Source organism: Nicotiana tabacum, chromosome 11, assembly GCF_000715075.1.
Source record: "Nicotiana tabacum cultivar K326 chromosome 11, ASM71507v2, whole genome shotgun sequence".
NCBI lineage: Eukaryota > Viridiplantae > Streptophyta > Magnoliopsida > Solanales > Solanaceae > Nicotiana > Nicotiana tabacum.
In genome coordinates, this window is record NC_134090.1 from 132,350,380 (window position 1) to 132,422,468 (window position 72,089).

Genomic DNA, 72,089 nt, shown 5'->3' on the forward strand with positions numbered 1-72,089 from the left:
TTGCAAAAAGAAATCAGGGGTTAGTCTTAGGAACCCAAACTAGTTTGGGTCCCTTTCTATGGGCAAAGGGATAAATCAGATTCCTTCTAGCCCACCCAGGCAGCCTATTTTTTTCTTGAACAAAAGTTTTGTTCTTTTGACTGGCCTTTTCTTTTACATTACATTCATTTTTGTAATGACCAGTCTTGCCGCAATGTGTGTAAATTTTGTTTTCAGGAAGAGTGAGGTACTTGCTTTTAGGATCCCACTTAGGTGCTTGAGTTCCATAACCAAGTCCTCTTTTGTTTCCACGGTGATGTTCGTGTATCCAGGAGAGTGCATCAGAAGCCTTGTTCCATTTGCAAGTTCCGTCTAGTTCATGTTTTACCTTCCCTAGATCTTCTTTTAGTACTATTATCTGCTCATCTTTCTTATATAGTTCATCCTTCATTTTTCATAGGTTTTCTTCTAGGGTGAGATGAGTGTGATCAGCTTTCTTCTTTCCTGTTCCTAGTTTCAGTTTTACATTCTCAGACCTAAGTTCTTGGATACTAGTGTCAAGTTCAAGAACCTGGTTCTTCAACTCAGTATTTTCACTTTCACTCTCATTAGCCCTAGACTCTAGATTTTTGCACTTGGCTTTTAGGATCATACATTCCCTAGACAGCTCTTCCTTTTCATTGTTAATTATCTCAAACTCATCAATGAAATCCTGCAATAGCTCAGACAATTTTTCTTTAGACAGGAATTTAATCTTGTCTTTGAGGTGAAGAATACTTACCTCTTGTTCATCATTTGATTCTCCTATGACCATAAGAGCTTGTTCATCTCCAGCTTCATCTTCTGATTCCTCATATGATGTTTCTCCCCAGGCAACAACCATAGCCTTTGTTGATCCGTTGTTCCTTTTGGTTGAACCTGTTCCTTCTTCTTGCTCCTTCATTCATCCCTTTCCTTCTTCCACTCAATTTCCCATTAAGGGTAGTTCTTGATCATGTGATCAGTCTTACCACACTTGTAGCAGCCCTCATTGGTCTGTTTCTCATGAGCCCTTGGTTTGTTGAAGGTTGTACCTCTTGAAGAACCCTTTCCTCTCATCAAATAATTTTTGAAATTTCTAGTGATCATAGCCATTTCATCATCCTCCAGATCTGAACCTTCAGTAATTTTAAGAGCCAGACTTCTTTCCTTCTTGGGTGCATCCATTTTCATGGTCTGCCTTCTCAGTTCATAGGCAGTAAGGTTTCCTATTAGTTCATCCAGCTTGAGGGTAGCAATGTTCTTTGATTCCTGAATAGCAGTGATTTTGCTTTCCCAAGATACTAGCAGAACCCTGGTCAAAATCTTCTCAACTTTGTCTTCTTCGACAATAATCCTTCCAAGAGATTTAAGTTCATTTGTCAGTGTGGTGAACCTTGTATACATCTCTTAGATGGTTTCTTCTTCCTTCATGGTGAAGTTCTCATATTAGGAGTACATCAGTGTTCCTCTAGACCTCTTCACTTGAGGTGTTCCTTCATGAGCCACTTGCAGAGTGTCCCAGATTTCCTTAGCAGTAGTACAACTTTGAATTCTACTGTACTCATCTGGACCTAGTCCACACACAAGCCATTTCTTGGCCTTGGCATTTTTCTCCCACTTCTTCAGGTCTTTAGCAGTGCAGTCAGCCCTCGTCTTAGGCACATCCACTCCTTCAGCATTCTTCTTTATAGTTGCTAGAGGACCATCAGTGACTATGTCCTAGAGCTCATAGTCTTCTCATATATGTGATCCCTCATCCTGTTCTTCCACCAAGAATAATAGTGACCATTGAAAAGTGGAGGCCTAGCAGTGGATTTCCCTTCCCAATTCCCAGGTGGTGCACTCATGTTGATCTTTTCCTAAGGTGTTAGCCTCTTCAAGGATAACCTGCTCTAATACCAATTGATGTTTTAAGCGTCAATACCACACAAGAAAGGGACAACCTACTACTCAGTAGGATTTTCCCCAACACTTCACTAAATCACTAAGCCAAAACAGCATTTACAAAACTCTTTGTAAACCTAAGGATTACCTCAAATCCCATTGTAGCAACCAGCCTCTAACTGTTGCGATAACTTCAAGTTAGCCTATAACTTGAACTCTCAAAGTACCTAATACAATTGCTTCTATGAAAGCTAAAAAGGTACAACTTTGAACCACTTACTACAATTGAACTAGAATAAGAAAAAAATACAATGGAACTGGTTCTTCTATCTCATTCAAGTAGCTTCAGGAGTGCACACTCAAATCTCACATAAATTGCTTGCAAAATCGCCTTGCTCTTTTTCTTTCAATTTAGTTTAACTTCTGTGTTTGTGCAATGCCTGTAAAAGAGAACAATTACTATTATTTAATGAGTTAGTAATTAGAGTTTGATTGAGACTCAATTGTTGATCTTCCATCGAAGTTGAGTCCTTGAACAACACAAACTCCAACACTATCATTTATCCGGATTGTGTTCTCTTCACATAAGGAGACTTTCTCCCCTTATCCAATATGCAACCTTTTTGATCAGATCAGAAGATATTGTTGCTTGATCAGTGAGACTTATCTCCTTCACGTGCATCTCACATGTATAGGTTGATCATGACTGTGCTTCACATGATGGACCTGGTCCATGACTGAGTTCATTTGTCATTCTTCAAAATTTCACCTGTTCTTGGGCCAACAAAAGACTAGGCATAAAATGGATAAACCAAAAATAAAAGCACGCTTAATTTCTATACCTAAGTCATATAAATTCTTTGTCAATTCTTTGAGAATGAAAGAGTAAATAATTTAATACAGATGATATCATTCATGTCAAATAGATTTTGATAGATCCTTTTGATGGCAGGATAGATGATGATAATTAGTGTGTTGATATTATAAATCTCCTCTCATCATATTTGAATGTTTTACATATATTTACTAAAGCAATTTAAAATATATTTTACAGCTTTTTGAGCTCTTAAATTTTGATGAATCTGCATTTATCTTTACAAATATTTGTATATACCGAATTATCTTAATTAGTGAGCTATGATTTTTGGGTCTTTAGCTTGAGTGTATGTGTTCCTAGATCATTACAGGTCTCCTTGGTATAATTTGATAGAAATAATAGATCGGAAAAGACCTTCATGTTTTTGTGAGTTTTTGCGAGTGAAGATATATTATTAGCTAATTATTCATAAATTAAAACTCCTTATGAGTTGTGAAAAGATTATCTCCTTAATATAAAATTTTAAAAATGTGGGGGCCTAGGTGGCCAGAGTTATATATCATGATCCTTAGAAGAAAAAAGGTAGGAAAATTATTTATCAAAATTGCAATGAAGCTTTTGAGATTTTTGTGGCAAAATTTTTTATTGGAAGATTATTATTTTTTTAAATTACTTCTGGCTATGGAAAATTATCTTTCTTATTTATGGCTCGTTTCATACTAATTTGAGATAGTTCTATAGAAGTTATAGTTGCTTCTATGTTTAGAAAATTTTATTTTGGTATTTGGATATGGAAGATACCAAAAGAAAAGAAAATTTTAATATGTGTTGAAAGATATTTCTAAAGAAAATTGTATGGAAGTCAAATTTTATTTCATTTGAGATGATTTTATGACTTACTTGAGACGTACTATGAGTTAGTATTATATATGTGAAGTTTTCACTATATTAGGAGGATACAATGCTGATATTGAATCTTTAATTCAGATGAGGAAAAAAAACTACTTTGTGATTGTGTCATTACCTTTTTGATGGGGTGTTATGGTATTGGAATTGCCTAGCAATGAGGCTGTTAAGCAATCTCTCGGTGAATATTTAACTAGAAATTAAGCTGACAACATTTGTCGATGAATTGTGATTGACAAGGCGCAATAGCTATTTTAAAATGAATCTTTCAATGAAAAGAGTAGACACATTCTCTAGACACATAAGCAATTGCTTGGGGTTAGAGAATTTTTTATACATATTATGTATAGTCACAAGAGGATTTGGTCGATCCTTTGACTTCTAAGTGAAACATCGAGGGGTTGAGACTTTTGCCAATTTGAGATATATTAACAATTATGGTAACCCTACCTATGTGATTAAAGATCACATGAAGTAGGTTCATATAGATAATAACTAGTCATTAGTTGATCAAATATGCACTATCAAATTATGTCTCTTTCTATGGGGTGTGTGTGTGTGTGTATAGTGCAAGACTGCAAGGAATGTGAGGCTAAGTTATTAAACTCTTAATCCAATAATCCATAGCCTTTTATAGGTGGTGTATTGCATTGTAAAATACACTTGATGGATGAATCTGTATGAGTGTGGAGTGTGGCGGTTTCTATGAAATTTGTGGTAAAATTTCTAGAGCATTAATGAAAACCATGCGCGCGCATGGCCTCTTGGCGCAAAACCGCAATGAAAGCGGAAATTGTGGGGGTATAATATGATGAATAGGATCTCTAGCTTACAACAAAATTTTTTGGTTCATATAAGTTATCGGCTGCACCAAATATTCTGTAAGTTAAATTTTATTTTATCTATATTTGGTTCATAGTCCATAAGACACCAGAAGGATTTTATTATACCCGAAACCCAGCAAAATATTTCTCTTTATTTATTATTATTATAATATTTATTGTTATATCCCTTTTGAGATATGTGGGGGATTATTGAAAAAATTAGTGGTATCTAAAAGGTATTGTCTATCTTGGTTTGGAATATCTTTTCTCTTTGAAATATTATTTATATCTACTTATTATTTAGTAAGTTATTTTTTATTCAATGGAGTCAAACTAGGTGTTATCTAGCCGGTGGAGCAACACCTATATAAACATGGTCGTTGAGAGCTAAAGACACTTTTTGACATAAATTTCTTAGTCATCTTCTTCCTCTTATATGCTGGATTTCTTTCTTGAATTTTCTGCTATTTCTGTTCCCAGTTTAATAACTGGATGAGCTTGTTCATTCCCGGGGATATGCCTATTTTTATTCATTATGGTGTTGGCAAAATATCCTTAAGGACAATGTCTTGATACTCCTCAAACTAACTCCTATTCTCCGTAACCAAATTTTACAATAAAGGGAAGATTAATTTTATAAAAAATAAGGATGCCAACAACATCGTAGAGAAAGTTTTGACCGTTGAAGTGAGGTTGGGAATATGTTTTATTGATTCTCACTGTAATTTTTTTGTCACTAATTTATTTATGGGGAGGAAGAAGGAAGAAAGAGAGTACAGATAGACTCTAACCACTCTCTACATTAACCACTAACCAACCAAATCCCTATAGCTATGGTAACATCACCACTCCCAACTAAGGATCCAACTCACTCCCTCAATACTAGCGGAACTATCAGATTCATTTTCCTTAAACCCAAAAATAGAATGGATGAAGATCTCTCACTCAAAAACTGTTTCAAAGAGATACGGATAGAAAAGAACATATGCTCTATCAATTCATATGAACTGGAATACATTTTGATCTCTCAACCACAATTTGAGTTGAATGCAGGGAAAATACCAATCCACTCTCCAATGAAGATAAAATAAGGCTATATCATCCATGGAGATTCTCACTGATCATAAAATTATTTGGGAAAGAAAATACCCCCATCAACTTCTCAGAGCAAAGCTTACAGAACTATGAAAACCAACTGAGCCCCTTATACTCATCGATCCTGGTTGGGATTTTTTTCATTACAAAATTCAGCCTGGAGGAAAGTATGAATAAGATCCTACATGAAGGGCCATCGTTTATATCCGGGCACAACCTATCTGTTAGATAATAAGAAGCAAATTTTAGCGCCGCTGAATTTAAGGTGTTAATCAAAGTGGTATGGATCGGACTGCCCAGCTACCAACAAAATTTTATGATAAAGCCATCTTGGAACAAGTGGGAGGAAGAGTAGAAAAACTACTAACAATTGACACGTGCACTTCATCAACATTGCGGAATTGTTATGTCCTAATCTGTATTCAACTACCACTACAAATACCAGTGAGCATATATATCATCATACCCACACACACCCAACCCATTATCTACGAATTATGAGGAAGAATTGGTCATACCATGAGGAATTATGAATACCTAGTTAAACACCCCCCTCTGAGGAACATGTCCAGCACACTACATCTCCAGAGGAAGATTCAGAATGACGCACAGTCTCATTACCAAGAAGCAGGCGAAACCAGCATAAATGTGGTCGCAATCGAGAAAATTCTCCGGCTAAAATGGTAGACGACAATATTGTGCAAGTAAAAATGTACGATGACTCTACAAGTAAGTTTCTTAATACCCAAAATTTTAAATACAAGGGAAAATCCCACAATTCCCAGAATAGGCTTGAATGAAGGGGTTAATTGGGCTCCCGGAAAAGACTATATGAAATTTGGAACGCAGTGGACCCCCAAATGGGCTAATCTTCTATAGGTCCAATTACTTATGCGGACACTCTCCCACCATGATTGGAACTACGCGCTTCAAATCCAAAGGCCAAAAGGCATCTTCAAACAGATCCCCCCACTAAAGATGATGAATTGGCTAATTCACATTATTATTAAAGCCCACAAAAAGATCCCACTTTTAGAAAAAGAGAGAAGGGGTCTTTACCAAAAATTACTCCGCTCCTCCCCTAGTATCTTCCTACAAAATGAAGGTCTCCTAATTTTAGAGAAAGGGACTCTGACAGTTTAAGTTCAATCACAAGTGGACAATTCTCTCATAAGGAACACCAATACAGATACACCCCACCTTCCAACCCCCTATCCTGTGGTGATTTCTCTGATGACAAGACCCATATCAGAGGTAATCAAGTAGTTGTATCAAATTTTTTCCCTCACACAACAATGAAGTGATACTGCTTTTCAATCCTCTAAGATCGAGCTTTAGAACCAAAGGATTATAACTCTAGAAGAGAGGGTCTTTTGCCAAAACCAACCATAATAGGAGATGGAGTTTTAGATAACTCTCCAAATTATAGATCAAAACCCAAACAACCAACAACACAACATACTCTTTCTGTCGATAATCTCAATGCTACTTACACCGAAGCATGTTTTGGTATCATGGCTGGAAATGACACTACAAGGCCACTCTCAAACCATTTAACTCATGTTAGGGACAATCCCAGTCTCCATCTAAGTGCAAAATCTCCTCTACCTGGCCTAGCTAGCAACTCAGCTATTGAACCAAAAATTGACCAATCTCAAACACTAACTATGGGTATCAACTCTGCTACGTGCCCAATACTTTGGCACTTAACAACTTCTCTCAATAGAGGAGATAAACAAGCTCATGGGGCAATTGTGCCTGATCATGCCGTTCTTTCCCATGATGAACCTAGAGTCAGTCAACCCATCCCTTTCATTCACCCTGTGGCCACCAGTAGAGCAGAAACAAGTCTCACCATCAATTCCAATTCTAAGCTTAATTTCAATCCCCTGCCCAAGATCAGTCTGGTGGTATCATTGTCATGTGGAATGATGATCTAGTGAAGCCAGAGAAGGTTTCTACCATACCTAAGGGTATGCATGTCATAGTTGAAGTAACCCCATTCCCCTCCAAATGGCTTTTTCTGCTATTTATGCTAGTAACAACTATGAAGATATGATTAAACCGTGAGATTACTTAGTTAATATTGCTTCTATTTTCAAGAGTAGTTGGCTGATAGGTGGTGATTTCAATGAGGTTCTAAAAGCTAGAGATAATTCGGGGGTGACAGAATTAATTGTAATAGGAGTAACAATTTTTGGAATTGCCTTAATCATTATAAGCTTGTAGAGTTAGGATTCAAAGGCTCCAAATATACTTGGACCAATAAGACGTACTCTAGAAGGCAAGATTTGATTCTAGAAAGGCTAGACAGATGTTTTGCTACTGATAATTGGAGTGAGTTGTTCCCTGAGACATTTTTCAGTCATCTCCCACGCACTCACTTTGATCACTGCCCCCTCTTTGTTAATATAGTGAGGCACCACCACACTAATCCTAATAAACTCTTTAGATTTGAATCTATGTGGTGTAATCTTCCGGAGTTTACTACCATAGTCCAAAATTATTTTCCCCCACCTAATGATCTTATGAGAGCCACTAATACATTTAAGGATAAAGCCTTAGTGTGGAATAAGAATATTTTTAGGAACATTTCCACTGGAAAAGCACATCCTTGCTAGACTCACAGACATTTAGAAGTTTCTCAGTTACCCCTTTAGTAGGTTCCTCCAAGGCCTAGAAGTTACTCTACAGGGAGATTTATCTTCCATCCTCAAGAGTGAGGAGGATTTCTGAAAATTAAAATCTAGGATCAATTGGCTATGTGAGGGGATGCCAATACTAAATTTTTTCACACATCTACCTTAAATAGAAGAAGGAGGAATAGAACCCTAAGCCTGAAAGATAAGGTAAAAAATCTGATCCAAGAACCACTGGATATCAAGAACACTCTCTAAATATTTTAGTAACATCTTCACCACAGATCAAAAGTCCTCCCCACTCCATATCACTCATCCTGATAATAGGGATCATGTCCTATCACACAGTGACCAAGCCACCATTGATTGCCCCTTAAGGACTACTGAGATCCTTTGTGCTTTTAAATCTTTCAAACCTCTAAAAGCTCCAGAGCCTAATGGGCTTCATCCCTATTGTTTTTTATATTATAAGTACTGGTATTTGGTGTCTAGGTAGGTTAATGATTTCTGTCAAATGGTCTTCTCCTCAAGGAGAATTCCCCCTAAAATGAACTCACCAACCGTTGCTTGATTACTATAAGTGCTAACGCTAATATGCTCAAGAATTATAGACACATTGGCATGTACAACACTATGTATAAGCTGATAACTAAGACCATTGTTAATAGGATTAAGTTGTTCCTTAGTGTTATTATTGGTTCCATACATACTAGTTTTCTAGCCAATAGAATGGCTACTAATAATGCTACAGTTGTTTAGGAATATATAACTCATTTTCATAAGATGAGAGGAAAAAATGCTAACATGATCCCTAAAATAGACCTAAAGAACGATTTTGACATAATAGAATGGTCCTTCATAAGAGACTCTCTCCTATTTTACAACTTCCCTAGCAGGATTATTGATCTGATTCTCTCTTGCATATCCTCTAGCTCCATATTTGTCCTTGTCAATGGGGTCAGACCACTGCCTTCAAACCATCTAGAGGTATTAGGTAGGAAGACTCTTTGTCCCCCTACCTGTTCATTTTATGTATGAAAAGACTCTCCAGATAGATTAATAGAGTTGTCAAACCAATAAGTGGTTTCCTATTAGCATCAGCAGGAATAGGGCTAGGACTTCTCATCTATTTTTTGCTGAGACCTTACTTTGTTTGCTAGGGCTAACAAGAATGAGACCATTATGAGAACCCTAAATGCTTTTAATTCAGAGTCTGGTTAAAAATTCAATTTCCAAACATCCAAGGTCATAATTTTTGTCAATTGCAACACTGACTGGGCCAACTCATGCTTTGCATCCTTGGGTAGTAAAGCTAGTCTCTCTCTTGGTAAGTACTTGGAATTCTTTATTTTCCACAAAAGGACTACCAATAGCGATTTTTTAGTTTATTATTGATAACATGAACACCAAATTAGCAGGATGGAATACCAAGCTCTTAAACATGACTGGTCGTACAACTCTGGCAAATCAAGCTTGGGAAGCATCCCCAATCATGTTATGCAATACATCAAGTTCCTTACCCATACAAATAATAAGATAGATAGAATCCAAATTTTTTTTGTATTGGGTACTACTATAGAGAAAAGGAAACTACACCTTCTTAAGTAGGACACGGCCACAAAGCCAAAATTTAAGGGGGGCCTAGGTCTACAAAAAGCTGAAATGAAGAACAAGGCTAGCCACACAGCTTAGCTTGGAGATTGTTCCATCAGACTAACTCTTTTTGGGCTAGGGTTTTTATAGGAAAATATTGCACTGGCCATAACGCTAGGGGAAGACCTGAGACTAGAACTTGGCAGTGTATTATTGATGGCTGGTAAACTTTCACCAAAGCTTCTAGGTGGGTGGTATAGAAGGGTAATATGGTCAACTTCCTTTGTGATACCTCGACTCCTAACATACAATCTCTCAATTCCATTCTCCAAGGACCTTGGCAAGAGTCTGAGGAATCCCTCAAAATCAACATTATGTTCAACAATTGAGTCTAGGATTTCAGTGGTATCTCTTACCCCCTTCTTGAGTCCATAATTAAAGTCACTGAAAACACATTCATCCCTCTTCACACTTCTACCGAAGAAAAACTCATTTAGAACCTCACCAGTAATGACCTCTTCACTGCAAAATCAGCCGACACCTTCATGGACTCCAATTAGGAGCCAACTAGGATAGAGGAGGAACATTTTGGTTTGGTATGGAAGCTCAAAATTCTCAACTAAATTAAATTGTTTACATGGCTCCTCCACCACAATAGGCTTCCTACTAGTCAGTACCTCTATCACATTAGTCTGAATATTAATCCTAATTGCTCCTTCTATGAAGTGGCTGAAGAGGATATTCCACACATTTTTTTGAATGCCCTAGTGCTAAACTTTTCTGGCAGAATCTGTTAAATGCTTGTACTAACCAAGTATGCATCCTTTTCTTTCTCCTTCTCTCAGTCCTCATGGCACTAAACTTGGAATAAGTTAAAGAACATAGAGTTTAATAACAACGCTCATGGAAGAATCTCCTCCCCTTCTAATTTTAGAATATTTGGCTAACTAGAAATAATAATTTGTTTGATAAGAAAAAAAATCCAATTTCTGTTAACCACGCCATAAACAAAGCTGTTCAATACTACCATGTGGCAGGGAACTAAGAGATAAGTACTGAATCAACCATCATTCATCTGAAGTGGGAACCACCTGTCATAGAGGTATTTAAACTCAACACAGATGGTGTTTCAACAACAAATCTAGGAATTATGAGGGCTACATGGAGTGTTTAGAAATCATAGAGGGGACAGGGCAGTGAATTACATGAAAGGCATCCTCTACACTACCAATACAGTGACAGAACTTCTTGCACTAATACACGGCCTGAGAATTGCCCTTCAACAAAAAATGCTTCCTTTAGAAATTACTACTGACTCTATAGAAGTAATAAGGATGATCACAGAGGGCCACCTTCTTTATAACTCTATTGTTTGTGAATGCAAGTCACTGATGGAGCAATCGAGGAACCTGAATAAATCATCGTTATAGGAAGCAGAATCAAGTAGTGGACCTCCTCGCCAAGGAAGGAGCTAAAAATAACTTTTTGACAGGCTTGAAAATTTGGTAGTTCCCTGGTATTTGCAAATGATGTACTTTGGGCAGACACATAGGAACTGTATTTACTAGGAAAACCAAAGCCTGTAATAGTAAGTCTTTTGAACAATGACCCCATGTTAATATAGAGTGCAATCTCTCATGCGACATTGTAATTATAAACTGCCGTTATATTGTTTTTATATATAATTATCCAATTTGAAAGAAAAAAGGATGGAAGAGAGTGAGCAACCCAACAGAGCAATGTTTATTTTGACTAATACATATTATGTTATTCTAGGGCTAAGCGGCTGATAAAAGTTTGGTCCGAGCTACCAACTTTTTATAAATCTCAAACTTTTTTGGTTTGTTGATTATCTCTTTTATAATATGTTTAATTATCAAAATTAAAAAAATTATTATAATGATTATATCAAACAAATCAAATAAAAAAAGAGTTACTTTTTTTGTTTTTTATTTTTGTTTTTGTTTTTATATGTTTGTAATGTCTCAATTTGGATGACACATGCCACACAAATTGATGCAATCAGTTAAACAGACCAACTTGGGTGTTATTTATTTTTTTAAAGATTAAGACGTCGGAATCTGAACGCATATCTGGATTTTAAAATATGTATAAAGTTAAAAATATTTGAATGCACATCTGAATATCAATATATGCATTAAGATCTGAATACTAAATGATTGAGACGGGTTTTTTCAATATCTGAATGTATAAAATTTATCCTTACTTATAAGTTCATAAATATAAAATTCAAATAAAAATAAAATACGCATTAATCTAATGTTTTATCAATAAATGTTTTAAAAAAATATAGTTGGTGGCAGTTATCCCTATAGAGCGAAAGAGCTACCAGGGGCTAACAATGGCGTTTGTGGATGCCGATTGGAGGCAGTGATTAGTCATTGTTTTGTGGTGGTTCTAAATAGTGGCTAGTGGTGATTGGTAGTGTCACGACCCAAAATTCATTAAAGGTCGTGATGGCGCCAGACACTACTGTCAGGCTAGCCAACACTAAATAGTTAATTAAATTCTCTTTTTATATTTTTAAAATGATAAAGTTTTCTTTAATTCCACTAGCAATAGATGAACTTTATAAAATAAATAATAATATTTTTTTAATTCAGCACTGGATATCCCATAATCACCCTAGAATCTAGTGTCACAAGTGCATGAGGAATCACTAGGAAATAAAATGTAGTACAATAATTGTCTGGAATACAAATTTGTATAGAAAAGAAAATACAATACTCTGAAGGAGACTCTGTTGGCTGCGGGTCGTCTCGAGAATTGCAGCTCAGTTAAGTCTCCGTATTAACCATGCCGATGCGCCCACTAGGCCATTTGACATACATGTGCCTGTGCAACAAAAATGCACAGCAAATGTAGTATGAGTACGAAAATAACGCGTACCTAGTAAGTATCCGGTCTAACCTCGAAGAAGTAGTGACGAGAGGTTGATTCCGACACTTACTAATGGTCCAACAATATGATAATATGAAATTCTAATTAAGTACGATTTATTGAGATAACAATCAAGCTCAAAACAAGAAATATCTGCACAATTTTTTCATCATATTTAAGAACCCCAAACACTTCCTTCTTTTATAGCATTTAATCTTTCAAACAACGAATTTATACAATTTATAAAATGGGTTTCCAAAGCTATTATCACATAGGAATTCCACCGAGGACGTTCGGCCCGATACAACATAAATATAAATTGTAAATTCCATCGAGGATGTTCGGTCCGATCCAACATAAATGTAAATTGTTCACTACCGAGGGTCGAACGGCACGAACCATAAATGCATTTATTACTCAGCTCGCGAATCATACATGCGGCGCAGTCAAATGTGAATTTAAGAAATTACTCGCGAATTATACCTGCGACGCGGTCAAATATAAATTTAACATTTAAATCATATCTCTTTGTTGATTCTTTTCAAAATAAGGGAAATTCATCTTGAAGCTTTTTAAGAAATTACCCCGCTCGCGGAACATACATGTGACGTGGTTACACATAAATTTCTTAAACTATTAATAATATTCCTCAATTCTTTTCGAAATTTCAAAGTTCAAATGAAACCTTTTAAATCTTAAATTCTTTCAAGACAATTATTGCTCAACCTAAATCTTGCTTCTTCTCAAGGCAAACAATAAACATAAATCGACGATAGTATCAATAAGACATGATGTAAACCTAGACTACCCGGGCATAGGTGTAGTTAGTAGCTACGTACGAACCCTCATCACCTCATGCCTATGTATCCCCCATAATTAAAAGCACATATTAATTTATTTTACCTATGGGGTTAATTCCCTTTTACAAGGTTAGAAAGGAGACTTACCTCGCTCCGAAGTTTTATAACCAGCTCCAACACCACTCTAACACTTCAAACCGATGCCCAACACTCTAAAACTAACCAAACAATGTGCAAACCAATGAGAATATACTCTAATACTCATAACAATTTAATTCACAATAAATTTCCAACTCCGTTCGGAAAGTCGATAAAGTCACCCTCGGGCCCACGTGACCGGATTCCAAAATTTTAAGAAGATAAAAATTATCCATAACCTTACGAACTCAAATATATAATTTATTCTCAATTCAATATCCAATTTTGGGGTCAAAATCTAAGAATACCAATTTCTAGGTTTTTCTTCAAAACCCCAAATTTTCACTAATTTTCATGTTAAAATCTATACATAATCAATGTATTTAACTCATAATAGGTGGAGATAGCTTACCTTGCCATTGATGATGAAAATCCCGTTTTGAAACCCTCCAAGAATTGCCCAAACCAAGAGAAAATAAAAAGAAAATGGGCCAAATTTTGTCTTTTAAATAAACATACTGCCCAGCGATTCCTCGCACTGCGGTCACTTGACCGCTTCTGCGGTTCCATAGGTGCGGACCAAATACCATTTTTGTGTTCCTCCATCAGACCTCTTGATTGCGCATCTGCAATCGCCATCCGTTTCTGCGCCTTCGCTTTTGCGGCTCCCCGCGTATAGGTGCGGTCCCGCTTCTGCGCAACTCGGCCGCATCTGCGGCCCCAGTCTTCTCCAGCCTAAGCCGCTTCTGTGGCCCTCATGACCTCTTCTGCGACCCTCATGACCGCTTCTGTGGCTCTGCACTTGCGGCCCTATCCTCGCAGGTGCGGTTACATGAGAAGACAGCAGCCTCAACACCTCCACAAGGCCAAACTCAATCTATTGACCATCCCAAATCCACCCGAGGCCCCCCGGGACCCGTGGAATCATACCAACCAGTTCCAAAATATAATGCGAACCTGCTCGAGGCCTCAAATCATATCAAACAACACAAAAATCATGAATTGCACTCCAATTCAAGCTTAATGAACTTTAGAACTTCAAAGAAACCTATCAAATCACGTTCGATCGACCTCAAATTTTGCACACAAGTCACATTCAACATTACGGACCTACTCGAACTTTCGAAAACAAAATCCGATCCCGATATCAAAAAGTCCACTTCCGGTCAAATTTCTTAAAAACCTTCAAATTTCTAACTTTCGCCAAACGATTCCAAAATGACCTACAGATCTTCAAATCCACTTTTGGATGCGCTCCCAATACCAGAATGACCGTACAGAGCTATTCCCGGATTTAGAATCCGAAATGGACATCGATAACATTGAAATACACCTCAACCCAAATATATGAAATTCTTCCAAAATGCCAACTTCCACAATAGGTGCTGAAACGCTCCCGGGTCATCCAAAACCTGATCCGTACATACGCCAAAATCCAAAATCATCATAAGAACCTGTTGGAACCTTCAAATCCCGAATTTGATCGTTTACTCAAAGTCCAACCTTAGTCAGAATCTTCCAACTTAAAGCTTCCGAAATAAGAATTCTCTTTCCCAATAAACTCCGAACTTCCGAAATTTTAATTTCGACCACGCGTGCAAGTCATAATACCTGAAGTGAAGCTACTCATGGTCTCAAACTGCCAAATGATGCAGTAGAGCTCGAAACGACTGGTCGGGTCGTTACAGGTAGCGGTGGCTATTTATGATTGAGGATAGTGGATAGTAAGCGGTGATAATGGTGGAGTGATGGTGATGGTTGTGATTGAGAAATTTGGTAGTGGATGGTGATAGTTTATAATGGCGGATAATGGGCTATGATTGATGATCGAGGTGGTGGTGGTTGATGGTGGTAATTGAGGTATATTGGCGGGTGTTGAGGATGATAGTAGTGGAGTTGTTGGTAGTTCATAATGGTGGGGGTGGTTGGTGGTGGTAGTCGATAATGGTGGGGATGGTGGTAGTTAATAATAGTGGTTGGTGGCGGCAATGGTTGCAGATGGTGCGGTGGGTAGTGGTGTTTATGGTTAAATATGATGGTGGCGAGTGGTGCATGGTGGTAATTGATAATAGTGGACGGTGGCGGCAGTGACATATTCAGACCCATTAAGTGGTAAAATAAAAAAATAAAATACACTTAATGATTAAGATTCAGACTTAAAAATAAATGGACTTAATGTCTGAGATCTGAATAATTAAGATTCCGATCTCCATTAAATGCAAACAAATGAGGCTTTAATCTATGCCAAATTGATCTGCCAAATGAATATATATACTTATAGCTTGTTTCGTCAAACTCTTAAAATCTATTTATTTTAAAAAGTATTTTTTAAATAAGAGTGCTATCCAAAAGAGTTCCTTTGAATACTAATAAATTTGTGTTTGGCTAATTTGAAAAGTACTTTTGTCAATATCAGAGCAACAATTTGTGTTTTGCTAAGGTTCTAAAAATATTTTGAGAAAAACTATTTTTTTAGCGTCTAAAAGAGAGCTTTAGTTACTACTCAAAATCACTTATTTTTTCCAAAAATTTGGCCGAACTCTCTATAATAAGCATTTTTAAAATCTAAAATAAACACTTTTAACTTTCGAGAAACTTGGGCAAACAAACTACTCTACCCCATCTAAATCTGAACAAGTTATGTGTTCGTGGGTTAAACTTGATAGCCAAGTTACATACATTTTCCTTCTGCACTTCTCTTCTAGTTATTTTTTCCTTTTCTAGGCCACCTAAAGAAGGGAAAAAGAACAAGTGTAATAAAATTAATCATCTTTGCTTGTCTCCTCGGTTTCAGGACGGATTCAAAGATAATGCAACTTTTCCATTTTAAAACGTCAAATACTCTGAATCTAAACTATATATAATATTATGTTTATGTTTGTTTCTTTTTCATTTTATTTTTTGGGCTGGAAGTATTCTATGAATAGTGGTGGAGAAAGAGGAAATAGAATAAGGATAGACCTCTGGTAAGATTGAATTAATTAACTCAATGTAATATAGGATAGGTTGAAAAAAGATGCAACTTCTTCTAACGAGAGACGTCTATCTATATCTTTTCCATGTCCAAATCATGAGATAAGAGGATAAAATATAAATTATTATTGGAGAAGATGCTTAATTTTTTAAAGCATAATAGAAAGATGAAAATGATTTTCACTTCTATTTTTTCTCATCTGACATGTTCAATATGTTATTTATTGTAAAGATATCCTATAATTAAATGACAACGAAATGAGTATTCTTTTGCACTAGAATGACTAACAGCATGAATTTTTGAATCCACAATTAAATTATTGAAGATCTTCTTCCTCGAAGCAAAGAATTCTAGCCAGCTTTTATTTTAATTTTTAACCAAACTTCATATATGGTCAAGCTACAAATTGAGACCATTTATTGCTTTGTCAATAACAATATATTAATAAATGCGTAATTATCTACATATGCATGTATATCCGTAGAAAAGTAGAAACTAAGCAGTATACTTTAGCAACTCAATAAACGAAATAGAAAAATTAACCCAAATAAACGTTTACCTAATTTTTTAAATAATAAACTGTCGGGATATATATAATATATGTAAAATTTATGCATAATATGTATATAACTATGTATAATTATTGTATAATTTATATATACCGTCTAGCAAAAGGTAAACATTGAATCTGGATGGCTATTTGTATAACAAGGAAATACTGTATGTCTTTAACTATGTAATAGGCCCCTCTCTAAATTGTAATAATTAATTAACATATATACTAACTTGTTTGACTTGGTCACTTGATCATAGTAAAATAATATAGTTTAATATAAATATCGGGTGCTCATAAAGAGCTCGTTTGGATGAGCTTATTGTAAGTGACTTTTAAGCCCAAAGATATAAGTTAGGAATTCTACCTTTTGGTTTTTGACTTATTTTTGTCATTTTAGCTTAAAAACAAGTGTTTAAAAGTATTTTTTTACTTTGACTTGTTTTGACTTAAAAGCACTTAAAATAAGCAAATTCAAACAGGCTCAAGTTTGTTACCCTCTAGCCACACCATCGTTGGAATCATGAGCGAAGCCCCACTTTGCTTAGGGCATGGTCAATTGACCATCCTTTATCGGAAAAATTATATTGCGTATATCGATAAAATTTTAGATTTTATAGGTATATAATATATATTGAACACCTTTTGCCGGAATATTTTTTAATGTATTTCAAATTTGAACATCCTTGAGAAATTCCAAATTTCGCTACTAGTTGGAATCACATTGTATTTTCCTAAAATACAAAACCTAGGGCGTCATGCTACACGCTATCAACATCTTCTTGCTAGCTGTATTAGCTATTTTGTCAACGTCGTTTATTTAAAGAGAAAATTCCTTGTTCTGAACAATAGTTAATATCTATTTCATCGTGCCGACTTCTAGGCCATTCTCAAATAAAACATTGTATACAAACCATCTCCTGAAAACCTTCCCTCTTTGTGAAAAAAGCCATGGAAGAGAAATTAGAACAAGTCTCTCTAAGTTCATTATTCCAAGAGTTTCATATATCGGAGAACGACGAAACTGCCCATCTCCTTCAGTCATGGGAGAGATATGTGGAAGAAGTAGAAGAGATCATAGGATACAAATTCAAGAATCCTAATTTGCTATATCAAGCTTTTACTCATTCTTCTATCCAAGAAAACTGCTGTGAGTCATACGAAAGGCTTGAATACGTGGGTGACTCTGTGCTAAATTTGCTAATAGCAAAAGAGCATTACTTTCTTCACCCTGATTTGCCTCCGGGAAAGTTGACGCGGCTGCGAGCCGCCAACGTAGATACAGAAAAACTCGCAAGGGTAGCCGTCAAATACGACTTTCATAAGTATTTACGCCACAAGAAACCTCTACTTAAGGGACAAGTAAGTGCTGTTTTTTATTATTACTAGTTTCTGAACAGGAATCCCATATTAATTCCTAAAAAAAAAATCTAAAAAGAACTACATGTTTAAAAACGTGTTTCAAGTTATAAAATAAAGCATTAAAAGAAAATAATTAATAATTTAAATCATAATCTGAATAAATTTTAAGATTGCTATGAAAGGTAGCAAAAACAGTGAATACAAAAACAAATCTCAATTAAATGGTCTAAAATGTCAATCATATGTTAACTTAATTTTCACTATAATATAGTCATAATTTTTCCTCTTATTTTATGTTTAAAATAATCTCAAATCATGAAAAGATAATAAAGACCAATCATTCATTAATCTAGTACGTGAAAGTAAATAAAATCAAGTAATTAGTGTTTCCTAACATGAATGACGATCAAAAAGTATATTACTCTCTCCATATGAAAGTGCTCTAAAGAAAAGAAAAAACGCAAAGAAATTGAAGTTACTCTGATAGAATTAAGTCAAGCTTTTAAAATTATAAAAGTGACATATATGTAATAAGTTAATGCTTGGGCGTTCTCCAAAAAAGATAAAAAAATAAAACTTGTGAGTCTTATATTTGTTATGTCACTTTCGGTGACTGAATGCATCTCCACAAGTCCCGCATGGAAGTCTCATTCTTATTCAAAATATTCAAGACCTAAAAAACAAAGAAGATAAAAAGTTCGGAGAAGAGAATACTATTGATGAGAATAATATTATTCTATAAATAAGCACATATAAAATAAATTTTGTTGACATTAATTAGGAGACGGGAAAAAATTAGTATTCGTGATTATTATTTATTAGTATATGATATTTTTTTATTTTGTACATGGATAGTAAAAATATTTTGAATTATGATTGCATTTATAAGTGAAGGATTGCATTTATAAGAAAATAATTGTATTAATAAATCATAAAAAATCTAAAATTCAAGCTAAGAGAAATAGAAAGAGAAGATAAATTATCATATGTAAATGCTAACTTTAAAAAATTATTATACATGCATGAGACATTTAACAAATTAAATTTATTAGTAATATTTATTACCGTGGCTGCTAATTTCGTAACATTCACTATATTGTTTTTTTTGTTTATCTAATATAGTATTTATTATAATGAGTTTTTATTTTTTCTGTCCAAAAATATTGTACCAGAAAGTCTTTTTACCAACAGCTTTGATTTTAAATACAAAGTTGGGGGGGGGGGGGGGGACTAATTTTTATCGTACTCACAAATCTAACTACGTTCTACAACTATTAATATTTTTATTTGTAAATTTTCTCAAAAGAATCTCTCAAAGTTTCTGATTGCATGGTTAGAATAAATTAGAAGTAAGAACTATTAAGTCCTTGAAAATATTGGGCTGACCGTATTGAAAAAGAAAATTCAATGTAATTGGCTATTTTAAATAGCCAATGAAGGAGGAAAGTTTATCTACCTATATTTTATTTTTGGAGTAGGACAAAAATTTGACCGTACTAAAATAGTACACATATATCATATGCAATTCTAAAGGTTACAAAGATCATATTAATTTTGATGTGTTAATTAAAATATTTCTTTTCTTTGTATAATATAAGTACATAATTTGCATAGCCTATCATGGTCATGAATATCACCAAATGAATGATTGCTAAATTAGCAACAACACGGCAGTCAATGAAATGAGTTTCCAACTCACTGGAAAGAAATAATAAATTAAGTGTAAGTTAAACAAAATTGCAGCTATTTTGATGTAATAAGCAAAAAAAAAATAAAAAAAATTCAAGAAATTGTTAGAATCCCAAGTAACAAATTAAAATTAACTGCATAAACCAATTAACAAAATACTCAATTTATATTAACCATGACAACCTCCCATTCGTAAAATTCTATTATTACCAACCACAAAAGACCCACTAGGAATTCACACACACATATAAAGAGCTAGAGAGGAAGGGCAAAGAGCACCTAAAGCATGCTGAATAAACAAAAGGAAAACATCATCGGACCACAAAATAGGGAAAGCTCAAATTAGTGGAATATGATATATAATATTCTGAAGAATTTGAACCGTTGTTTGTAATAAGTATTGGAAGATGAAAGCAACAGATATTGAATATACTGCATTAAGTTCTTGGGTAATACACGAAACTCCACGCCAAGTCTCTTCCCATTCACCTGATTTATTGTAGTACAACCTTATTATTTATTGAAAAGTAATTTTACTTTTTGGTACAAATTATATATTATAGATGTGGTGTTTAAAGGACAAAATGGTCATCTAGCTATTATTAGGCATTTTGGTAATCTAACCTTAATCTTTGGGCTTCATACTTATAATATAGTATATGACAATGTTTTATCTCTGTGTGAGTCCATGCTTTATTCTTCTTCTTTTTTTGTTGTTGTTTCAAAATTTTGAAAAATAAGAAGAAAAAAGTATTCCCTCTGTCCTAATTTAGTGATACATTTCGTTTTTCGAATTGTATTTAAATATTCAAAATTTAAGTTTTTAGAAATAAAACTTATATATTTAAAAATTACATAAAAAATACTATAAATCACAATATTCAAAATATTTTAAAGGTATATAAATAAATTACGGTCAATGAACAACTTATTTGATTCTCTAAATCCTAACACCTCCAGATAATTAAATTGGGACATGGAAATAACATTTTCTATTCATCACACCCCATCCCATCAAGGATCATAGAGTTTTCACTTACTCTTCGGTGTGACTTGGAGTCTCAATTTATTACTTAGTGATGAAAATATTTGATCTGCTTTGTTTTTTTTTTTATTTGTTGTTTCAAAATTTTGAAATAAAAAAGAGAGAGATATTGAAAACTAAGGTTGTGTATGTGAGTAGTAAACATATTACTTAGTGATAAATCTTTAAGAAATTGCCTCTCCAATATTTGTTATTTAAAAAAAAATGTTTTGAATTGCATTTATTATTTGTGACTGATCAAAAGGTAACTCTTTTTCATGGTGGAGAGAAGAGAAGATTGGGTAAGGAAGTAAAGTATAGCTGCACATTGTTCAGTAGTATCATTTTTAACGTGTTACCTATTCAACGTGATATTTGGTGTTAATCTTATAAATTGATTTTAGGTTGTGAATAAACTTTGCTATAGACGTTTCGATTCCAAGGGTTTCTTTTTGGTATTAGTTTCCATAAAGTCTTTAATACTAAATGCCATAAGTAACAAAAAAACTTGGTTTATTTGGTCCATAGGCCGAAAATGGTGGAAATCTTTTATATTCTAATTCTTGATGCGGTCTAAACTTTAATGACCTTCTAGAGAAACCGGACAAAAGTCCATGAGGAAAATATGTATTATCTCAAAGTCTCAAGAATCATAAAGACAAAGTATTTGTCAGATCTAATAGAAAAAACTAGGTAGCTACGAATGAATCCATTGTTTCACTTTCAGCAGTAGTGGTGTACAAATGAAACCGACAAACCACACCAACCCAATAATTCGAGTTAAACCGAGAAAAAAATTCGATTATGGGTTGGTTTGATTTGGTTTGGTGTTGAAAAAAAAAACTGACCATTATTGGTTTGGTTTGGTTTTAACTAAAGAAAGTCAAACCGAAACCAAACCAACCCGACATTACATATATAGAAATTTTAGGTATATTTAATATATAATTATACTTATTGTGATGTAATTCATAAATTTTTTTAAAAGATCTCATAATTTTGTTTTTTTGAGGTATTATTTCAATGTTGGACTTAGAACTTTTGAATGTTCCAATAAATTTTATAGCCATTAACATTAGTAAATTAAATAGTGCTAACAAAAGCCCAAACCAAAATCAAATCAATACTAATGTTAACAAAAGACATTTAATTCAATACTACGAACCGGAATGTATTGAATATCTATTTTTTGTTTTGCAATAATTTAGATAAAATGCATAACCTATTTTTCTTTTTTCTTTTGCGTGTAGTCATGTATTTAATACTCCCTTATTAGTCTACTTATTTAGCATGTCTTAGTACTCTTAGATTATGTTTATTTTTATTATGACTTTTTAATTAGCAATATTTATATTACATAATTTTATTGTTGAATATTTAGGATAATGCCATGACATATCTCATATTTTGTATTATTTTCTTGGAAAATACTTTATATAGTTGTATCTTACTAGGACTAAAGAAATATTTAGAGCATAATTGATATGTTTTGTTTTACGAAGATTTTACCGGAAAAAAATTCGAAAAAAATCCGAATAACCCGAAAACCCGAGAAAAACTGAGAGTGAAAAACCCGAGTTTTATTGGTTTGGTTTGGTCTTTAAATTTAATAATCCGACACAATTGGTTTGGTTTCATAATTATAAAATCCGAACCAACCTAACATATGTAAACCCCTATTCAGAAGCTGGTTGGATTAAATTTTAATGACCTCAAGCGTGTTTAATTCCAATGGCGCATGCATTTTCCCCATCCATTTTTAGTAAACTAAGTACGTGCTTTTAATCTTGAACTGCTATAGAGCGAAAAACTTTCTGGATGACTTTATGACTGGTGAGAAACATAATAATACTTCTGCCATCTGTAGTAATGTCTTGATGACTGAAATACTTGCTCTGTCTCTATCATTTGTACCATTACACTACCTACTGTTTTACGCTTTTTCTCTCTCTCTATATAGCTGAAAAAGTAGTAAACATATTGCTGCTGAACCCGTACATCCACCACTGGTTGATATAAGTTTGCTTACAAGTTTACTATTTCCATAGGTGGAAGAATTCAGAGATGCAACTTTAGAGTATCCTTTGCATTCAACAGGCCTTATTGATCCCCCAAAGGTGCTGGCTGATATAGTTGAATCCCTCATTGGTGCCATTTATATTGATTGCAATTTCTCCATGGATACAACTTGGCAGGTGCTTTGTTGCTTCACTTTGAATGTTTACATTTATTTGTGGATTAACAGTATAGCTAGGGTGGTGTAGTATTACGAAAGCGGATGTACATGTCAATAAAACATACAACTTTATACTACTTGCATACATACATACATACTGTTATGTGCGCCTTTCTGAAATGTCTCGGAAGGGTAACATAAGGCAAAGCAACCTACTTCTGTGTCATTACTTTGCGCCAACCGAAGGCCCCCTTTATGCGCTAGACTAGATTGTCAGTGCGGTGCGAAAAAGCCAATGTCAAGATCATAATTTGTAACGAGAGAATTGAATGAAAGCTTGCTTGTATTTATAGAGAACAATGATTACAAGAAAGCCAATGTGGTGCAGGGAGGAGGAAACATCAGTAAAGAGACTTGATTTCTTGTAAACGACTATACCTCCCTTATATATGTCTTAAAAATAAAAACCTAATTTACGGGAGTAGACATAAAAAAGCTAGAAAATTAAAATAAAAACACAAGTAAAACTAGTCTATATTTACATGAAAAGGAACCTAACCTTATACAAAGGGAAAACTGGTCCAATATGCGACACTTGTAGGGGTGGTGGCCTTGTGTGTTGCGCGAGGGGCATGGGCGTATGGGCATTGGTAGCGGGGCATATACTTGTAGGCGCTAGCTGCGGGCAGACATTGAGGGTGTTCTCTACTCACAGGCACTTGTGGGCATTGCATGCCGCTGGGCACGTGCGCGGGGGCGGGCACGGGCGCGAGCGCGGGCTACATGTGGGCAACATAGGCACAAACATACTTCTGATTTGCCGCAGCCAAGACCATGGGGTCGTCCATGACACTCGATGCTAGGAGGTTTACCAGAGCCAAGGGGTCATGGGGCAAGGATGGAAAGCAGCCTATGACATTCTCCCCCATCTTATTTAGCGACATCCTCGACGCCTTCCTCGCAAGATAGTCATCGATAAAGTCCTTGAAGTCTTTGAGGTTTTTCAACCTCTCGCATGTGTTCTCCTTGGCATCACATCCTCTCCATTCACGAGGAACTCCTGATGATTTTTCCGTGAGGCATGAATCATCTGGTCATCAAGTATAGCTTCGACAATTTCTTCTCAGTTGATTTGTTTTCTCGGATACCAGGTATAGTGAGCTGGTTTCTTGAGAGAGCATCCTTGTCTTCCTGATAAGGTTTTAGCAAACTAACATGGAAAACATGATGGATCTTCCACCAAGTTGGGATATCAATATGGTATTCCACCTTCTCATTGCGCTTCACAATGAAGAGATGTCCAATGGATTTTTGCAATAGGCGAGATCCCCACAAATAGGTATCGCTTTGGCATTTTCACTATTACTTTGTCCCAACTTGATATTCCACGAAGCGGCAGTTCTGATTAACATGCTTTTTTATCCGCTTCTGGGCCTTCTCAAGATAGCTCCACTCTATCTCTAGGTTCTACTTCCAATCCTTCTAGAACCTGACAGCTCTAGGAGATTTTGACATATTTGGGGCATCTGCTACGGGAGGAGTGGTTGTTGACTGGTAACAATTTCAAATGCTCTCTTGTTGTTACTCAAGCTCTTTTGGTAATTGAAACACAATTGAGAAACATCCAACAGGTTCACCCAATTCTTCTGCGAGCTAGTAACAAAGTGTCGATGGTACTCCTCCAGCATGCCATTGAACCGTTCTGTCTGGCCATCAAATTGGGGATGAAAACTCAAATTGTGGCTCAACTTGGACCCGAGACAGTTGAAGAGCTTGGTCCAAAAGTTGCTACTAAAGCGAGAATCGTGATCACTAACAATATCTCTAGGCAGCCGCTAATATTTGACAATATGAGTAAAGAAGAGTCGAGATGTCTCTTCAGAAGATACATACTTTGGGGCCACAATAAAAGTAGCATATTTAGAAAATCGATTGACCATGACAAGAATAGTGGTGAAATCTCTGACCTTGGGCAAGTCGGTATTGAAATCTTACGAGACACTCTTCCTAAGGCCTCTTCGGGATAGGCAAGGGCTCCAGAAGCTCGCTTTGGTCAGGCGGTCAATCTTGTCTTAATGACACACCAAGCAAGTCCTCACATATTGAGCAACATCATTTTCCATATGGGGCCAATAATAAGCACGACACAGCAGCGCCATGGTCCATTCTTCTCTAAGATCCCCCCTCCCCAAAAGAGTATCGTGACACTCTTTCAGGAGGGTTTTCCGCAGATCACCTCCCTTAGGAACATATAGGCGGTTCCCTTTTGCTCTAAGAAACCCATCCTCCATGTAGAACTATCGAGTCTTGCCATGATTCGCAAAGCTGATCAAATACTAGGTAGTAAGGTCTTTGCTAAGCAGTTCACGTATCTGATCCTTTATAATGGTAGACAGTTCGCTTCCTTGAGAATGGCGAGTAGGCACACCGATGCTAAGTTTGCTCTCCAACTTAGTGCATCAGCAACTTGGTTGGTCTTCCCACTTTGTACTCCAAATTAAAGTTAAACTCGATGAGAAGTTCCTGCCATCTAGTATGTCGTTGTTCAGCTTTGGCTAGGTCCTAAACTAACTGATAGCCATGTTGTCCATCTTCACAATGAACAAGGTCCCCAACAAGTATTGCCTCTAAAGGCAGAGATAATCGATGGCAACCATTAACTCTTTCTCGTGTGCGTTATAGCATCGCTCAACATCCTTCAGATTTCAACTTTCGTAAGCAACGAGATAGCCATTGTGCAGCAGAACTCCGCCTAGGGCGTAAATATGAAGCATTAGTCTGTACTTCAAAAAGACTGATTAAATCAAGAAGGGGCAATACCAGATTGCTGGACGTAGCCATTTTCAAAGCATCCTAGGCCTGCAGCTGCTTGAGAGACCAATTCCAAGACGTGGCCTTCTTTAAGAGCTCTGTGAACGACACATCAATATATGAGGGAGTAGTTCCTCACGAACCGGTGATAGAAGTTGCATAGGCCAAGGAACACCTTTAAGGCATGGATATCCTTGGGTGGCAGCTAGTCCATCATAGCCTATACCTTCTACTGGTCCATCTTATTGATCTGCCCCTCCTCAATGACATGACGAAGAAAATCAATCTACTTTTGGACAAAGGTGAATTTAGAAAGCTTCACATATAACTTATTCTCCCTTAGCCGAGCTAGGACCATCATCAAATAATCAAGGTGCTCCAACAATGCCTTGATATATACCACAATATCATCCAGGTAGACTACTACAAACTCGTCTATATATTCCCGGAAGACTTGGTTCATCAAGATGCAAAACATTGCGAGAACATTCATCAAGCCAAACGGCATGATCAAGAAGTCAAATTACACATACTGTATCACATAAATTATTTGTGTTCATCAGCCTCGAAAATCACTTGCCAATATTCTATCTTCAGATCAATCTTGGTAAACATAGTTGCGCCTCCCAATTGTTGCGGAATCCAAATGTATATAGTGTGAATGTGTCACAACTACTATACCAAAAATTATGACAGCCACCAAATAATAAATAATAAATAAGAAAACAATAAAAGAACACCAGAATTTACGAGGTTCGGCCAATATTGCCTACTTCCTCGGACACAACCAATATTTTATTTCACTCCAAAAATACAAGTGAAATAATACTAAAGAGAGAAGATACAAATGCCTTAAGAAGATAAGAAGACAAATGAGAGGTGTATTTAAATCCTAAACATTAGGTCTCCTTTTATAAGGGAAAAATCCCAACAATTTTTCTCCCCAACCGATGTGGGAGTTTGACAACTTCAACAAATCTCCACCTTGGCAAAATTCCACATCTTCAATTTTCTCTTAATAACAAATTTTGGTTGTGCCTTCATCTTCAATTTTCAGTGTTCAACAATGTTGATCAAATCCAAACAATGTTGAAACTTGACCGCAGTCACCATTTTTGTCAGCATATCAACAGGATTCTCTGTAGTATGAATTTTCTTCACTGTGACTCCACATTCTTCTATGATTTCTCGTACGAACTGATACCGAACATCAATGTGCTTCATCCTTGCATGATAAACTTGGTTCTTCGCTAATTGAATAGCACTTTGACTATCACAAAAAATTGTGATACCTTTTTGTTCAACATCAAGCTCCTTTAGCAATCCTTGAAGCCAAATTGCTTCCTTCACAGCCTCTATAATAGCCATATACTCTGCCTCTATTGTAGACAAAGCAACTGTTGACTTCAAAATAGACTTCTAACTAACTGGTGCCTTTGCAAAAGTAAACACATAACCAGTAGTTGATCTTCGTTTGTCCAGATCACCCGCAAAATCTGAGTCACAGTATCCAACTACAGACTGATTGTCTTCCTGCTCAAAAACTAACCCAACATCTACAGTATTATGAATATACCGTAGAATCCACTTCACAGCTTGCCAATGCTCCTTTCCTGGATTATGCATATATCTGCTAATAACTCCAACAACTTGTGAAATATCAGGTCTTGTGCAGACCATTGCATACATCAAGCTACCAACAACATTTGCGTATGGTACCTTTGACATATACTCTCGTTCAACTTCATCTTTTGGCAACATAGTAGTACTTAGCTTAAAATGGGGAGCAAGTGGAGTACTAACTGGCTTATTCTTTTTATCTATGCCAAAACGTTGTAGTACTCTTTTCAAATATTCTTTCTGAGATAAACAAAGTTTCTTTGAACATCTATCTCTTATTATCTCCATGCCAAGAATTTTCTTTGCCTCACCCAGATCCTTCATCTCGAACTCCTTCTTCAGTTGAATCTTCAACTTATCAATTTCTTCCGAATTCTTGGAAGCTATCAACATATCATCAACATATAGGAGAAGATATACAAAGGAACCATCTTTAAGCTTGTGCAAATACACGCAATGATCGTACTTGCTTCTCTTGTACCCTTGCTGCAACATAAACTTGTCAAATCTTTTGTACCATTGTCTAGAAGATTGTTTCAATCCGTATAACGATTTTTCAAGTTTGCACACCATATTTTCCTTTCCAGCAACTTTGAATCCTTCTGGCTGAGTCATGTAGATTTCCTCCTCCAAGTTTTCATGTAAAAACGCAGTTTTTACATCCATCTGAACTAGTTCCAAATCCAACTGTGCTACCAAAGCCAACATAATTCTAATGGAGGAATGTTTTACAACTGGAGAAAATACTTCATTGTAATCAATTTCCTCCTTTTGAGCATATCCTTTGGCCACCAATCTTTCTTTGTAGCGAGCATCTTCTTGGTTAGGAAATCCTTCTTTCTTTGCAAATACCCATTTGCACCCAATTGCTTTCTTTCCCTTCGGGAGACTGGCCAATCTTCATGTATGATTCTGATGAAAAGACTGTATTTCATCATTCATGGCAATCCTCCACTTATCTTCTTCTGAACTTTGGACTGCATCTTTATAAGTGGTAGGAACATCATCAACTACAATTGAGGTTGCACAAGCAACCGTCTCTATGAGACGAACAGGTTTCGTTATTGTCCTTTTTGGCCTGCTGGTTGCTATTGATTCAAGTTGTTGTTGAGGTTCCTGAGTTGGAATCTCCTCTACTAGCTCTCCTTCCATAGGATAATCTTCATTTGTTTCCTCCTCTGCTTCTTGTGTAGAAAAAATAAATTTTCCCTCAAACTCCACCTACTTAGAAGCACCTTCATTTTGTTTGGTATCTTCTGTTACCTTATTTACCATAGCAGATTCATCAAAGGTAACATCCCTGCTGAATATTACTTTCTTTGTCATAGGACACCATAAGCGATATCCTTTGACTCCAGAAGTAATTCCTATAAAAATAGCCTTCTTTGCCCTTGGATCCAATTTTGACTCTGTCACATGATAATATGCAGTTGAGCCAAACACGTGCAAAGATTTATAATCTACAGCAGGTTTTCCGTACCATTTTTCAAATGGTGTCTTGCCATCAATAGCAGCAGATGGTAGACGATTAATGAGGTGACATGCATATGTAATTGCCTCAGCCCAAAATTCTTTGCCCAAGCCAGCATTGGACAACATACACCGTACCTTCTCCAGCAAGGTCCGGTTTATACGTTCTGCCACTCCATTCTGTTGTGGTGTATGTCTAACAGTGAAGTGTCGGACGATGCCATCATTTTCACAGACCTTATTGAAATGATCATTTTTGTATTCACCTCCATTGTCTGTGCGAATACACTTGATCCTCCTGCCTGTTTGGTTCTCCACCATCGTCTTCCATTTGAAAAAAATTCCCGGCACTTCATCTTTGCTTTTCATTGTATACACTCACACTTTTCGGGAAAAATAATCAACAAAGGTTAAAAAATAGTTCTTCCCACCCAATGAAGGTGTTTTGGAAGGACCCCAAACGCAAAACTCCAAGTTGCAAGTCTTTACCCCTTTTAACAATTCTTGATCTGATAGAGTCTTCAAGGATTTTCCTCCAGCATGTCCCAAGCGCATGTGCCATAGCCTAGTTGCTTCTACCTCTTTGTCGTCACTGGATGTCACTGTCGCTGTCCCAATAACTATACTACCACGATAACGTTACATGTTATTGTTCTTCTGATTAGCCTTCATTACCACTAGTGCACCAGAGCATACTCTCATCACTCCATTTTTTGCAATGATTTTGAACCCTTTTGATTCTAGGGCTCCCACAGAGATGAGATTCTTCTTCAAATCCGGTACATATCGAACATCTATTAATGTTCTGATCATTCCATCATGGTTCCTTAATCGTATTGAACCAATGCCATATGAGGTAAGAGGGCTGTTATCCGCTGTGTGGATGACTCCATATTCTCCTTCTTGAAATTCCACGAACCAGTCCCTGTTGGGACACATATGATAGCTACAAGCCGAGTCCATCAACCATATGTCTGATAATGTTGATGACTCTGTTGTAACTAATGAGAAGTCTGAATCATCACAATCAGCTACATTTGAATCCATAATGGCCTTTCCATTGTTATGTTTGGCCTTATTCTTCAACTTCGGACAGTCTTTCTTCCAGTGCCTCTTTTCTCGACAAAAGGCACATTCATCTTTGCTGGGTTTAGATCTTGACTTGGATCTTCCCTTCTTTGTCCTCATTTGATTTTGAGGACGACCCCTCACAACCAGTGCTTCTCCTTATCCGCCCTTCTATTTTTCTCCCTTTCTTTGTTCATAGCTGTACAAAGCCGAACAAACTTCTTTAAGAGAAAATTCATTATTTTCATGGAGTAGATTAGTTTCAAGGTGCTCGTACTCATCAGGAAGTGACGCCAACAACATCAAGGCCAAGTCACCATCATCAAAAGTTGTATCCATATTTTGCAAATCTGTGACCAACTTATTGAAACTGGTGATATGTTCATTCATCGTGGTACCAGGAACATAGGTGAAGTGAAACAGTCTCTTCTTCATGTACAATTTATTTTGACTGTTTTTCTTCAAAAATTTATCCTCCAGTGCTTTCTATAATTTACTTGCAGAAGTTTCCTTCGTGTATGGATATTTCTGCTCTCTAGCAAGGTAGGATCGAATGGTACCGCAAGCAACACGATTGATAATTCTCCAATCTTCTTCTCCAATAGCACCTGGTCTCTTTTCTTTAATAGCAAGATCTAGCCCTTGTTGAAAAGGACATCTAGAACCTCGCCTTGTGACATCCCAAAATGTCCTGACCCGTCAAAAATTTCTACCGCAAATTTCGCATTTGACACAATTCTTGTCATAAGCGAAGATGCCAATGATGACGTATTGTTGACACTTGATGTATATTCTTCTTGTTTATTATCTTCCATCTATGACACGAATATTATTTAATAGCTGACGACACAAATCAAGATTATTTCCTTTGTGGTGTGGAAGATCAGACTAAGCTGCAACCACAGAGCATACTAAGACAGAACCTTGACACAGTACCAAGATAAATCTTTTCTGATGTGGAAGATCAGACTATGCTGTAACCACAAAGCATACTTAGACAGTACCTTGGCTCTGATACCAATTGTTGCGGAAGCCAAATGTATATAGTGTGAATGAGTCACAACTACTATACCAAAAATTATGACAGCCACCAAATAATAAATAAGACAATAAGACAACAATAAAAGAACACCAGAATTTACGAGGTTCGGCCAATATTGCCTACTTCCTCGGACACAACCAATATTTTATTTCACTCCAAAAATACAAGTGAAATAATACTAAAGAGAGAAGATACAAATGCCTTAAGAAGATAAGAAGGCAAATGAGAGGTGTATTTAAATCCTAAACATTAGGTCTCCTTTTATAAAGGAAAAATTCCAATAATTTTTCTCCCCAACCGATGTGGGAGTTTGACAACTTCAACACCAATCTGTCAATCATGTCCTCCATCAGCGGGGTAGGGTACTTATTCTTCACCGTAATCTTGTTCAGGACCCAATACTCAACGTAAATCCTTAGGGTACTATCATGTTTCTTCTGGAACAACACTGGCGAACCATAAGGAGACTTTGATGGTACAATAATTCCTAAATCAAGCATTTAGGCCAACTTCCCTGAAGCTCAGTGAGCTCGGGGTGTGACATTCTATATGCGCATGGGCAGGTGGCTTCGCACCTGACACTGATTCAATCTTGTGATTCATAGTCCTCCTTGGCGACACGCGCTTTGGCAGTTCCTACGGTATCAGATTTGCATATTCCACAAGTGCTTCTTCACGGTCGCACGGATCGGACCGGAAGAGCGCTTGACATTCTCAACACAAAGGGAGGCCAGAAATGTGGGCTCCTGGTTTTTGACTCCTTTCAGCTGCAAGACAGAAATGTTCCCCTCGGGCATCTTTCCCGATATTATTGGGATAATGCAAGGCTTGGCCCCATTTTCTAAAACACATGTACACACATATTCAGGCATTATTAAAGTCATCGCTTAATGCGACAAAGTGATGTGAAGCAAGAGGTTACTACTTATTGCCTAAAGTCATACACTGTACGGGAATCATACACTTTTTTAAGAAAAACAACAACAATAACAAACTATGTATAATTCCACGTGTGGGGTCTGGGAGGGTAGTGTGTACCTAGGTCTTACCCCTACCTGGAGAGGTAGAGATGTTGTTTCCGATAGACCCTCGGAAAACATCAATTCTTCGAGCTCAACATTATTTTATATTAAGATACTTGAACTAGTTATCTTAATTGCTATTTAATTATTAAAAGTACTGAATTCATATATGTTTGGCATTTTTAAGTTTCTAGTAAATCGTCCGTTCACTTCAAAGAAGCATGTTGCCCTTTACTTCTCACATTTGCCTTCAATCCATATGGATTTCGTCACTCTTTTGCACCAATACTAGTACACTATATATACGAAGTTCAAATCTACGGTCACAAAACTAGTAGTAGATGTTGTGACTACACAATTTATATTAACTTTAAATATTAGATATGCCTATGTGTATAGAAGAAAGCCCTATTAACAAGCTATAGTTTGGACAGGTTACAGAAGGTTTGTTGCAGCCACTGATCACTCCAGCAAATCTGGAAACTCATCCAGTTACAAAATTCTATGAGGTTTGTCAGAAAAATGGATGGAGAGTTGAACTTGTTGATAAATGGGAAGAAACAGGAGAAATTGATGTTTTTGTTGATGGAAAATTTGTGGGAAAGGGAAAATTTAGTGGCAAAAAATTAATTGCCTTAAATAGGGCTGCACATAATGCTTATTGCCAAATTGTCAAAAACTTTAGCGTGGAAGCTACTTGTGATAATAGTGCTTGTAATGAAACACAAAACTGATGTATGCTAATTCGTATCGATCTCGTGTCATTAAGAAACTGTGCACTGTCACTATGTCATAAATCCATAATGCTTATTTATATACTTATTATTTGTGTACTTATTTTTTTCTCTGTTACAACTAAAATTTAACTATCATCGCAAACTAATAAATTTCTCATGTGGAAAGGACCAACATAATGACACTCTGGCAGATGCATTTTCTTTTGAAAAAAATGTATAAAATTTGATTACAATTCTGAAGAGAAAATATTTGGTTTGGAAATTCTATGAAACTAATTAATGCCGATAGATTCCGTGAGCTGGCTGATATATTCAGATGCATATAATTACACACTAATTTCAAATGAGATTAAAATTGCAGTCCATATTGCAATTTCATATATGATTGCTCAAGTTTAGCAACGTTGCATCAATAATTAAGTAATTATATAATTGATTATGTATCCAATTTAATAACTAAAGGCCACTTCTATGCTATGGCAAGACTAGCCTGGAGTTGGATTACATGTATGCGGCGAAATCAGATGGCCTAATTTCTTGCTATCAAGTCACTTCAGAAGAATATCTCGAGACACCGAGGACGTGGAGTTGCGATCGAGTCCCCTCCCTCGGGGCTCGTCGAGGCCCGACTCCAAGAAGACGAAGATCGAGGCTAGAGCAAAAAGGAGAATTCCCAAGGCATGCAGCTAAGTCTGACAGAGCTGGCCTACCCGGAGCCTGTGTCGAGGCGTCACATCTAGCCGTCCTATCTTCATGCTTTTATAATTAATGTATGTCATACAATAACCGGATTCCCCTCCTATATAAAGGGAATCCACACCACTTTGTAAGGGGCTATTGTTGCTTCAACCATTCTACACAAGATCAATAATATCTCTCTCTCTTTTCTCTCTAACTTACTTGCCCGAGGCTACTCTTTTCATTTTTTGGTTTCATACTTGTTCTTCATTTATTGTTCGATATTGGTCATTAAGAGCCTTTTTTAATTATTTCTTAGCTGTTATCCCCTTTCCGGCTACCCTCGATAGCTCGAGCTCGAGCCGGATATAGACCCTGAGGCCTTTCATCGACTAGTCCGAAGCCCGGGTAGCAAGCCCCTCGGTTTGATCACTGCCCGGTTTTAGCTTATACTTCATCGTTAAATCCCATCCGCCTAGCATCAACTGCTCTAACAACTAGCATAAAAATAGATCACGTATTTTTAGAGTCCTATTTACATATTTAATTGTTGTTACCATTTTCACGGTAAACAGTTTGGCGCCCGTCATGAGGCTAAAAATAATAGTGATTATTTTCTTGCTGGTTTTGTTACAGAAACGCCAGTTATCTTTCATACTTTTTCTTGTCTAAGATCTTCTGATTTCAGGTCGGAATGTCTGGCTCGGTAAATAGAGTTGAGAACGATTACCTCGAAAATCATGGCGAGAATGGTGCGGCTATTCCAGTCGTTGGTGCGCCACCGCAGAACCTCGATAACGCACCTGGACCTATTCCAGTGGACACGGGTTCGCAAGACGCCCATCAGGTAGACGGAACCTCACACATCGACGGAAGCATACATCATGGCGACCAACAGGAAGCCCAAAATACCCCGGCTCGGGAAGTACAGGAATTTAGTCTTCATAATATTTTTGAAATGTTGCAGGCATAAAAGTTGGCTATCGCTCAGTTGCAAAGCCACCCGAAGACTCCCAACACAGTAGCGCCGGAAACTATTTCCCTAGCCGAACAGGTACCGGAGAGGTCAAGCAACAACAGATCAGTAGTCGATCCTTCCATCGTGAAAATGCTAGAGGACCTCACCAAAAGGATCGAGTCGGGCGAGAAAATGATAGCAGCCAACGATAAGAAGGTCGAAACTTATAATTTCAGAGTCGACAAAATCCCGGGCGCGCCCCTAGTCCTGAAGGGTGTAGATTCGAGGAAGTTCGTGCAACGGCCGTTCCCAGAGGAAGCGGCTCCGAAACCCATTCCAAAGAAGTTCAGAATTCCAGAACTCCCAAAATACAACGGGACCTCAGATCCCAATGAACACGTCACTGCCTATACGTGCGCGGTGAAAGGCAACGACATAAAAGACGATGAGATCGAGTCCGTCTTACTGAAGAAGTTTGGAGAAACACTCTCGAAGGGGGCCATGATATGGTACCACAACCTAGCTCCCAACTCCATAAATTCGTTCGCCATGCTAGCAGACTCCTTCGTAAGGGCGCACGCCGGTGCCATCAAGGTAGCAACAAGGATGTCCGACATATTCAGGATTAAGCAGAGGGAAAACAAAATACTGCGAGAATTCGTGTCTTGATTCTAGACAGAACGAATGGAACTACCCCCGATCTCCGATGACTGGGCAGCGCAGGCCTTCACTCAAGGCCTGAATGAACGAAGCTCGGTGGCCTCAAGGTAGCTGAAAGAGAATCTGATCGAGTATCCCGCCGTAACCTGGTCGGACGTCCACAATTGATACCAGTCAAAGGTCAGGGTCGAGGACGACCAGCTAGGAGCCCGTTCGGGCTTAATATACCCGAGCAGACTCTTAGCGAAGGAGTCAAGATCGAATAAAGAGAGGTACCAGCCGTACCCCAATGATAGGAGGAATGCCCCGAAATGCAATCCGCCTCGCAACGACCGATCGGTAAATCAAGGACAGAACCCTCGGGGACCCCTCAACAAAGGTGGCTTCGACGAGGACACGGGGTCAACAGGGGCACCTCGCCAATCGGAATACAATTTCAACATCGTTATACCAAACATCGTGTTCACCGTCAGCGAAACCAGGGATGTCAAATGGCCCAGACCAATTCAGTCGAATCCCTCTCAGAGGAATCACAGCCTGGTGTGGGAACTATATAACAAGTAAGGTCGCGGGGCCAAAGATGGCCACCAGCTCCGAAGGAAAAAGGCCAAGCCACTCAACAAAAATCACCGCCGAGAACTGCCAAGCAACCAGGCTCAAGCTCAGTCCCGAGTAGGGAAGGCAGCCAAGAAGAATGAAGAAAATAAGCCGCGATGTATTATCACGATAGTGGAGGAGCGACGACACTCTCCAAGAACTCATAAAAAGGAGAGTAAATATGCTCGTCACTAGAGAAAAGCGGGTCCGGGGGATATATTCCCAAGGACACCCTCACATTCGGTGAAGAGGACAACGAGACCCTGTCTCAACCCCACAACGACGTACTGGTAATCTCCTTCCTTGTAAATTCTTTTCATATAAAACGTGTACTCGTGGATCCAGGTAGCTCGGCTAATATTGTCGGATCGATGGTGATAGAGCAGATCGGATTGCTCAACCAAATCGTGCCCGCCACTCAGGTCCTCAATGGATTCAATATGGCGAGCGAAACAATGAACGAAGAAATCATCCTCCCAGTTACCGTGGCCGGCCTGACTCAAGACACCAAATTCCATGTCATCGAAGGGGACATGAGGTATAACGCCTTATTCAGGCAGTCGTGGATACACTGCATGAGAGCAGTGCTATCTACCCTTCACCAGATGATAAATTTTCCAACAAAGGATGGAATTAAAACCGTCTACGGGAAGCAACACGCGGCAAGGGGAAAGTTCGCATCACATAACGTATCGCCAGTACCAATATCTCCACTCTCGAAAGAGTCAAAGGGTAAGCAAACCATATCTTCGGCTGAGCCCGATTTAACACAGCGGAGGGCTGTACTAGAGCCCTCGCTCTAAAACAGCAGGGACATATCGGACCTCAGAACATCACCCCGCGCATCCCGCGGTAAGGTAAAACTACCTCCTTCCTTTGTTATTTTATGCTAAACTGTATGCAGATACCCGCCAGGGCGTTCAGAAGTGTTAACTCTACCCGAAGATCCCAAGGCCTTAGCGGCACCCATCGCACTCTTTTCCCTCGGCCGGACTTTCGCCCCAAAGAAGGTCTCGCTAGCAAAGTTCTTGGTGGAATGACGTGCCTCCTAAGTATGATCCGACAAGCTAGCAGGGCTTCTTTTGCATCAACCCCGAATGATGGAGGGCACCCCCTTGAAGGCACCGTCCGCTCGGAAGGGCCGGGGAACGACAGACTAAGTTCCAATAGGAAATCATGTACCGGGACAAATGGTAAAAGGAGCCGTGCCCGCACAGGCCGAGATCACGACAACGAAACAATGTGTATTTACGCTAAGCAATCAAAGAATATCTTTCAGCATCTCGTACTCCAAAAAAGAAAAATTCGGCATGCTCATGGCAAGGATTCCCCCCATCGAGTACGTCCCTAAATACTCGGAGACTTAGCATCACTAATTTGGAACCCACCCGACCTCAGGGTCGGAACTCCGTGCTTATAAGGCCCCAGCGAGGCAATTCTGAGCTCACAAGTAACGACCTTCGAGCCTAAGCAAACTCGATAACTCGGAGACTGTCGCCAATCACCATTCACTGGAAACCCAAGGTCATAAGACCCCGAGCGGGCAGACTCGGTCTAGCCAGATCTAGTTTACGCAGCAACAAAAACTGTAAGACCTCAACATGCATGAAAAAAAATTGTAAGACCTCAACAGGCATGAAAAAACTGCAGGACCTCAACATGCATGAAATTTTTTGTAAGACCTTACTACAGGCATAAAACTTAATCCCGAAGTTTAGGGTATACGTCGCATTTGTAAGACTCCCAAAAGGGCATACCCTCGATGTAGACACCTCAACTATCACTCGGGATGAAAAATGGCTCCGGCCAAACACATATGACTACTGTCAAAATGGCTGCACCAGCCAAATTAACGCGACTCAGGGATGCCTGACCGTCGCTAACAAAATCATAGTCCATTACTTCGAATCTACTTCGAAAAGAACCGGTTAAACAGGCTACCCTCAACAGGAAAATGAGCTTCGACCATGTCAACTCCAAATCACTAGGCTTCGAGCTACTCAGCCTATGAGCTAAACCTTTCGAGGTGCTCGAACATCGCCGCTAACGACTTGAAATCGAGGTTCTTCCCGAACCGACGACGGGTTAGGCAAATTTATTTCAAAAAGTCCTTAATGAGAGGAAAACAAAGCCTACATATTTCCACGGGCAAAAACGTAAGAGCCATTGTTGCCAGCCAAACGAGCCTCAGGGCCACACACTAAAAACTCGCAACAACCAACAGCGTAAGAGCCACTGTCGCCAGCTTGAAAATTGAAAACTTGTGGATTAAAATGAGCTCGAGTAGTAACCCGATTCGGAGACCGGATCCAAAATAGTTAACTGCACATGCCTAAGGGCAAAAGCGTAAGAGCCATTGTCGCCAGCCAAATAGCCTCAGGGCCACACACTTAAAAGGTCGCTTCGACCCAAGGTATAAGAGCCATCATCGTCCGCCCATGCAGGCACAAAATTGTTTTTGAGGGTCAATTAAGCTCGAATCACAACCCTACTCGGAGACTGAACCCAAAGTAGTTGAAATACAAATTCCCAAGGGCAAAGTGTAAGAGCTATTGTCGTCCGCCCATGCAGGGACATGAGATTAAAGGTCAAATAAGCTCGAGTCAAAAACCTGACTCGGAGACTCAACCCAAAACAGCTGAGCAAAGCATAAGAGCTATAATGCCAGTTGCACTAAAGGCCGTAACTACCACGCGTATAAGAGCCTCCAAGCCTGCCTGATAAGCTTCGGAAGCCGTAATACGAATCTAAGGGTTCCCGCCAAACTCCGAAACCAGCCCGCCTGGTTAAAAGCAATGCAAAAAGGGATACAAAAGAGATAAAGCTTCAAGATTTCTTTTATTTACATATGCAAAAGATGCGTTCTCCATCTACAAATGTGTTTTACGAATATCTAGTACAAAATGGCAAAATCTACGCTCCGCTCCAGAAGGCTACGGCCTGCCAGCCCCGTCTTCACTCTCCGTGGCATCGGCAAGAAGTGACCGAGCATCACGCTCGTCCACCCTCGCTCGAGCCAACTCTTCCAGGAGAACGAAACCCCTGGCGCCGATCTCTTCAAGCACCTCTCTTCGGGATTTACAATCAACATATTCCTCAATCCTCTTTTCATGATCGAGAGCTCGCTACAACTCGGCTTGGGCATCAGTAGCGTCCTTCAAATGAATCACCATCTCTTGATCAGCCTTGGTCCGACTCAATGCTGCTTCAGCCCGAACATCGATTATTTCGACCCTGACTTTCGAGAGATCGAACTCGAGCTTCGTGATCATATCCGCTTAAACTTAAGCATTGTCACGAGCCAAGCGGAGTTATGCCTCGAAGGCGGGAGTTTTAGCCAAGGCACCCTCGTCCTCTGAAGCTTGATCCTGCACCTGAGCTCTTAGTCCATCACAATCATTCCTAACTCGGACGGCTTCACCCCTAAGGTACTCCTGAGCCTTCATCTTTTTCTGCAACTGAGATAGGCAAAAAAGTTTAACCTTAAGGGTTAAAAAGGCGAAATGCATACTACAAGAGGTTACATGCTCCATCAAATAGCTCTCGTAATTCGAGCTCCAGAGCACCTCATATCGCCAGTGCATCAACTCAACCTCCTTCTCCTCATAGAGGAGCCTAAGGGACCTACCCTCATCTAGGGATTTCCGAAGCCTAGCCCCATGATGGAGCAACTCCGATCTGAGCCTATCAAAGGCCTGCAGAAGAAAAACTCGATAAGGAAGGGAAGACACAAGACGCGGAAAGACTGTGCCAAAACTCACCGCAAAGTGAAGCCGGCGGACTTCCTCGAAGTCCGAGCACACTCCTATTGCTCCAGCCTTTTGACCCTATAAGAACCGACCCCGGTCGAAGCATGATCACTCAGAGGAACCACCGCTCCGGAACCGGAGACTTCAAGAACAACAGGCTCGGGCAATGTTTTCTCCTCGGACACATGAACCCGTTTAGCCTTGCTAAAAGCTCCATTGCACTGCGAGGGCAAATCCCGTTTATCGCCATCGTCCCTTGGTTCAGAGGCCGACGACTCCTCCCTCTCTCCGGAGGAACACAACCTCACCCTAAGGAACTGCCTTATACCTACGACGGCAAATCCAGTACAAAAGAAAGAGGAAAATGTCATCTCAAACCTATGAAGACCAAGGTAAAAGTAGCGTATGCGCATACCTTGGTGTTTCACTTCCCATTTGACCCGGGCATAGCTCGCCACCTACGCTCGTCAAAGTCGAATGGGTCGCCAACCTCCGAACCCAGCCGGGCAAATCGGGAACTTTGCTCGACGTCCATGAAGTTGGTGCAGAAAAAGGAGGAAACACAGTTACTCAACTAGTTTTTGCTATAAGCGAGTCTAATAAATCATGAGACATTCCACTCACGCACGTAATTCCATCCCTCGGGAAATGGCATGAGCTCCACGGGGATAATGTCAGCCGTCCGAAACCGAACGAATCGACTGACCCAATCTTGATCCCCATCTTCCTCATCATCAATGACAAATGGCGTGGGCGAATGACACCATAGAGTTAGCAGGCCTCGATGGTGAAAGTGCCGGTACAACCTGACGAAGTGACTAAGCGTGAATTCAAGACCGGCCTTCTCCTTAAAGAATCTTATCATCATCACCACTCATGAAAACGACAGATGTATCTATGCCAAAGTAACCCGATACTTCAGGCAGAAATCAAGCACGACCCTATCAAGAGGTCCTAGTACGAAAGGGTATAAGTATACATTCAAGAATCCATCAGCAAAGTCCATAATACTCTCATTCGAGGAAAGCGCCTGCTACGTTACCCCCTCGCTCCATCCGCAGTCTCTCCTCACCATCTCCAGATGTTCCTCTCTTATCGAAGACATAGTCTTCAGAGTAAGCTCCCGCGGATCCTGAGCGTTGTCTGCCAAGTAGACCCTGAAGTAGCAGTCATAACTATGGTGGAATTGACAAACTAAAGCAGGGACGTATGCCAACACTTTTGCGCTTGAGGTAACAAAAAACTCGATGCCGAGGCGGAAAGGTAGATATCTAAAATAATGGGATCTTCAAAATATGCAAAAACCTCCCCATGTATATGCGGGATACAATGATAATTTGCCTACCCAGGATAAGCCCAGGGAGGCCAACGACCTCGGAACGGATCCCGAGGTGGTGCTCGACCCCGGAGATCTCTGTCAAGAAGAAGTTAGGCCATAGAGGGTCAACAACATCGTCTCCAATTCCGACGTGTTACCCGACCTTGAAATTTTCCCTCAAGAAGAAAAGATAAGCACTTCGAGCCCCGATCACGAGGGCTCAACCACATAAAATCGCCTAAATATGAATAGCCCCTTCCTCAGAAACCTGCCTACAATACCTTAAAAGGTTATCTACGCCAAGCTCAAAGTAAAAGCTCCAAACGCCTGAAGTCGACTTTCGCTTCGGTGCTCTATCTCCATGGGACTCGAGGGCCCCGATGATCCAGATTCACCGGACCACTTCGGCCTTGATTCCGGGAACAACGATGAGCTTGGAAAGGAGCCATTTCTGTCAACCAAAGGCCGGAAAAAATATTGACGATCGACAACAGGGGCATACATTCAAAATCTCTACAAACACAAAAGAGTATACAAGAACACGACAAAAATCAAAAGCAGAAGTAAATGAAACATCTTCATATTTGGTAAATATCGGCTACAAGGGCCCTCGAGGGGTCCTTACAAACAAATTACAAATGCCCGCAAAGGGTCCTTATGTAGAAACAAAGAAGCTCGAGGAGTCAGGTGTTAGAATCATTTCCCATCGCTTCGTTCTGGGAAACACAAAGACTATCTGTATGCGGAAAAATCAGTGGGCCTAATTTCTTAGTATCAAGTCACTTCAGAAGAATATCTCGAGACCTCGAGGATGTGGAGTTGCGATCGAGTCCCCTCCCTCAGGGCTCGTCGAGGCCCGACTCCAAGAAGACGAAGATCGAGGCTAGAGCAAAAAGAGGAATTCCCAAGGCACGCGGCTAAGTCTGACAGAGCCGGCCTACCTGGAGCCTGTGTCGAGGTGTCACGTCTAGCCGTCCCATCTCCATGCTTTTATAATTAATGTATGTTGTACTATAACTGGATTCACCTCCTATATAAAGGGAATCCACAACACTTTGTAAGGGGCTGCTATTGCTTCAACCATTCTACACAAGATCAATAATATCTCTCTCTCTCTCTCTCTCTCTCTCTCTCTTTTCTCTCTAACTTACTTGCCCGAGGCTACTCTTTCCATTTCTTGCTTTCATACTTGTTCTTTATTTATTGTTCGATTTTGGCCATTAAGTGCCTTGTTTAATTATTTCTTAGCTGCTATCCCCTTCCCGGCTACCCTTGATAGGTCGAGCTCGAGCCAGATATAGACCCCGAGGCCTTTCATCGACCAGTCTGAAGCCCGGGCAGCAAGCCCCTCAGTTTGATCACTGTCCCGTTTTAGCTTATACTTCATCGTTAAATCTCATCCCCCTAGCATCAACTGCTCTAACAACTAGCATAAAAATGGATCACATATTTTTAGAGTCCCATTTATAAATTTAATTGTTGTTACCATTTTCACGGTAAACATTACCAAACAAGAGCACATTGATTAAAAACTAAACTAATAACTTGTTGGCGTTAAAATTTAGTCGTAGTGATGAAATGTTGAACACGGTGCGCGTATTGAACCCACTGTGGTTGTTCTCCAGTTTCACTTGCTGCAAGTTCCGTAAATTACCAATCTATTCTGGAACTATATCTGCAAATTATTTGTGAACTGGAGAATGTCGCCCCCCCTTTTTTCCTCTTTGCATAAGAAAATCGGGTTTATGACATTGGGTATAAGACAACTCATTTCTTTTGGGAACTGGGTTTTGCATTTGAAGAGTCGTTACCTAATGATTTAAGGTGCATTAGGACACTTATAGGGTTCATTTCTAAGTTTGCTTGATAACCAGAGATAGGGTAAGGGCTTGAAATTATCCTAAGGGGAAGGTGTTAGACACCCCTCAGGATCCACTAGTGTGGTTCCCGGCCAGATAGTTTTTGTGAATTTGTACAGTTAGCAAATAGATAAGTATAGGCTCAAATAGTAGGGGATTTAGGTTTAAACACATAAGAGTTTGAAAGAACAATTAAAGGCGAACTTTGAAAAAAGGAGTCATATTTTTACAGATACTTGGGAATATAAAAGGGAAGGAAAAGGGGAGAGGGGTCCTAGGTTTATTTATAATATGAATCACATCAATGCGATACCCAGTATGACACTCCTCAGAAGAGGAGATACACGTGGTATTAGTGTACCGGTCATCATATCCATATCTACCCTTCCCACCCCGTCGAGGTATTAAAGCGCGGATTTGTTTCGACCACTATTGCATGCTATTACCCGTCCCACTCCTATCAGTCCCGAAGGAACTTAGGACTACTATTCCTAAAGGGGAGGGATATTAGACTGACTTTTAGGTTTCAAAAGGTGAAAAAAGCTATGACGACATACAAAAACACATAGGACTGCATATCAGGGGAAACATGTAAACAACCAAAAGGCTTATGTATACCTCCTCAAACAAAGCACATAAATAGCATGACTTAAACATAGCTAGGGTCTAAATTTAAAGTGCTAAGGCAAGGAGAATTTTAATTGTTGTAGCAATTACTGATTAACAAAAGCAGGTTCAATTTTTATTCTCGTTATCACCTAAGGCTTGCCTAAGTATTTGGATGAGATCCTATAAACATGATATCTATTACTGATTCAGGACATGGCAAAGCAGTAACAACTCTAAAACAAATGACTTGAGATCCTATAGACATGCTTTCTAAACCGCGTTAAATAAAGGAGTAAGGTTGTTTAAAAACTAATTCAGAACAATACGAGTTAGGCTGATTTTAAACTAGACTAGTTTCAGATTCTATAGATATTGATATCTATTATTGCTATTTTTAATTCCTATAGGCATGATATCTGATTGAGCAATACTGATTTTAATTTATTGGACATGATGTCGGATTATAACCAATTAGATCTTGAGAGCATGGTATCTAAGTGTGGTAATAAACATGCAGAATTTAAAACGAATCCTATAGGCATATTATCTAAATGCAGAATTAGACATGCTTAATTTAAACAAGCCCTATAGACAGGTTCTCTAAATGCAAAGTTAAGCATGTAGAATTTAAAACAACAGATCTTAAAGGCATATTCTCTAAATACAGAATTAGACATGCAGAAAACAAGTCCAATAGGCATGTTCTCTACCCTTCTAATTGTTAAGCATGCACAATTACCCAGCCCTTTTCACTAGCCAACCCCAATGTTTATTATAATTTATTACAGTCCAAATGATAAATTACATCAGAAAAGTGTAAAAGGAGAAGTTACAACCAGAGGAAGCCTGATTCTTGACTTCCTCTCTGAGTTATGGAATAAACTACCTCAAATGCCATTTGTTTCAAAGAGTTTCTCGGACTTGAGTGTGTCAAAGTTCCCTAAGGGTCTCAAGGGGCCCTGGGCAGTGCTTACACCCAAGTTTGCATAACCAGATAGAGATGAGTGAAGTGTGGAAGGGCCATCCCTTATGTGTCCAAGTTCAGAGGGAGCTCATGGGTCCCAAGGCAAGCCTCACACAAGACGGACAGAACCTAAGTCTACGAGTATAGTGGAAGTGCAGGAGTAGAGATTTTGTTTGAAAACTAGGTTGAGAATAGTAAGGTAAAGGGTAATTTGAAAACAGTAATAGTAAAGCTAACACTACACAAAATCAACATTTTTTTATACAAAGGGGTGAGGGGTTTGGGAATACATTGCAGGGAGCATATGACCCTAAGAGGGTTCAGGTTTGGACATGCACAACAATAGCTGGTGCTAGCATGCCAACAAACCAGCCAGAGAACATAACTAATAGAGTGGATATGAAACATATGACCCTAGGGAGGGCCAGGTTTGGGTCATGCCCAGTAATGTCTAATGCTGACATGCCCTCAAACCAACCAAAGAATACAAACACACAGGGGATATGGGGGTTTGGGATTCATAAATCATAATAAGTGACTGACAGAGTTCATACATAAGAAAAATACATTAATTCAGAAGAGGAAGAGGTAGATTACAGCATGCTTGGTAATGTAACTGGATTAAACACAAGTAGGAAACATGCAAAAGTGAAGGAAATAGTAAAGAAACGTGTTGTTGTTGATGCTGGAAGATTAATTAGAACATACCGGTAAAGAAGCAAATGCAGAAATAAAGTAAACAAATTTCTACAGCCTAGCTTTGACTTTCAGTCGGCTAGACAAGGCAGCAACACAAGTAGTAACAGAGAAATGAGAGAGAGCTTTGAGTGAAGTGTGTGTTCTGAACTCAAGTGGTTCGTGTCTTTTTCAAAAAAAGAGAAATTGCAGGGTATTTATAGCTTCTGAGAATGAGTGAGAAGTAAGGTAACAAGTAAAGTTTTAATACAAATATAGAAACAATCAACAGTCAAAATCAATTACACAAGTGACTCTCTTTTATTAAGGAGTCACTGTTTAACGGGTAATGACAAATTCAAAATAAGGAAAGAAGATCAATTTAGAGAAAAACTGATTATAGGAGTAGTAAAAGCATTGAGAAAGTAATCAAGTCTAAGTATAGAAATATGCTTATTTTGGGAAAAGATTCAGTAAGGCAAAATAAGGAAAGAAATCAATTAACTTTAATAGGCGAGTGAAATTAGAGTTCATAAAAGAAAGTTTTTAAAATCAGTCCCACGATTGAGATCAATCAAAGAAGAAACATGCTTTTGCACTTCAGTATATAAATAAAGTGAACAGGGTCATCAGACATGCGAGGCCAAGTACATTGGCAAAAGAGATAATCACAAGCATGCAATGGTGGCAGAAATAAGCTAGGGTTCAGTAGTAAAGCAAAATTTGAAGCATAGTAATCAAGTAGGTCAAGTCACATTAAATCAATAGTAAAAAAAACAGAGTATAAGAAATATGCAAAGGTCTCACAGTAGCAGGTGAGGAAACCTTTTGAAAAGTAACGGTTTCAGCCATAGTCGAGTTGAAAGATAGTGAAAATCAGGTAAGTCACATAAAGAAAAGAAAGTCTGAAACAAGAACTTTCAATCAAGTATTCAAACAAACAATTTCAGACCCAAAGACCTAGGAGTTTTAACAACAATCGAGTTCAAAAGATGGTAAACAGATAAGTCAAGCAAGGATTTTAAACAAATAAGCACACATCTAACAAACAGCTTCAGAACTCAATTGAGACCCAAAAGAAATTAGGGTTTTAACATGCTGACTAAAGTAGAAGGAAATCATAACAAATAGTTCAAACATAGTAAAGTCATAAAATAACATCGAGAATCAGAGAAAAGGTTTTTGAAATAACTTAAAGGAAAACCCTAATCAGAACAATGAAGAGTCGTTTTGAAAACAACGTTGAATAACCTTCAAGAAAAAATGCTTAAAAGTTCATGGTAAGCACAGATCTAAGGTTGATCTGAAAGAAATCGAAAGATCTTAGAGATTAGGATTTCAGAAAACCCAAAAGAAACAAGAAAGATCTCCAACGTTAACTATCTAACCAGAAAAGGTCAAGGACCCGCCTTGAAAGGCCATGAATGGCCGAGAAAGGTCGTGGATGGTCGGAGAAAGGCCATGAACACCAGTCGAGTAAGGACTAGACCAAACTCCTTCGAAGTCTGGTCGTGAAACCATAGAACCAAACACAGAAGCCATGGAAGGCTGGTACAGGTCTCAAATGACCACAGAAGACCATTGATTAGGTAGGTATTAGGGTGGATTAAGGTGTAGTTTGATGGCGACATCTGGGGTTTGTAGGAGTTTCAGAGAGAGTTGAGAGAGAAGAGTGATTCAAGGGCGGCAGTAGGTGAGATATGAATTAGGTTTTGGGGTCTTTTGGGTTTAATTAGGAAAGGGCAGCCGATGGCCGTTGATCTAAATGATCAACAGCTTGGATTAAATGGGTTAGGTGGGGTTCCAGGTTGGGTCGTGTGAATTAGGTTAGGGGGTCGGGTTTGAGTTACAATTGGGTTGGGGAATTGGGTCTTGATTTGGGCTCAATTTTAGGCTATAATTGAAATAAAATCTGGCTAGATTTTAAATAGCCATTTTCCCATTTATTTTATAAAAAAATAGCAAATTAATTTCTGAAAAATAAATTGAAAGTACTAAAATGTTTTATAACATATAATTATCAATTTAAAAATTCTGGACTTAATTTTATAAATGTAAACGCAATTAAATCCTAAAAAGGCTAATATTGCAATTATATGCAATTTAGCTTTAAAAATACTAAATAAATTTGTAAAAAATATGCAAAAATTATCTTGGATATATTTTAACATAAATGTGAAATTCCAATAAATGATTACCTAAAATAAAATTTTGGAAATAATTATTGCATTTTTATGGATAAAATAGGGAAATAAATTGATTTAAAAACCTTAAAAAATTAAGGAAAAAATACTAAAATATTTGGACATACTTATATATGCATACATATACTATTTTGAAGGTATTTGCATATTAAAAATATATAGAGAAAAATTGGGTATCAACAGCTGCCCCTCTTTACCTGGGAAGGATGAAAGGGTTGTCGGGTAAAGATATGATAACCAATTTTTACCGAACGAAACGGTTCGAAGAAGTTAGGCCGCGCCCTGGCTTCTGAGCTACCTACATATCGCTAGTTTTATAGGAATCAGGCCATATGTAATTCAGGATCCGTCGGCGAAGTATGCCGATGGAGACTCTTCAAGAACGGATGCAATACCCAATATGGGGTGAGTGGGCGGCTTGCGAAAAAGGTTAAGGTTTGATATGGTTGTGGGAACTGAAGCGGGTTTGCTCCTGCCGGGATGGCCGTTGCTTGCCGGTGTACCTGCAATTAGAAATAATACAAGCGTATACTATGCATGAATTTAAACATGATGCAAGTTCCCGTTGGACCATGAATATTGTCTTTGGACGGTTAGGATGACATCCTTTAGACCATGGCGTCCTGGTCCATGAAGCGTACAATAAGGATCCACAGGCCACGAAATGATGCCCTCGGGCTATGAGGATGGAGCCTCCGAACCATGATGCCTTTGAATAATGATATGCAAAAGATTAAAAAGGGATCCTCGGGCCATGACATGGTGTTCTCGGGCTATGAAAATGGTGCCTCTGGATGATGATGCCTTTGGATAATTTAGCGATCTTTAAGCCCATGAGATGCAGTATGTGGCGATCTTTCAGCCCATGAAATGCATTATGAGGTGATCTTTCAGCCGTGTGGATGTTTCAGCCATGCAGATGCAGTATGAGGCGATCTTTCAGCCATGCAATGTAGTATGAGGCGATATTTCAGCCATGCAATGCAGTATGAGGCAACCTTTCAGCCATGCAGATGCAGCATGAGGCGATCTTTCAGCCATGCGGATGCAGTATTAGGCGATCTTTCAGCCATGCAGATGCAGTATGAGGTGATCTTTCAGCCCATGAGATGCAGATATAGGTAGAGCTTAACCTCGGAAGGCATAATGGTAGCCTTATGCAATGCAGAAATGCAGATGAAGATAGCGTTTAGTCTCAGAAGGCAGAATGGTAGCCTTATGCAATGCAGAAATGCAGATGGGGACACCGTTTAGTCTCGGAAGGAAGAATGGTAGCCTTATGCAATGCAAAAATGTTGATGGAGACAAAATTTAGTCTCGGAAGGTAGAATGGTAGCCTTATGCAATGCAGAAATGCAGATGGAGACAACGTTTAGTCTCAGAAGGCAAAATGGTAGCCTTATAAAAGAAATAATGGCAAATGGTGATAGAGCTTTCTTAGCTGATAGCAAATTACGATATTGTGATTGCTAGGGACATTGTAACACATAAAATGTCATTGGTGTGTGTGGATAGCAAATGTTGGTAAGTGCAATGGTTCCGAGAGTTGTATTCCCGAACAATGTTTGTCTCGTGGGTGTATAGTATGTTTGATGATTTCGTAATCCAAGTGCCTGTATCCAAAGAAAAATTGTGAGTTTTGTAAAGGGAGGTTAGTTCGCATCCCTGCTGGCCTTTGCTTGACTTCCTCGGCTCTAATATGGTGATACTGTATGTATTATTGGGGTAGCATTGCTAAACAAAGCAATTTTAGTAATATGCTTGATTTTGTAAAAATATGATATAATGATTTTTTTGATGAACCGACGACTGTTACGTGGTTCGAGACTTAGAAACCTCTCTTGCTACGGAATTTTGAGGGCCCCCTCAAAATTCTTCCCCAGTTTAATTGGTTGATTCTTATGGCTATTCCTTGCGACGATCGGCTGAAATTACTTCGGAACTTTGAGGGTCCTCCTTAAAATTTTGTCCCAGTTTCCAATTGCGGGGGAAATGAAAATTTTATTGAATTGTGACCGAACCCATAGGGATGCCCACATATCCCCTCTTAAATGGGAATCAGGTCAGGTGTCGTTCAAATTACATCATATTAGGAAAGCGTAAAGATTACACATAGTAACGCTTAACTACATCTGAATTGATCGGCTTTGGTTAGACTTCTCCATCCATTTCTGCAAGTATGAGGGCTCATCCTGTCAGAACCCGGTGGACCATGTATGGACCCTTCCAGTTAGGAGAGAATTTCCCCTTGGCTTCATCTTGATGCTGAAAATTTTTCTTTAACACCAGCTACCCCGGTGTGAACTGTCTCGGCTTGACTCTTTTGTTAAAGGCTCTGGACATTCTATTCTGATAGAGTTGACCATGGTAGACTGCATTCATTCTCTTTCCATCTATAAGGGCTAGTTGCTCATAACGACTTTTTACCCATTCTGCGTCGTCGAGCTCAACTTCTTGTATGATCCTTAGGGAATGAATTTCTACCTCGGCGGGAATGACTGCCTCTGTACCATAAACCAACATATAGGGGGTTGCCCCCGTTGATGTGCAAACTGTGGTGCGATACCTCAATAGAGCAAATGATAACTTCTCGTGCCACCGTTTATGCTTCTCTATCATTTTCCTCAATATCTTCTTGATATTCTTGTTGGAGGCCTCTAGAGCTCCATTCATCTGCGGCCTATAGGCTGTGGAATTCTTGTGTTTGATCTTGAAGGTTTCACACATAGCTTTCATCAAGTCACTATTGAGGTTGGAACCATTATCAGTAATGATCGACTCTAGAACCCCAAATCGACAAATAATGCGGTCGCGGACAAAGTCTGCCACGACTTTCTTAGTTATTGCTCTGTAAGATGCTGCTTCGACCCATTTGGTGAAATAGTCGATTGCTACTAGGATAAACCTGTGCCCGTTGGAAGCGGCAGGCTCAATTGGTCCAATAACATCCATTCCCCAGGCGGCAAACAGCCATGGCGAGCTTGTTGCATTAAGCTCATTCGGAGGTACCTTTATCATGTCTGCATGTATCTGACAACGGTGGCATTTCCAGACATACTGTATGCAGTCCATTTCCATAGTCATCCAAAAGTAACCAGCTCAGAGTATCTTCTTTGCTAAGACAAAACCATTTATATGTAGACCGCAGGTCCCAATATGAATTTCTTCTAGTAGCCTGGATGCTTCCTTTGCGTCGATACACCTTAATAAACCAAATCAGGAGTCCTCCTATACAGGATTCTTCCGTTGTGAAAGAAGTTGTTGGATAGTCTCCGAAGTTTGCGTTTCTAAGTACGGTTTGCAAGTTCTGGGTACTCTCCTTTTCCCAAATATTCCTTGATATCATGAAACCAAGGCTTCCCATTTGCTTCTTCTTTAACGTGGGCACAATAAGCTGGAGGATCATGGATCTTTATTGGGATGGGGTCAATGAAATTCTTGTCTGGATGCTGTATCATGGACGACAAGGTAGCCAATACATCGGTGAACTCATTCTAGACTCTAGGAACATGCTGGAATTCCGTCCTCGTGAACCTCTTTCTTAATTCCTGTACATGATGCAAATACGGGAGTATCTTGGAGTTCTTGGTTGCCTATTCTTCACACACCTGATGTATGAGTAAGTCTGAATCTCCAATCACTAGCAACTCTTGAACGTTCATGTCAATGGCCATCTTGAGCCCTAATATGTAGTCTTCATACTCAGCCATGTTATTGGTGCAGAGGAACCTGAGTTTGGCAGATACTAGATAATGCTGACCGGTTTCTGATACTAGGACTACTCCTATGCCAACTCCTTTGATGTTTGCCGCTCCATCAAAAAATATTCTCCAACTGTCATAGGATTCTTCAATGTCTTCTCCTATGAAGGATACCTCTTCGTTAGGAAAATACATTTTTAGGGTTTCATATTCTCCATCCACGGGATTCTCGGCAAGGGGGTCTGCCAGTGCTTGTCCCTTGACCCGCTTTCTAAGTTACCTACATAATGTCAAACTCACTCAACAGGATTTGCCACTTGGCTAGCTTGCCAGTGGGCATGGGCTTCTGAAAGATGTGCTTCAACGGATCCATCCTTGATATGAGATATGTGGTATAGGCACATAAGTAATGTCTCAGCTTCTGAGCTATTCAAGTCAAAGCACAACAGGTGCACTCTAACAGAGAATACCAGGCCTCGTACGGGATAAACTTCTTACTGAGGTAATAGATGGCCTGCTCCTTTCTCCCCGTTTCATCATGCTTCCCTAGAACGCAACCGAAAGCTCCATCTAATACTGCAAGGTAGAGTAATAAGGGTCTACCTGGCTCAGGCAGGACCAAGACAGGTGGTGTTGACAAGTACTCCTTGATTATGTTGAAGGTTTTTTGGCAGTCATCGGTCCATTTGGTGGCGGCGTCCTTCTTCAACATCTTAAAGATTGGCTCACAGATAACCATAGACTGTGCTATGAACCGGCTGATGTAGTTAAGTCTTCCCAAAAAACTCATCACCTCCTTCTTGTTCTTTGGTGGTGGTAGTTATTGAATGGCTTTGACTTTTGATGGATCCAATTCTATTCCTCGGCGACTCACAATAAATCCCAGCAATTTTCCAGCGGGAACCCCTAATGCACACTTTGCGGGATTCAGTTTTAGGTTGTACCTTTGCAATCTATTGAAGAACTTCCTTAAATCTTCCATGTGATCAGTGTCCTTCTTGGACTTGATGATGATATCATATACATATACCTCAATCTCCTTGTGTATCATATCATGAAAAACGGTAGTCATGGCCCTCATGTAGGTGGCCCTCAGGTCGAACGACATCATCTTGTAACAGTACATTCCCCACAGCATAATGAAAGTCGTTTTCTCAGCATCTTCTTCATCCATCCAGATCTGATGATAACCAGCGAAACAATCTACAAATGACTGTAGTTCATGCTTGGCGCAATTGTCAATCAGGATGTGTATGTTCAGCAAAGGGAAGTTGTCTTTTGAACTGGCCCAATTGAGATCCCGGTAGTCGACACAGACTCGGACCTTCCCATCTTTCTTTGGTATCGGTACGATGTTGGCTAACCATGTCGGGTATTCTACTACCCTGAGAACCTTAGCTTTGACTTTCTTAGTGACTTCTTCGTTGATTTTCAAACTTATATCAGGCTTGAACCTTTTGAGCTTTTGCTATACCGGCGGATATGTTGGATCGGTTGGCAGTTTGTGAGCCACAATAGACGTACTTAGACCAGTCATGTCAGTATACGACCAGACGAATATGTCCTCATACTCCCTTAGGAATTCTGTGTATTCCTTCTTTTCTGATGGCGATAAGTGAACGCTGATTCGTGTTTCCTTGACGTTTTCTGCATCTCCCAGGTTAACAATTTCTGTCTCGTCTAGGTTGGACTTAGTTCTATTTTCAAAGTTCTCAACTTCTTTGACGATCTCATCTGGTATGTCATCCTCCTCTGAATCAATGTCCGTTTGTTGCGTTGTCTCATTGCATGTCACAGTCATTGGTTCATCAAGATAAGTAATAGTAATGCTGTATAAGTAAAGTAATGAGAGAAAAATAATAATGAGTGTTGATTCATAAGAAAAGTCAAGATGCTTTGATAAATTGCATAACTGTTTTGAACATTGGATATCTTATTGCGGGAATAAAAATGCGAAAAGAAAACCATTTAGTAAAAAAAACAGTGCATGATGCTTGTTTTAGCCTTGCTACCCCAAGGCTTGTCGGACTTTGATTGTCCTGATAGTCCAGTTATTGAGGCATGCCCCTCCGCTTACAGTTTGTATGGAAGGGCCTTCCTCCCCTCCTCCTCCTCGAGAACAACACAACAGTCCATGTCATTATCTTCTAGGAAAAAGTTCTTCACTACCGCACGCACTTCTTCTTCGTCTGACCCATATATAATGTCGGCATATTGGAAAGTCTGGTCCAAACGCGGTATTGGCTGCTCCAGTGGATAGTAAGGACCACGCCATGGTGGTGACCAGTTGTTGAATTCTTCCCAAGTGTACTCATATCCCAGACTGAAAGTAGTGCCATGTTTCTTGAGCTTTATAGGCTTAGCGATTCCTTGGAGATTCTTGCCGACCTCCTTGCCAGGTTCGTACCCACTCCAATTCAGTATACTCTCGATTTTATTATCCCACCATTTATCTTTGTCAACAACATTTACCCGTTCAATGTGGTGGTAAGTCTCTCCACCTAGATTCCTTCTTCCTTCGATTGACGGAATGGTCTGGTGACTGTATATAGGGTTGCTACTGTCATTGTGAATGATCACCTCTTGATGATTCTATTCAAATTTTACTGCCTAATGCAGTGTTGATGCTACGGCCCCAGCAGCATGAATCCATGGCCGTCCTAACGGCAGGTTGTAAGACACTGGCACGTCTATCACCTGGAAATCAACATCGAACCAGGTTGGCCCCATCTGCAAGGATAGGACAATCTTACCAATGGTGGACCTCTGGGAACCATCGAAGACTTTCACATTGATAGCTCTATCTTTTATCTTGTGCAGTCCTTTACCCAACTTCTTGAGTGTTACCAGTGGACAGATGTTGAGGCTGGACCCTCTATCGATCAGGATTCTGGTGATAAAATAGTCCTTGCATTGCACGGTGATGTGCAGTGCCTTATTGTGCCCCAGCCCTTCCGGTGGCAGCTCGTCCTCATGAAAGGTGATCTTATGGCTCTCCAACACTTGTCCTACCATGTTAGATATTTCCCCGTCGGTGATGTTGCTAGGTACGTATGCTTCACTTAGCATCTTCAGCACATCATTCTTGTGTGCCTCAGAATTTTATCGCAAAGCAAGAATGGAGATTTGCGCCGGTGTTTTGTTCAACTAGTCGAGGACCGAATAATCCTCGGCCTGTATTTTCCTCCAAAGGTCATCCGGACCTGTCTCAATGAGGGGCGGCAGATTGGAGGCTTGCTTGCTTGATTCAGCTAGATGTTCATGGGTATAGACTCTACCAGTTCTTGTCATACCATGTGCTGCAACAATTTCTTCGAACCTGACCTTGCCTTTCCTTCTTATCTCGGCTGTGTAGTCCCAAGGTACGACATTTGTATGGAATGGTGTCATGGTCGACATCGCCACTAGGATGGTGTGGCTGTCCTTACTCCGAACGGAGCACGTGCCTTGGGTGGTAAAACCACAATTTCAAACGGTGTGGATGCATTTGCCGGAGACATGAATTCGACCTCAATTGTCGTTGGTATCTTTGCAGATGATGTTGCTTCAAACTCAAGTGGCACAAATATATTTACCTCGGCATCCCCAGATGGCTGGATCTGGACTGTGATTGGATTAAGAGTAACTATTGGCTTCTTTGGGTCATCGCCTTCTGCGATCAACCCGATTGATCCCTCGGGATCTCAGTCATCCTCTATTTCAATCATGTGAATGCCTCCACCTTTATGGTATGGTAGAGGGTTATTGCTGACAATTGGAGCGGGTTCCTTTTCCACAATAATCTTGTTATCAATTATAGTCTGGATCTTGTCTTTCAAGGAACGACATTCGTCGATGGTGTGCCCTTCCGGAGTGGTATGCACAGGATTTGTTTGGGTTAACCCACTAAGAAGGGTTCTCAGGGGTTGCAGCAGGGATGGGGGTGACGTAACCAGCAGCTTTGAGTCTTTCATAAAGTTGGTCAATGGGTTTAGCAATGGCTGTATATTGTTTTGGAGGTCTGTGATCAAAATTAGGTCGGGGTCTAGGGAAATTTTGGCGTGCAGGGAGTGATTGACAATGGGATGGTTGAGCGTTATAAGTTTGGTAGACATGAGCGGGTTGGGAATATCTGGGCGAAGTAGGCTGATATGTGGGGTGGAGGTGATTGATAAGGTGGTGGTGGAGCTTAGTAAGAGGGTGATGGTGCTTGGTAGTTCGGAGTTGGCTGATATATGAGTGGAGGTGTTGTGTAAGTTTGGTATTTTAGGGGAGATTTGGTCCTCCATGCAACCATTACGGCCCCTACGTCTCTTTTCTTGGACACACCACCAGACTGCAAGGCCTTATTTGTAGCTTGTAAGGCCTCGAAGTTTGTAACCATACCGCTTTTGATACCCTCTTCAATTCTTTCACACAGTTTGATAATGTCAGAAAATTTGTGGCTTTCAATCATCATTAGTCATTCATAGTATTGCAGGTCCTGAGCCTGGACAAAGAATTTGTTCATCTGTTCTTCCTCTAAGGCAGGTCTAACCTTAGTAGCTTCGTACCTCCAGCGAGTAGCATACTCGCAAAACATTTCTGTAGGCTTCTTCTTCAGATTCTGAATATAGAACACATCTGGTGCATTTTTTTTGTTAAACCTGAACATGTCCATAAAGTTGGACGCCTTGCTTACCCAGCTTGACCATTTCTTCGGATCTTGGCTGATGTACCAGGACAACACATCTCCTTTCAGACTCTTCATGAATAGCTTCATGCAGATTCTCTCGTCTTTTCCTACTCCAATCAGCTTGTCATAGTATGTTCTCAAATGGACCCTTGGATCCCCTATACCTCAAACATTTCGAACTTTGGAGGTTTGTCCCCATCGGGTAGTTCGACATCAGGTTTTATGCAAAGATCTTCATAGTTCAGCCCCTCAATTCCCTTGCTTCCTTCAACGCCTGGAATCCGGCTAGTCAACTTCTTAAGTTCCTCAGCCAGGTTCCTGATGAGCAGGTCTTTTCATCAGACTCGGGTGTGCTTGAGATAGGTTGGGTAGAGTGTGGCATGGTTTCCACGTAGATGGGGGTGTTATGGTAGGTGTGAAAGTGGTGATTTGTGGAGTTTTGGAGTTCTGGGATGAGTAGCGGAGTGTTATTTGGGGTATTGCAGGTGTTGCATTGGGTCTTTGGTGGAATAGTGTGAGGAGCGGGATGATTCTGTTGTTTTGGGATGTTCTGAGGCGGTGTAGGGTTTTGAGTATTGGGTAAGGTGATATCTGGGGTGCTGAGGGAAAATGACAAGCTTGCCAGATTTCGAACCTGATCGAGATCTTCTTGGAATTTCAACAACTTTTGTTCAAGCTGGGATACATTCTCCTTTGGAACATAAGTACCATGGCCATTAGTGGCCTCTATCCGTTCAGTTGAATTCTCCTTTCTAACATTGTTCAAATCTTCCATCTTGCCTTTCTTATTTTGACAGGACTAAGAGGAGGAGTGGGTGGAGGGCCCCTAGATCTTGTGGAATAGGATGATGTTGCCAGAGTGCACGAACTAATCTTTGGGGAGGGGAATAATAAAAACAAAAACAAAAATAAAAATAAAAGGTAACCAAGTTAGTGAGGATTATAGTAAGTATTGAAATATTTAAACACATAGTGTGGGAATGTAAATCATGTCCTAATATGGGGGGCCTCTTTGTTCCCCAGGTAGGCCTAGCGACAAATTGATTTGGAGAACTTAGGATTCCAAATGCCTCATTTTATTGATAAAGATAGGCGAATCCCAAAACGACACTAAATAAACAAGAAATAAAAGTCACTAATGGCCATTGGCCTTATTACATTCATAAAGAGAAAAAGTAAATTCCTATCTATTTAGTCCCAGACGGACCTTCCTCAGGTTGAATGTTCTCGTTGATCACATCCTCCAGTTCGCGTAGGTTCACCAGTAAAAATGCCTTTTCCAAATTTTCTCCTTCATTTCCCTCAGTGTCTTGGAAATCGGCGACTCTCTTCCTCACCTTTCCTTCCAATTCCAACAGGTTGTATTCCAGATATTCCAGCTTTTCGCTGGATTTGGCAGCCCTCTCTTTCCATTCATTGATTTGGTCATTTGACGGAAGATTCCTCCACCAGTCTAGCAAGAGTGAGGGTGTGCTAACCATACCGAAGCTGGGGATCCCGTTCTTCATATTTCTGCAAGGTAAATAAGATTAGGCCCTTACCCCCACCTGACTCGACTATTAATACCAACAATTAGCATGAAGCTTTTAGTTCTCCAAATAAATGCACAGAATGTGATGGTGTCCGTTTGGGTTATAGGGAAACCCAGTGGACTTTGGACAAGGCTATCTTAAAGGATCATTATATGGACAACATAACTGACCCGGCTAGGTTTGACCATGATGCATGCATAATTTGAACAGAGTAAGGTTTCTATGGGGATTTAGACTGGTACAATTGAGCGGACAACTCAAAGGGGAAGACACGGAAGTGTCGACTGTACCGCTGATCGACTGGTTTTACCGCAAATATACCTTTGTGAATTTAGGGGGTTAATGATATAGGAAGAGTCAACCACTCATTATAAGCGTTGCTATGGTATTTGTTTAGCACGAGTGAAGTATGATGTTGAGCATGATCATGCAATAATTAAAGGCATGTTGGCACGTATTTGCACGTTAAGAAAGCAATAAATACATCAGTTTTATAATTTAAAGCAGTAATAAAGGAAAGAATCGAAGAAGATAAGTCAGTTTTGCTTTTGAAGAAGTAATTAAATGCTTAAAAAAATTAAACAAATAATTGCACACAGGGAGGTACAAATTCACAAGAACAATCTGAAATGGTAAAATCCTAAAAATCCCCAGCGGAGTCGCCATGCTGTCGCGCCCCACTTTTTTCCTCTTTGCATCAGAAAATCGGGTTTATGACATTAGGTATAAGACAACTCATTCCTTTTAGGAACTGGGTTTTGCATTTGAAGAGTCGCCACATAATGATTTAAGGTGCATTAGGACACATATAGGGTTCATTTCTAAGTTTGCTTGATAACCAGAGATAGGGTAAGGGCTTGAAATTATCCTAAGGGGAAGGTATTAGGCACCCCTCAGGATCCATTAGTGTGGTTCCCGGCCAAATTATTTTTGTGAATTTGTACAGTTAGCAAATAGACAAGTATAGGCTGAAATAGTAGGGGCTTTAGGTTTAAACACATAAGAGTTTGAATGAACAATTAAAGGCGAACTTTAGAAAACGGAGTAACATTTTTACAGATACTTGGGAATATAAAAGGGAAGGAAAAGGGGAGGGGGTCCTAGGTTTATTTATAATATGGATCACATCAATGCGATACCCGGTACGACACTCCTTAGAAGAGGGGATACACGTGGTATTAGCGCACCGGTTATCATATCCATATCTACCCTTCCCACCACGTCGAGGTATTAAAGCGCGGATTGGTCTCGACCACTATTGCATGCTATTACCCGTCCCACTCCTATCAGTCCCGGAGGAACTTAGGACTACTATTCCTAAAAGGGAGGGATATTAGGCTGACTTTTAGGTTTTAAAAGGTGAAAAAGGCTAAGGCGACATACAAAAACACATAGGACTGCATATTAGGGGAAACATGTAAACAACTAAAAGGCTTATGTATACCTCCTCAAACAAAGCACATAAATAGCATGACTTAAACACAATTAGGGCCTGAATTTAAAGTACTAAGGCAAGGAGAATTTTAATTGTTGAGGCAGACCAGTTTATTACATAACTCAGATAAGAAGTCCGAATCAGGCCTGCCTGCTGGTTGTAGCAATTACTGATTATCAAAAGTATGTTCAGTTTTTATTCTCGTTATCACCTAAGGCTTTCCTAAGTATTTGGATGAGTTCCTATAAACATGATATCTATTACTGATTCAGGATGTGGCAAAACAGTAACAACTCGAAAACAAACGACTTGAGATCCTATAGACATGCTTTCTAAACCGCGTTAAATAAAGGGTAAGGCTGTTTAAAAACTAATTCAGAACAATACGAGTTAGGCTGATTTTAAACTAGATTGGTTTAGATTCTATAGATATTTATATCTATTATTGCTATTTTTAATTTCCATAGGCATGATATTTGATTGAACGATACAGATTTTAATTTATTGGACATGATGCCGGATTATAACCAATTAGATCCTAAGAGCATGGTATCTAAATGTGGTAATAAACATGCAGAATTTAAAACGAATCCTATAGGCATATTATCTAAATGCAGAATTAGACATGCTAAATTTAAACAAGCCCTATAGACAGGTTCTCTAAATGTAAAGTTAAGCATGTAGAATTTAAAACAACAGATCTTAAAGGCATATTCTCTAAATACAGAATTAGACATGCAGAAAACAAGTCATATAGGCATGTTCTCTACCTTTCTAATAGTTAAGCATGCACAATTACCCAGCCCTTTTCACAAGCCAACCCCAATGTTTATGACAACTTATTATAGTCCAAATGATAAATTACATTAGAGAAGTGTAAAAGAAGAAGTTACAACCAGAGGAAGCCTGATTCTTGACTTCCTCTCTAAGTTATGGAATAAACCACCTCAAATGCCATTTGTTTCAAAGCCTTTCTCGGACTTGAGTGTGTCAAAGTGCCCTAAGGGTCTCAAGGGCCTCCGGGCAGTTCTTACACCCAAGTTTGCATAACCAGATAGAGATAAGTGCAGTGTGGAAGGGCCATCCCTTATGTGTCCATATTCAAAGGGAGCTCATGGGTCCCAAGGCAAGGCTCACACAAGAGGGGCAGAACCTAAGTTTAAGAGTATAATGGACGTGAAGGAACAAGGATTTTATTTGAAAACTGGGTTGAGAATAGTAAGGTAAATGGTAATTTGAAAACAGTAATAGTAAAGCTAACACTACACAGAATCAGCATTTTTTTTATACAAAGGGGTCAAGGGTTTGGGAATACATTGCAGGGAGCATATGACTCTAAGAGGAGTCAGGTTTGGACATGCACAGCAATAGCTGGTGCTGGCATGCCCAAAAACCAGCCAGAGAACACAACACATAGAGGGGATATGAAGCATATGACCCTAGGGAGGGTCAGGTTTGGGTCATGCCCAGTAATGTCTCATGTTGACATGCCCTCAAACCAACCAAAGAATACAAACACACAGGGGATATGGGGGTTTGGGATTCATAAGTCATAATAAGTGACTGACAGAGTTCATACATAAGAAAATACATTAATTCAGAAGAGGATGGGGCAGATTACAACATGCTTGGTAATGTAACTAGATTAAACACAAGCAGGAAACATGCAAGAGTGAAGGAAATAGTAAAGGAAAGTAAGAAAATTTCCACAGCCTAGCCTTGGCTTTCAGCCGGCTAGACAAGGCAGCAACACAAGTAGTAACAGAGAAAAGAGAGAGAGCTTTGAGTAAAGTGTGTGTTCTGAACTCAAGTGGTTTGTGCCTTTTTGAAATAAGAGAAAGTGTAGGGTATTTATAGCTTTTGAAAACGAGTGAGAAGTAAGGTAACAAGTAAAGTTTTAATACAAATATAGAAACAATCAACAGTCAGAATCAATTACACAAGTGACTCCCTTTAATTAAGGAGTCACTGTTTAACGGGTAATGACAAATTCAAAATAAGGAAAGAAGATCAATTTATAGACAAATGATTATAGGAGTAGTAAAAGCATTGAGTAAGTAATCAAGTCTAAGTGTAGAAATATGCTTATTTTGGGAAAAAGATTCAGTAAGGAAAAATAAGGAACGGAATCAATTAACTTTAATAGGTGAGTGAAATTAGAGTTCATAAAAGAAAGTTTTTGAAATCAGTCCCATGATTGAGATCAATCAAAGAAGAAACATGCTTCCGCACTTCAGTATATAAATAAAGTGAACAGGGTCATCAGACACACGAGGCCAAGTACATTGGCAAAAGGGATAATCACAAGCATGTAGTAGTGGCAGAAATAAGCTAGGGTTCAGTAGTAAAGCAAATATTCGAAGCATAATAATCAAGTAGGTCAAGTCACATTGAATCAATAGTGAAGAAAATAGAGTATCAGAAACATGCAAAGGTCTCACAGTAGCAGGTGAGGAAACCTTTTGAAAAGTTAGGGGTTCAGCCATAGTCGAGTTGAAAGATAGTGAAAATCCGGTAAGTCACACAAAGAAAAGAGAGTCTGAAACAAGAACATTCAATCAAGTATTCAAACAAACAATTTCAAACCCAAAAACCTAGGGTTTTCAACAACAATCGAGTTCAAAAGATGGTAAACAGATAAGTCAAGCAAGGATTTTAAACAAACAAGCACACATCTAACAAACAGCTTCAGAACTCAATTGAGACCCAAAAGAAATTAGGGTTTTAACATGCTGACTCAAGTAGAAGGAAAGCATAACTTAATACATAGAATATATACGTGAATCTACAACTTAATTATCCATTTTAAATTTTAAAATCAGAAATTTCATTACATAAGTAGAATTAAATCGAGAAGTCATGGGATATATACGTACTTCTCTTTAGCAGAATACTGAGTACGGATAATACATAGAACAAAGTGATAATAACAATAAGTACAACTGTGTGTGTCTACTAGAAACCCCAACACCTGGTGTCACAAGTACATGAGCAATGCTAGGACTATAAAAAACTGCTACAACTACCGTCTAAAATAAAAGAGACAAAAATAGTAAATAATGTAAGAGGGAGACTCCGGATGCTGCAAATTGAAGCATGAAAAGAAACTCACCACCAAGTCTCCATGTGATGCGTTTATGCGCTCGTATGACCACTGGAAGTACATGTCTCAGTACCTACACAATCAGGGCAGAAGTGTAGTACGAATATGTAAATCAACACGTGTCCAGTAAATATCTAGTCTAAACTCGAAGAAGTAGTGATGAGGGATCGACTTGACACTTACTAATGCTCAAAATAATAAAATACATGAAGTAGACAGGTATAAAATGCAACAAGTAACAACAAAACATATAAGCTTAATAATAAATTTTAAAGCATGGATTGTTTGAAATCACTAACACACCATAATCAGCCTCGAAGGCACAAAATCAACTGATACCAATACCAAATCAACTCTCCAGCGTCATGCACGAGTTTGCAGAGGCAAACGACCCGAACCCATATGAATAATTTACAATATTGCCGAGATGAATGACCCGATCCGATAAGAGTAATTTACAATACCTCCGAGGGGAATGACCCGATCCCTTAAGAATAATTTACAACACTCTATACAGAGACGAACATCCCAATCCCATAAGAATAGTTTGTAATTCTGCCTAGGTGAACAACCCGATCCCATAAGAATAGAGAAACTCCTTGCTCGCGAAAATACATGCGAGTCGAGAAGACACGAAACTACCGTTCATCAAATATTTTACTATTTCCAAAGTAAGAGACTACTTTAATATTTTATTCTAGTCTCAATCTCAGTCATAAATTAACGAAATCAAATACACAATATTAATTCAAATAGCACATTTAAGACATGATGTGAATCTAAGTTTTTCCGGGCATAACCATGAATGTAGCTATGTACGGACTCTATTCACCTCGTGCGTATGTAGCTCTCACAATAGGTAGCACACAACAATTAATACATTTACAGGGATAATTCTCTCTTACACGGTTAGGCAAGAGACTTATCTCACTTCCAAGCTCGCTACTCGACTCTTAAACGTCACTAGTAGCCTCCAATCGACGTCGAGCAATCCGAAACTAGTCAAAGGTCATACAAACTAATATATGTCCAAAAGTTCATAATTTAACTATTAGAGTAAATTTTCAACCAAATTCGAAAAGTCCACAAAAGTCACCCCTAGGTCCACGTGCTTGGACTTCATAAATATTTGAAGATAAACGTTACCGTTAACATTACGAACTCAAATATATAATTTATTTCCAATTCCATAATCAATTTCGTAGTTAAAATATATTTTTTACCAAACCCTAGGTTCTTCAACAAAAATCCTAAAATTCCATAATTTTTATGTTAAAATCTACCCATAATCCATGTATTTAACTCAAAATTGATATAAATCACTTACCTTGTGATGTTGATAAAAATCCCCCACAAAAGAGCTCTCAATTTCGTCCAACTCAAGTGAAAATTTGAGAGAAATGGACTAAGTCCCGAAATAAATAGTAATTTGCCCAGTGAATCCTTCCTCGCAATCGCGGAAGGTGCCTCGTGATCGCGAAGGCCAAGCTAGTTTAGCCCAGCCCATTCCTCAACGTGTTTGCGAGAGATTCTTCGCATTCATGATACCCAATGCCCCCAGCCCTTCACGTTCGCGGTCCCTAAGCGACGTTCATGAAAGGCCAATAACCTTCTAGCCCCAATGCCTCATCCTTCTTCACGCTCACGAAGATGAGACAGGTCCTCTATTGTTTTCGCGGGGACCTCCTCTCATTCGCGAAGAGTAAACCTCAGGTCCCCAGATCCATCCTTCTTCATGATCGCGGGACTACGTTCACTATCGTTAAGCACACCAATATATCAGCAATTTCAGCAAACTTCAACATTGTTCCGGGTGGTCCAATACACACCCAAGCCACCCGAGACCCCGTCAAAATGTAACAACTACATAAACATACCACAGACCTACTCAAAGTCTAGAAACACAAAAAATAATATCATAACCAAGAATCACACCTCAAAACCAAATTAATCAACTTCTAATTTCAAACTAATTCCAACCAACTCCGAAGGCGCTGAACCATACCAACAACTTGGAATAACACTAAATTTTACACACAAATCACAATACGGACCTATTCTAAAGCTCGAAATCCCAAATAGACTTCAATAGCACCAACGTCTACTTCAAATCACACTTAGAAAACTCTAAAACTTTCAAGACGCCAACTTTCAACAATAAGCGTCGAAATAATCTCGATCCACTTGAAACTCGATCCAAACATACGCTCAAGTCCAAAATTATCATATGGACCTATTGGAACCTTCAATTCCCGATTCCGAGATTGCTTACTCAGAGTGTTGACTCAAGTCAAATTTGGCCACCTTAGGCCACTATTATAGAACTAAGTGTTTCAAATTCAACTTGAACTCCTCCATAACCAAATAACCATTCCCGCAAGTCATAAAACACTAAAAGTACATACAAAAAGTCTTAAATAAGTGAACGAGGATCTAAAAATAAAAATGGCCGATCGGGTAGTTACATTTTCCACCTCTTAAACAAATGTTCATCCTCAAACATGTTTAGAATAGTACATAGAGTGTAGAATAAGTATGAATATATGCTTCGCATATCCTCCTCGGTCTCCCAACCTGACTTGTCGATTGGTTGACCCCTCCACTGGACCTTCACTATTGAAATCTTCTTAGACTTCAACTTGCGGACCTGCCTGTCAACAATGGCAATTGTCTCCTCCTCATAACCCAAACTCTCATCTAGCTAGACTATATTGTAATCCAACACATGTGAACTTTCAGCATGGTATCTCCGGAGCATAGACATGTGGAATACCGGATCGACTCGAGATAGACTAGGAGGAAAAGCAAGCCTGGATGCAACCTGTCCAACTCGCTCCAACAATTATTATAGATCGATGAACCTCGGACTCAGCTTGCCCCTCCATCCGAATCTCATGATACTTTCATTGGTGAGACTTTCAAGAGAACCTTCTCGCCTATTTTGAATGACAAATCACGCGTCTTCTGATCTGCATAACTTTTTTAGCTGGACTGTGCTGTGCGAAGTCGCTCATGAATCAATTTTACCTTATCTAATGCATCTTTTACCAAGTCAGTACCATATAACCTAGCCTCGCCGGGCTCAAACCAATAGATGGGGAAACGGCTTCACCGACCAGACAAGGCATCAAATGGAGGCATCTAGATGCTGAACTGATAATTGCTGTTATAAGCAAACTCGGCCAATGGTAAGAATATATCCCACTTCCCTCCGAAGTGAATGATACATGCCCCGAGCATATCCTCCAAAATTTGAATTGTACACTTTGACTCTTCGTTGGTCTATGGATGAAAGGCCGTGCTGAGTTCTACCTAGGTACCTAACTTACTCTATACAACTCTCTAGAAGTGTGAAGTGAACAGAGTGCTTCTATCTAAAATGATGGAAATAGGCACGCCATGCAACCGAACAATCTCTTGATTATAAATCTGGGCCAATCTCTTTGAAGTGTAATTAGTCATCATCGGAATAATGTGTGCATACTTGATCATTCTGTCGACAATGACCCAAACGACATCAAATTTCCTTAACTTACGCGGCAACCAACCATGAAATCAATGGTGTTGCACTCCCACTTCTACTATGGTATTACTATCTGCTGAAGTGGGCACATGCCCTCTAGTGCTCGTACATAACCCGCTGGCAATTCTGACATATATCCATATACTCAACGATGTCTTTTTCATCCGCTCCCACCAGTAATGCTACCTCAGGTCACGATACATCTTCGTGGCACCTAGATGAATAGAATACCGCAAACTCTGTGCCTCATCTAGAATCATCTTCCTTAAGCCATCAGTATTGGGAACACATAAGCGATCTAGGAGTTGTAGAACACAATAATCACTGATAGTAACTTGCTTGGCATTACCCCATAGCACCGTCTATCTAAGGACCAACATGTACAAATCATCATACTGACGAGCCTTGATTTGGTCGAATAAACAAGACTGAGCCACAACACATGGAAGAACTCGACTGGGCTATGAATATCCAGCCTCACAAGTCGTTTAGCTAAGGACTAAATGTCCAAAGCAAATTGCCTTTCCTCCGCTTAAATGAATGCCAAACTACCCATACTCTCGGACTTTTGGCTCAAGGTATCCGTGACCATATTCACGTTTCCCAGATGATAGAGGATGGTAATATCATAATCCATTATTAACTCAAGCCACCTGTGCTATCTCAGATTAATATCCCTCTACTTAAACAAATGCTACAAAATGTGGTAATTGGTGTAAACCTTGCATGACACCCCATAAAGATAATGCCTCTAGATCTTGAGGGCATGAATTATCACAGCCAACTCTAAATCATGCACATGATAATTCTTCTCGTGTTGCTTCAGCTGATGTGAAGCATATACAATAACTCGACCCTCCTATATCAATACACAACCCAAACCAATACGTGAAGCGTCACAATACACAGTATGTATCCCCAAGTCAGAGGGTAAACCCATTATTGGTATTGTAGTCAATGCGGTCATGAGCTTTTGAAAGTTGACCTCGCAATCATAGGACCATCAGAACTGGGCACCCTTATGGGTCAATCTAGTTAAAGGAGTTGCAGTAGGCGAGAAGCCGTCAACAAATGGGCAATAATAACCTGCTAGCTCCAAGAAACTCCCGAGTTCGATCGCTGTGATAGGACGAGGCCAACTCTGAAGTACCTCGATCTTCGTGGGATATACCTTAATACCCTTAAATGATACAACATTCTCCAAGAAAGCTACAGAATTTAGCAAGAGCTTACACTTAGAGAATTTAACATATGACTTTTGTTCCTACAAGTTTTGAAGCGCTATCCTCAAATACTGCTCGTGCTCCTCCATGCTACGCAAATAGATTAATATGTCATCAATGAAGACAATGACAAACGAGTCAAGATAAGTCCTGAATGCCTGATTCATCACATCCATAAACGTTGTCGGGGCATTAGTCGAGCCGAAGGACACTAGAAACTCTTAGTGTCCATATCTAATCCAGAAAGTCGTCTTCATAATACATGAAGCACAAACCCTCAGCTGATGATACTCAAATCTCAAGTCGATCATTGAGAACACTCTAATACCTTGTAGCTAGTTAAACAAATCATCAATGTATGACAATGAGTACTTATTCTTGATGGTGACTTTGTTTAGCGAGCGGTAACCAATGCACATCCGCATACTCCCATCCGTCTTCTTCACAAATAATACTGGTGCACCCCAAGGTGACATATTCGGCCTAATGTACCCCTTGTCGAGCAACTCTTGAAGCTGCTCCTTAAATGTGATGACCCGGCCAGTCGTCTCATGAGTTGCCGCTCGATTTTTCCCTATTTTTGCTTCTTATTGCCTTTTCTATCGGTTCTATGTGTGATCGGGTTGGTTGGCTCAGGTTCGGAAAGGATTTGGTAAGGTTTGAGACATTTAGTCTCTTTTGAAGAAGCTTAAGTTGGAAAATTCAACAAGATGTTGACTTATGTGTTAGAGGGCTCGAATGTGAGTTCCAATGGTTTAGTTAGCTTTGGGAGGTGATTTGGGACTTAGGAGCGTGATCAGAATGAGTTTTGGAGGTTCAGAGTAGATTTAGGGTTGAATTGGCGAAGTTGATATTTTGGCGATTTTCGGTTGGTAGGCGAGATTTTGCTATAGGGGTGTGATGGAATTCCGAGAGTTGCAGTAGTTTTTTTGTGTCATTTGAGAAGTGTGTGCAAAATTTCAGGTCATTCGGACATGGTTTGGTTGGGTTTTTGATCAAAAGCGGAATTCGGAAGATTTTTGGAAACTTAGGCTTGAATCCGATGTGTTTTGGTTGATTTGATGTTGTTTGAGGTTTATTGAAGATTGGTACAAGTTCGAATAAGGTTATGGGTTATGTTTGTGCTTTTGGTTGGGATCCCGGGGGCCTCGGGGTAATTTCGGATGGTTGACGGAGGAGTTTGAGATTTTGTGAAGTTGCAAATTTTTCTGCTTCTGGTATTTCCGCACCTGCAGATTGAGGACCGCAGGTGCGATGCCGCATATGTGGGAAAATGTCCACAAAAGCGGAAGCTTGGAAGTAGGCAGGAAACCGCAGAAGCGGTTAGGAGGACCGCATCTGCGATGTCGCAGATGCGGATATGGGACCGCAAATGCGGTAAATGGGAAGTTAAGTGAAAAACCACAGAAGCGTTTGTTTGACCGCAAATGCGGTAGCGCAGAAGTAGAATATTGGTCGCAGATGCGAAAATTCCTGGGCCAAAAGGTATAAATTGTGTCCTTCGTGATTTTGAGCTATTTCACCATTTTTGAGTTGGCTTTGGAGCATTTTGTATGATTTTGAAGAGGGATTTCAGGGGAACTTTATTGAGGTAAGGATTTTGGACCTAAAACTCGTTTCTATGGTATTATTTCACGAATTAGGCTTGCAATTTATGGAATTTAAGGATCAAAGTTTGGGGAAACTAGGGCATGAAAATTTAGACCTTTGATTGAGGATTTGAATGACCATTTGAGGTTGGATTTCAGAACTTTTGATATGTATGAACTCGCGGGGAGACAATGAATCTATTGATGTAAAAATTATCGAATTCCAAGACGTGAGACCGGGGGTTGAGTTTTTGTAATTTCGAGATTTGTGTTGTATATTGATTATTTTCGCTTGGGCTTCGTTCCCTTAGAATATTTTGACGTCATGATTTTGATTTTGGATAGATTCGACGCGAGTGGAGGCCGATTTAAGGGGCAAAGGCGTTGCAGGCTAGAGATTTGACCGGATTGAGGTGAGTAATGATTGTAAATGATGTTCTGAGGGTATGAAACCCCGGATTTGCATATCGTTGTGCTATATTGAGGTGACACACATGCTTGATGACAAGCATGGGGTCGTGCACTATTGGGGATTGTGACTTAGTGCGTCCCGAATGACTATCTTACCGTGTGTTTGACTGAAATCTATTTGCTATCAACATTATTTGGGCTGCTATATTTGGGCTTCGTGCCAACTATTTGAACCCTTCGGGGATTTTTATTGATAATTCCTCACTGTTTTGACTTTATACTTGAAATCAGTCATGTTATATTTCACTATTTTTGTACTCAGCCATGTTTACTTTGTTTTAACACTTAAATGATCTTTTAAATGATATTTTGGGCTGAGAATCGTGTTTTACTATTGCCCGAATGGCTTGTGAGGATTTTGATTGGGTAAGGCTGAGGGCCTATGTTGTGAGGAAACATTTGATATTGATTATGAGGCTGAGGGCCTGAGATATGTACGCCACGAGGTGGCTTGTTGATATGTGGCCGAGAGCCTAGTGATGATGCCACGAGATGGCTTGATATTGCGCTTGGGCCGTGTGGGCCCCTCCAGGAGTCTGCACACCCCCATTGAGTACGGGTAGCCATTGTGATGTGAGAGATATCCGGAGAGTCTGGTATTGTTGACATTATGCCCGAGGGGCAAAAACCTTTATGTGCTTATTTGTCTTATTTGTCTGTCATTTATTTGTTTAATTGTTTAAAAGGTATTTCCTGAAGTTTAAACTGGACTTATATGATTATTCGTACCTTTACTGATTCACCATTTTAATGTTTTTACTGCTTCACTATAGCATGCAATGTGCCTTACGTGATTTCCTACTTTCAGTCTTTATTTATGGTCATTACTCACTGAGTTGGAGTACTCACTTTACTCCCTACACTCCGTGTGCAAATTCAGGCATTGCGAATCCTACTAGTGCAAGTTGAGAGCTCCCGACAGATTTCGAAGTCCATGAGGTAGCTACTTGGCATCCGCAGTCCCGTGTTTCTCCCCCTTTATCGTTCTATCTTTTATCAGATAATTTGTAATAGCTTATAGACTTTTTAGACTTGTATTAGGATTGGTAGATGCTCATGACTAGTGACACCCCGGTATCGGGCTGTGTTGGGTTGTTCTTCCGCATATTTGTACTGTTGACTGCTTAAACATTGGGTTATTTTATCATAATTTAGACTTGAATCTTATTATATAACTGCATAAAATTGAAATAGGAAGTGTTGGCTGGCCTTATCTTCACGAGAGGTGCCATCACGACCGGGTCCAGGTTTAGGGTCTTGAGAAGTTGGTATCAGAGACTAGGTTAGATAGGTCTCACGAGTCATGAGCAGGTTTAGTAGAGTCTTGCGGATCGGTACAAAGACGTCTGTATTTATCCTCGAGAGGCTACAGAACCTTTAGGAAAAAACTTCATATTCTTGAAATTCTTGTCATGCGAAATTTATTGATCGGAGTACTAAACTTCAGTTATTCTATTATCTCACATATGGTGAGGACACGCGCTATCGGCCAGGATGGATAACCACCAGTACCACCAGCTGTGGCCACTAGAGGCTGAGGACACGGTCATGGTCGCGGTAGAGGCAGAGGTGTGGCCCGCACAATAGCTAAGCCAGCACCTGCAGATCTAGCAGCCGCCCTAGTTCAGGATCAGATCCCAGCTATGGACGCTCCAGCAGCACCAGCTCAGGCACCAGCTGTGCCCATTGTGATTCCGGGTCTTCAGGAGGCTTTAGCTCAGATTCTATCAGTTTGCACTGGCCTAGCTCAGGCAGTTTCAGCCACTACAGCCGCAACTACTTCTCAGGCCAGGAGAGGCAATCAGACTCCCGCGCTTGCACATCTAAGCAGGTCGTGTAGGTACTTTAGACGCTGGGGGAACATCTAGCCTAGCCGGTTACAGCTACTGAGGACTATGTAGTTCCTACCATGCCAGAGGATGAGCAGCGTAGATTGGAGAGGTTTGGTAGGCTTCAGCCTCCGACCTTCAGTGGTGCAGAGGGCGAGGATGCCCAAGGCTTCTTGGATAAGTGTTAGAGGATGCTTCGTACAATGGGTATTTTGGAGACCAGCGGGGTTGCTTTCACTACTTATCAGGTTTCTGGAGCTGCCTTCACTTGGTGGGAGACTTTTGAGAGGCGTAGGCCTATTGGTGCAGCAACCCTTACCTAGCAGTAGTTCTCCATTCTCTTTCTGGAGAAGTTTGTGCCGTAGTCCTATAGAGAGGAGCTATGTTAGGAGTTTGAGTGGTTGTGTTAGGGAGAGATAACTGTGATGCGGTATGAGATGAGGTTCTCCAAGTTAGCTCATCATGCTATATGGTTGGTTCCGACATATAGAGAGAGGATTAGGAGGTTTGTTGATGGCCTCACTTATCAGCTTCGTATTCTCAAGATCAGGGAGAGGATGATTGGGCTACCTTTGAGGAGGTTGTAGACATTGCTTGAGAGATTGAGTCTGTTAGTTGCTAGGAGCGCGAGGAGAGGGAGGCCAAGAGGCCTCGAGGATCTGGTAGCTATAGTGGTGCTCCTTTGAGAGGTCAGTTTCAGCACGGTAGAGGCCGTCCAATCAGGCATGCTCAGCCAGCTCGCCTAGGTTATCGTGGGGCGTCATCGGGTCATGGTTCTCATAGTTCTCATCAGGGCCAGTCATCACTTAGTGTCCTTCCAGCTCAGATTTCGTCCCGTGCTCCATCAGTTCAAGGCTCTTCTATGCCAGATGCATCTGCTAGTCACTCTGGTACAAGGGGATCCCTTCAGTCCCCTTCTCCAGCACCTTGGAGTTGTTATGAGTGTGGTGAGATGGGTCATATATGAAGACACTGCCCTCATCATCTTGCGAGTTCATCTCAGCAGAGGGTTCAGTCATCGACTTCAGTGCCAGTTACTTCATCACCACCCGCTCAGCCAGCTAGGGGTGGAGGTCAGTCAGTTAGGGGTCGGCCCAGAGGGGAAGGTCGATCAGGTGGCGGTCAGGCCCATTTCTATGCATTTCCAGGCAGACCCGATGTTATTGCTTCAGATGCTGTTATCACAGGTATTGTTTCAGTCTGCCACAGAGATGCCTCTGTATTATTTGATCTTGATTCAACCTTTTCTTATGTGTCATCATACTTTGCTTATTATATGGGTATGCCCCGTGAGTCTCTTGCTTCACCTGTTCATGTATCTACCTCGGTGGGTGATACTGTTGTTATAGACTGTGTGTATCGGTCATGTGTGGTGACTATTGGGGTTTCTGGAGACCCACATGGATCTTTTATTATTGTGTATGGTGGATTTCGATGTCATTTTGGGCATGGATTGGCTATCTCCGTGTCGTGCTATTTTGGACTGTCATGCTAAGACGGTCACATTAGCTATACCGGGCGTGCCACAAATTGATTGGTGAGGTTTGACTGATTATGTTCCCAGTAGAGTGATCTCATTCTTGAAAGCCTAGCGTATGTCTGGGAAGGGTTGT

At 39.5% G+C, this 72,089-nt stretch overlaps 1 protein-coding gene and 1 long non-coding RNA gene across 3 annotated transcripts; both read left to right on the top strand.

The window, feature by feature from the left end:
• The first annotated feature begins 4,909 nt into the window (after nt 1-4,909).
• LOC142166372 (uncharacterized) lies at nt 4,910-11,438 on the top strand. Of its 2 annotated transcripts, none has more exons than XR_012696750.1 (2): nt 4,910-6,255; nt 10,796-11,438. It is a non-coding gene; the product is annotated as an uncharacterized LOC142166372 (long non-coding RNA). The 2 variants fall into 2 exon arrangements; XR_012696751.1 differs by lacking the exon at nt 4,910-6,255 and adding an exon at nt 6,266-6,780.
• A 6,528-nt stretch (nt 11,439-17,966) lies between these two features.
• LOC107831512 (ribonuclease 3-like protein 3) lies at nt 17,967-33,243 on the top strand. The gene is made up of 3 exons (XM_075225475.1): nt 17,967-18,486; nt 23,248-23,394; nt 32,843-33,243. Exons 1-3 carry the CDS (start codon nt 18,076-18,078, stop codon nt 33,140-33,142), a joined length of 858 nt encoding a protein of 285 aa, XP_075081576.1. The 5' UTR covers nt 17,967-18,075; the 3' UTR covers nt 33,143-33,243.
• Nucleotides 33,244-72,089: the final 38,846 nt, after the last annotated feature.

What these genes read in the sequence shown, in the direction of transcription:
- LOC107831512 (XM_075225475.1), top strand. Translation starts at nt 18,076, where the DNA reads ATGGAAGAGAAATTAGAACAAGTCTCTCTAAGTTCATTATTCCAAGAG. An exon ending in AACCTCTACTTAAGGGACAA is followed by an intron (nt 18,487 to 23,247) that starts GTAAGTGCTGTT and finishes CTATTTCCATAG; the next exon opens with GTGGAAGAATTCAGAGATGC. An exon ending in CCATGGATACAACTTGGCAG is followed by an intron (nt 23,395 to 32,842) that starts GTGCTTTGTTGC and finishes TAGTTTGGACAG; the next exon opens with GTTACAGAAGGTTTGTTGCA.